The 72,089-nt window shown below is 33.5% G+C and overlaps 3 pseudogenes across 2 annotated transcripts; all 3 read right to left on the bottom strand.

Annotated features, from left to right (window-relative positions):
• Positions 1-13,409: 13,409 nt before the first annotated feature.
• LOC145791934 (UDP-glucosyltransferase 29 pseudogene) lies at positions 13,410-15,253 on the bottom strand (annotated as a pseudogene). Its single transcript, XR_014331212.1, has one exon. The product of XR_014331212.1 is annotated as a UDP-glucosyltransferase 29 pseudogene (transcript).
• A 19,711-nt stretch (positions 15,254-34,964) lies between these two features.
• LOC145821424 (UDP-glucosyltransferase 29 pseudogene) lies at positions 34,965-35,513 on the bottom strand (annotated as a pseudogene).
• Positions 35,514-63,309: 27,796 nt separating this feature from the next.
• Positions 63,310-64,925, bottom strand: LOC145791938 (UDP-glucosyltransferase 29 pseudogene; annotated as a pseudogene). The gene has a single exon (XR_014331213.1). The product of XR_014331213.1 is annotated as a UDP-glucosyltransferase 29 pseudogene (transcript).
• Positions 64,926-72,089: the final 7,164 nt, after the last annotated feature.

Below are 72,089 nucleotides of genomic sequence, written 5' to 3' on the forward strand. Positions count from 1 at the left end.
AAGGCCTATGGGTAGGAAATCTGCAAAAAAAAATACTTTGGGAAAGTGAAAGTCAACAAATATTACAATTTATTGGAAACATTTAACCAACACCTAGTTGAGAAGGAAATGAGAAAAGCTAAAAGAGAAGAAAAAAGGATTCAAGCATTGCAGGAGATGAAAAAACTAGAGATTAAAAAGGAAGAACATTTGCAGAAGATGAGAGAACTTGAGATCAAAAAGAAAGGACGTTTGATAATGACTACGGACATTTCTCATTTGGACCCTCAGATGGAAGCGTATTACATAATGCGCAAAAATGAGATTTTCGCCAAGTGGTCGGCACATGTCAGCAATCCAAATTACTATTTTTTCCTGCCTCTTGATGAATAATTACGGGAGAATATATTTTTTTAATTTTGCAATATCGTTTATTTTTCAATGTAATTTTGAGTATTTTATATTTAAATTTACGGGTGAATTATATTTAATTTTTTTTTGGAAAAATTTAAATTTTTTTCATTTTTTATATTTGTCTAGTAGAGTATAATATAAATATATAATTTTTTTTTTTACAAACAGTTGAAAAAAGGTCACAAAAGACAAAAAATAAACCAAAAAACACTAAAAACCTATATCCAAACAACATCTATAAACTTGGAGGAAAAGTTAGCTGAAATTTGCTAAAATAGCATGTGACCATTGAAGCACTATTGCTATAATTTGAAAAAATAACATTATTCATTACTAAATTATAGCAATGGCAATACTATTTTGACAAACACCATTAGAGATGCTCTTAGTGTTTCTTTCTATTTCTCGCTTTCTCACTTTTCATGTTTAACTTCTTCTTCTTCTTTTTTTCGAAATTACACTGACACTACCCTAAAAATTATTTTGAAAAAATAAAAGAATAGATTATAAATATTAATAATTAATATTATAATTTTTTTCACTAACATATAGCAAATTTTTTAAATTTACAATTTATAATATTTTCTGTTTCTTTTTTTTCACTCTTTCTTTCTGAGATGATACCTAGCTATTTCTTTTAATAAATTACATAGATAATTCCTACATTATACTCTTTATATTATTTTGGTCCTCATAATTTTAATTAGCTTAATTTTGACTATTAATTTTAGAATTTCTGTCCATTTGGTATAATTGATAACATAGATTAGAATTTTAAATAATAATAATAATAATAATTGAGTTGGTTGAGGTTAATTCACAAAATTTAACAAATTTATAATTTTACTAATAAAAGCATAATACATATTGCTTTTGTGCTTATTTTTCATTAAAAAAATACTCACAATTATAATCAATTAAACCAAATTCAGACGAAATCTTAAATTTAACATCAAAATTAAGCCAATTAAAATTATAGAAACTAAAATAACACAAAAATCAAAATAAAAAATAATTAGTGTAATTTATTATTTACCCTTCTTTTTTCTACTTTTTTTTTTTTTAATCTCTCTAACTGTTAATTTATTATTTACCATTACCCTTCTCATGTTGATCTCTTCTCTCTATTTCTCTCTCTTAAATGTTATTCTATAACTTTATTACTTTGTGCACAGTATATATATACATACATACATACATATCACAGACATCCAAGCATAAGATTCAAAGCTGTATATGAAATATGATCAAATGGCTTTTTTTGAAACTGATCAAATGGTTCAACATGGAGAATTCTCGCCCCAATATTTCATGAGTGGGCAAAAGAAAACGGAAAAATGCTAAAGAACGTTATAAAGGAAAATTTTCCAAAGTATTAAAAAAAGAAATATTAATTTATTGCGTACCGCCATATCTTTCTAATGAAAGTTTTATGTACGTATGCATTATATTTGTGTAATAAATGGGATCAACTACCATTCTAGTCCAATTTTGGAGAAATTATTGGATGATTTTGGAGTATTATTTTACGCCATTCATTGAAGAATAAATATTCAATTGTTTTCTAAAAATACACAAAAAGATGGTAGGTCTCACTGTTTAAAAAATAAAAACAAAGTTGGAACACCACATCAGTATGCCTCAGAAGTGAAAAATAAAGAAATTGTTTAAGGTCCACAAAAAGCCTCCTACAATTTGATCCATAATAATGTGACAGGATACATATCAACTTTTGATTTGTTATATACTTGATTGTGCAGGGCCTACCTCTCTTACCGCATCATTGTAGATAAATTTTGCAGTCCAAATTATAAATCTCTAGTATTACTTGAAAAATTATTTTTCCTAACTTTGACATGCCTTTTAGCTTGTCACTTCAATATAAAATTATTAGAGCAATACTACATTCACTAAATTTTAACTTGTCTGAATCGTTTGATTTTGTGCATGTCAATTGTCCAGCCAATCGTTTGGTCAGTCATTCGACGACAAGGGTAACAGTTGCTATTCATAAAGGTGACAACCATAGTTGATAAGGATTGTATCTACTGTCTGAATGATTGACTTATATGTATAAATTTAAATGATTCAAACAAACTCAAATTTAATAGATGAATTATTTTGAAATTATTAATCTCATACTGAATAGCATGATGTTGATGAGGAAGATGCGCATGAAACACGATTTAGAAAATTCGGTTCGGTTTTCCGGCAGTCAATAATGGTGCTGTTTTTTTTTTTTTTTTTTTTCATAATAATAGTGTTGTTGGTACTAGCCAATAATAGTGCTGTTGGTACCATTGACGGGTTGTCCCAATAAAGACCAGTCATGTAACAGAAGTCCACCACACTCAAAACATGTTAAAAATTTTATTAAATATTTTATGTAAGTGTGGGAGTCACATAAAACTTATATAGTGTAGGTTTTACTTTCATCTGAAACATTTAACAAAAATTTTGATAGAATTTTTAGAATCTTTAACATTTTTCTTTTAACGGAGTTTACACAGTTAACATCTAACTATCCCTTTCTTTCTTTCTTTAGAGCATTTGTAATGGCTTGCCATTAGAGCTGCCATTACTATAATATAGCAACTGTGTTGAAAAATGATACTCCAATGGTTGAATATGACAACTGTCAAATTTGACAAATACCAAAACTAATGTCAAATTGACACAAATTTTAGCAACTGTCATTTGTGTCAACTCAGCCAAAATTAACTATTTTCCTCTCTCCCTCCCAACAAGACAAATTTGACAAAAACTTGTATAATCATTTTTTTTTTTCATCAGAATTCACCCAAAAAAAACTTCAATAATTTTTTTTTTTTAATTTATCCAAAATCATCAAAGTTTTTTTTTTTTTTTTTAACAGAATTAGTCAACAACAATCAATAAATCTCAACAAAATCTCAAACCATAGTTGATAAGGGTTGTATTTGCTGTCCGAATGGTCGACTGACATGTCCAAATTTAAATAATTCAAACAAACTCAAATTTAATAGATGAATTATTTTGAAATTATTAATCTCATACTGAATAGCATGATGTTGATGAGGAAGATGCGCATGAAACACGATTTAGAAAATTCGGTTCGATTTTCCTGCAGTCAATAATAGTGCTGTTTTTTTTTTTTATATTATTATTCATAATAATAGTGCTGTTGGTACTAGTCAATAATAGTGCTGTTGGTACTGTTGACTGGTTGTCCCAATAAAGACCAGTCACGTAACAGAAGTCCACCACACTCAAAACATTGCATTTTAACAGAACAATATTTGAGATCTTAAAAATTTTATGGAAATTTTTATTAAATATTTTATATGAGTATAAGACTCACATGAAATTTACATAGTGTAAGTTTCATTTTCATATGAGATATTTGATAAAAATTTTGATAAAATTTTTAAAATTTCTAACAATTTTCTTTTAATGGAGTTTACGCAGTTAACATCTGATTATCTCTTTCTTTCTTTCTTTCTTTCTTTCTTTAGAGCATCTACACTGGTTTGTCATTAGAGCTGCCATTATTATAATATAGCAGCAGCGTTGAAAAATGATACTCCAATGGTTGAATATGGCAGCTGTCAAACTTGACAAATGCCAAAACTTGTGTCAAATTTCACATAAGCTTTAGCAGCTGCCATTTGTGTCAACTCAGCTGAAACCAACTGTTTCCCTCCCTCCCAACAAAACAAATTTGACAAAAACTTGTTTCACCATTTTTTTTATCAGAATTCACCAAAAAAAAAAAAATCAATAATTTTTTTAATTTACCCAAAATCAGCAAAGTTATTTTTATTTAATTTTTTTTTTTTTTTTTTTTTTTACAGAATCAGTCAACAATAATCAATAAATCTCAACAAAATTTGAAACAAATTCAACAAATCTCAAATTCAACCAAAAAAAAAACCAAAAAAAAAAATACAAAAAAACTCAACAATTTTAATAAATTTCAACAAGAAATTTCATAACTTCAAATCTCAGAATCTCAAAATATGAACAAAACTGAAAATAATAAATACTTGGATTTTCCATTTGTTGTTCATATTCCAATAGATTTCAGCAATCATTTTCTTCGTCTTCATCTTCTTTGTTACCATCTTCATTTTCTCCATCGTCTGTGGGGGCTAGATACCACCACCATCTCTGCTTTGTCTTCTCTTTCGCCCAAAGTTTAGAGAGAGAGAGAGAGAGAAATAAAGAAGGGCGATGGGTCACAGCGTCGAAAGAAGCGGTGAAGAGATAGTCAGCGGTGGGAGCAAATCTGGTTTTGGTAGTTCAAAGTAGATCTGATGGTCCTTGGTTCAGAATCGGCGATTGTCTCTTCGATATTGTCTAACATCGCCGATCCATTCTTGGAGTGAGTGAGAGAGAGAGAGAGAGAGAGAGAGAGAGAGAGAGAAATAGAGAGAGAGTATAGCGATCCCGGGTTTACCCTTGTTATACAGTGATCCGGACATGTGTCCGTGGATGATAGTAGTTGAGTATTACCTTGTGTACATCCTTTCTTACTTTGTACTTGAGTTATAGGATGTGTTGGGCAGGTTTGTTACAGGTTGGTTGAGTTTAGAAACCAAAACTAGTTGCCCAGATTTTGACCTGTCCGCTCGAGCAGAGAGTTTGACGCTCGAGCGGGGACCCTTTTGTTGCTTGTACGCTCGAGCGGGGGTTTTGGCACTCGAGCGGGGGTTTCACCCATCCAGTATTTCCTGTGCAGTGTTGGACGCTCGAGCGTGGGATTGGCCGCTCGAGCGGGAGAGTTGACGCTCGAGCGGAGACCTAGTTCTGTAAAAGTTCTGGGAGTGTGTATCCGCCGCTCGAGCGGGATTGTTGACGCTCGAGCGAGAGTCTGTGAGTGACGCTCGAGCGGGGCGTTGGACGCTCGAGCGGGGCGACTGGGTTAAAGCTCCGTGTTTTGACTTTTCAAATCACTTTTTCCATTTCTCTTCTCTCTCTTACTTTTCCAAAAACCCCATTGTTAAGCTTCTCACTCTAGGACTCTACCTTCTCTCTAGGTATTGATCTAGTAGGAGTGATTTGCTCACCTTTGGCCTTTACAAAAGAGTTGTTGATCGTCGAGGGCTACCTTTTGATCCGAAAAGTTTGTGGTTTGGAGCACTTCCGTTTTCTTCGTCTTCTCGGTTGGGAGTCAGCTTTTGAGGTAGGGATAACCTACTCCTTACTATGGGTTTTGTCTTGAAATTTTAGTAGTTTGAGATGTTGGAGTTGGTTTGGTAATTTTGTGAAAGTTTGAGACTTTTGTGCAAACTTACAAAGTTGGGGTTTTAACTATATGAAAGCCTAGATGCATGTTTGGCATGGGAAAAGTGGAATTAATGTTAAAACACTAATGAAAATGGAACCTAAGGGTTGAAATGTTAATTATGGAAAATGCCCTAATTACATTGGTTAATTAATTTGTAAAATTAATTGTGAGAAATGAGGAATTGAATTGGAAATGTTGAGATTGGGAATATGTGGGATTAAAGGGTGTAGTTGGATTTTATGTCACTCACCTAGTTAGAAATGTTGATTTTAGATCCATTTGTTGCATTTATTTTCTGTATAGAAATAACTGCTTTGGGCTATCGGTGGAGGATAGTCTTGATTGTTGTAGACAATGCATGATGATTAGGCAAACGGAAACTAATCACTGGAATGAGTCATTGAGTATGATGATTGAAAGAACACGTTAAATTTATGTGTTGTGTGATGATGTGCATAATTATTGTTTATATGCATTGTGTTGTGTTGGAGGAGATAGGGGATGTACTCCACGGTTTAGGGGAAGATAGGGGATGGACCTCTAAACCGGATGTTGATGGGAAAAGATAGGGGATGGACTCCGTAGATAGAGCTCGTATGCTTATCTAGTGATGTGTTGACAGAGCTCATATGCTTGTCATTGGATGTGTGATAGTGCTCATATGCATATCTGTGGAAGTGATGATATAGCTTGTATGCTTATCTGTTGGTGTGTGATATAGCTAGTATGCTTATCTATTATGAAATGGGAAGGTGTTTAATATGAGTTACTGTCTCATATGAGTTGTTTGGCCAGGTTCTGAGCCATGGTTATAAGTTGAGAATCTGAAAGGAATTGGAAAATAAATTGTAATATGGACTTGTACGTCATGAAACTGTAAAGTGTGATAAGGGAAAGTATCAGTGTTGGCCATCTATCAACTGCTAATCTTTTAGTCATTGTTCATATTTGGTTTAGTGTATTTCTACTGGGCTGTGGCTCACCCTATATGGGAATATCATTTTCAGGTACAGGTAGCATGCCACCTCCAAGGACATAAGGTTGGGAGGCTAGAGGCGGACACACTTTTGTTGTTTTATTTCTTTTGATGTGTTACTTGTAAATTCGAGCCAAGGGCTTAATGTGTACTTGAGTTAGTACTCTTTTATTGTAACCAAGTGTTAACTTGGAAAGCTGTAAGCCCTTAGGGCATTTGCTTTTGTCGTTAACATGTAATACTTTTTGTAATGGAACTCTGATGAATAGAAGAATGTGGAGTTTTTATATATCAATGTATGTCTCTATTGATGGGTTTAATGTTATTATTTTGAGGGCGTTACAGAGAGAGAGATGAGTGAGAGAAAGAAAGAGGTGAAGGGTAAACGGCCGCGATTGGCGGTGACGGAGAGTAGAGAGAGAAGTTCCCACCGTGGAGAGGAGTTTGCACCGTCGCCGATCAAAGAGAGATAGGGTTTGTAAAAGAAGAGATATAGAGAGAGAAGAGAGGCAGAGTGATTGTTTGAAAATGAGGAGAAGATGAAATAGAGAGGAAGATGATTGTAGAAGTTGATCTTAGCCGTTGGATTATATAAAAATCCAACGGTAATGGTATTGTCTTGGAATGTGTAACATGAGCCCAACGGCTCTATTTCAATTTGGAAGTAAAAGAACGGCTATTTTTCCAAATAGATAAAACACCAAAGGCTATAAAGTAAATGGTTAAAAAAAAGATTATGTTTTTGTAGTAGTATAAATACAGACACCTTATTTCACCAATTTGAGTTCAAGAAAAAAAAGAAAAAGCGGAAAATCATTCACCACTCAAGAAGATGTGGCAATTTGTAGAGCATGGTGTCATATTACTGAAGACCCAATCGTTGGAAATTCACAATCTCATGCTCATTTTTTGGGAAGATTTTTTTAAAATTATTGCTTGCTGCAGAATGATCACTCAAGAACACTAGTGTCTATGTCATCTCGACGGGGTGCAATCATGAAATGTTGCAACAAATTTCGTGGATGTTTAGCGTAAGTCGAAAATCTACATCCAAGTGGGATGTCTCAAGTTGATATAATAAGATTTCATCTTCATTTATTATGTTAGTTTTTTTATTTTGTCCCATATAAAAATTAACTAATTAATTAATTTAATATTTTATTGATATAGATGCTTCAAGCAAAACTTTTATACAACCAAGATGAAAACAAATATTTTGCTTTTGAACATTGTTAGGCAATCTTGCAAAACAATATCAGGTGGCAAGATGTAACTCCTACGAACACAGTGAAGTCAAGGATATATATACCGTTTTCCCTTAATTCAGCCTCCGAATCTCCTATGGATAACTGTATTTCTCTTGAAGACAACAACAATCTAAGTGTTGGCAACAATCTAACTGTTGGTAATAATTCAATCGCTAAGGGTAGTGTCTTTGCAAAGGGTAAAAGGCCTATAGGTAGAAAATTTGCAAAAGAATTGTTTCGGAAAAGTGAAGCTATTCAAACTGAAGTCAGCAAATATAACAATTTATTGGAGACATTTAACCAACACTTGGTTAGAAGTAAATGAAAAAAGCTGAAAGAGAAGAAAAAAGCATTCAAGCATTGCAGGAGATGAAAAAACTAGAGATTAAAAAGGAAGAACATTTGCAGAAGATGAGAGAACTTGAGATCAAAAAGAAAGAACGTTTGATAATGACTACAGACATTTCTCATTTGGACCCTCAGACGAAAGCGTATTACATAATGCGCAAAAATGAGATTTTCGCCAAGTGGTCGGCACATGCTAGCAACCCAAATTATTATTTTTCCCTGCTTCTTGATGAATAAGTATGGGACAATGTATTTTTTAATTTTGCAATGCCATTTATTTTTCGATGTAATTTTGAGTATTTTATATTTAAATTTACGGGTGAATTATATTAAATTTTTTTTTGGAAATTTTTCAATTGTTTTTTCATTTTTTATATTTTTATAGTCGGGTATAATGTAAATATATAATTTTTGCTACAAACAGTTTTAAAAAGGTTACAAAAGACAAAAAATAAGCAAAAAAAAAAAAAAAAAAAAAAATACTAGAAAACATATATCCAAACAATACCTACAAGTTTGGAGGGAAAGTTGGCTGAGACGTACTAAAATAGCATGTGACCATTGAAGCACTATTGCTATAATTTGAAAAAATAACATTATTCATTACCAAATTATAGCAGTGGCAATACTATTTTGACAAACACCATTAGAGATGCTCTGTGTGTTTCTTTCCATTTCTCGCTTTCCTACTTTTCATGTTTAACCAAATTTTTTTTTTTTTTGGGGAAACTACACTGACACTACCCTAAAAAGTATTTTGACAAAATAAAAAAAATATATTATAAATGTTAATAATTAATATTATAATTTTTTTCACTAATATATAGCAAATTTTTAAAATTTACACTTTATAATATTTTATCTTTCTTTTTTTTCACTCTTTCTTTCTGAGATGTTATCTAACTATTTTTTTTAATAAAGTACATTGATAATTCTTACATTATACTCTTTATATTATTTTGGTCCTCGTAATAATTAGCTTAATTTTGACTATTAATTTTAGAATTTATGTCCATTTGGTATAATTGATAACATAGATTAGAATTTTTAATAATAATAATAATAATAATAATAATAATAATAATAATAATAATAATAATAATAATAATAATAATAATAATTATAATAATTGAGTTGGTTAAGGTTAATTCACAAAATTTAACAAATTTATAATTTTACTTATAAAAGCGTAATACATAATGCTTATGTGCTTATTTTTCATTAAAAAAATACTCACAATTATAATCAATTAGACTAAATTTAGACGAAATCTTAAATTCAACATCAAAATTAAGTCAATTAAAATTATAGAGACTAAAATAACACAAAAATCAAAATAAAAAATAATTAGTGTAATTTATTATTTACCTTTTTTTCTACTTTTTTTTTTCTTTTTTTTTAATCTAGTTTATTATTTACCATCACCCTTCTCATCCTTGATCTCTTCTCTCTATTTCTCTCTTAAATGTTATTTTATTACTTTGTGCACAGTATATATATACATTCACTGTATATATATACATTCATACATATATATCACAGACATCCAAGCATAAGATTCAAAGTTGTATATGAAATATGATCAAATGGGTAATTTTATTTTATTTTATTTTATTTTATTTTATTTTTTTGGGTGAACTGATCAAATGGTTCAACATGGCGTATTCTCGCCCCAATATTTCATGAGTGGGCAAGAGAAGACGGGAAAAATATTAAAGAATGTTAAAAAGGAAAATTTTCCAAAGTACTAAAAAAAAAAAAAAAAAAAAGGAAAAAACGGAAAGAATGGATCTAAAACATTAAGGAGGAAACTGAAGAGTTGAAAACGTTAACCACCTCGCACTACAAAAGAATACACTTTTGGCAATTAAAAGAAATTTAGTGGCCAAAGATTAACATTTTAGCTACTAAAAAAAATTTGGTTTGGTTGACAAAGATACACATTTTAGCTATTAAAAAAACTTTGGCTGGCAAAGTGCAATCCTTAATTACTAAAAATAATTTAGTCGATATTTGTTTTATTTTTGACGACTAAAAATAATCTTCTTTCATTCGCATTCCTTCACACAAACCCAGCCCCAAATCGACCCACTCACCGCTATTGACGATTGACTGTGATTTTGATGGTTTGATGATATTGATTCATGATTAATGTTCTAGAAGTGGTGAAAATGTTTTTGCGAATTGTGTTCTGCATTTATGTTAGTGTTTTTGCGAACTGTAACACTATTCATCTTTCTATTTTAATGCTCTTTCAAGGTGGTCGGACAATCTGGTATGTAGATAGCTACTGCCATGCTCATTTGTCTTACAAGTTGTGCCACTGTATGTTTCCATGTTCTTTTTCTTTTATTTAATTTATGTGTAAATTATGCGCACCTTTTTGCTAATATGCCTCTGAAAATAGAAAATCTGTTGGTGTCTCAACCATGAATAAAGAGGCATTCTAACTACCAGCCACCAACACTAAGCTACAAAATCTGGAATGGAAATTTATACTCTTGCTTTAGTAACAAATGATGAACCTTACCAAAATTACACAAAAGAAATCTAAGACTGCTTTCAAAAGGTGTAGTATAGCCATCAGTTCTAAGTGGTGGTGATTATTGCAAAGTTGTTGAGATATAGAAGGAGCTAGAATTGATTCTGTCTCATTAGAGAAACAAAGGCATATCTCTATTGACAACTTTCTTTCTTTACTAAGTTTGAGTTCAGCTCGTTTGATTATCGATCTCGTTTATTGAGTTCGATCTCGACTTGATAACTAACTGAGTTCGAGTTTGGCTCGATAAGATTTTTTTTTTATATTATTTAATACATACATAATGTGTTTATGCTATTATTTGTATATATTTAATGTCTCACAATGTTTTAATTTTCTGGACTCGATTTTCTGAAAATTGAGTTTTTTTATTTTTCATGTTTTTTTATTTTTAGTGAATTATTTTAAAATTTTAAGCAATTTTTTTACTCTTTTAGATGCACCTTACTTATATGTATTTAAAAAGTAAAATATATGTAAAAAAAATATTTTAAAAAATTAATAAATACACAAGAATATTGACTTTTGAATGATCCTGGACTTATGCAATACATACTTAATATGGATGTTTTTATAGTGTGAGTTATTACATATATGAGAATGTGTTGGCTGAGCCATGTATGCACAGCTCATTAGACAATCTTTGCAAATTTTGCTTCCGCAATTTGACCCCTTATTATTAAATATGATTTGATTTCTGACTGAGGCCACAGGTAATCTCATGATTACTGACTGGTTTTGACTCTAATCCATAGGGGTGGGTTTGGGTCATGACATGGGTTGTTCTATCTTGATATTTCCACGAGTGATCTAGAGTGCTGTCGGTTCTGGTCTGGTCTGGTCTGGTCCTGGGCTGTCCTTTCCTGCCTTTGGGTGTTAATAAATTCCCTTATGTCCTCTATAGGGAAGTCGGAACTCTGGGCTGGACCTGACCTCCTTAGATGTTTCCCTCATGCTACTTCCCTTTTATGTAGAAAAGGATCTTACGTCGTCTGAACAGGCGTAATCCTTTGTTTGATATTCCTTTCGTTTGGAAAAGGTCTAGCGTTGCCCTTTAGATCGGGGTAAACTACTCGCCATGTGATTGGTTTCGCCAACCCTACGAGTTAGTGCGGGTCTCGGGTTTGCCTCAGTCCACGTCCTCTCCTTAGATCGTTGTGACTGCCTCCTTAGGGGGTGCCTCATTTTGCCCTCGAGGCACCAGTGCTTGATTCTGGTCTTGCTTCAAGGTTCTGACTTGGTCAGCAAACTCCTTAAGTTGCTAGTTCATGTCACCTATGGTTCAATCACGGCTGGCCAACTCTTGCTCCTAATTATTGCTCTCTGAGTTTTCAATGGCGAATAAGTTTCTCTCTTCTTGTTTGCGTCGTTCCTATCATGTTCCGACATTCAAAGGGAACCTTCATTGGCTTGGGGAGAGGTTTCCATCATGTTCATCCTTAATAAATAGGTTGGCATCTTTCACCGCCATGGATAATCTAGAATCTCAGCAAGTGAAACTAGGCTTTTGGCTGTAAAATTCCCAGAAACAGTGCCAAATTGTGGTGGGTAAAAATCAAACAACTTAGGCTGCGGTGGTGACACGACGGAGATAACCCGATTCCTGACTTGAAAAACACTTGGATAAAGGTAAAAAAGGACAGCTGGAGCAGCTTGGGAACCCTCTGATGCCTAAGTCAATGACGAAGGTGTAGGATTATCTTAGTGAGGTTCAGGTAGAAGTTTTTGCATATCTCCATTGTGCTGATTGCTTCCCCTTTTATAGCTTGTTCCTACTAACTGTTGTTAACTGTTAGGCTTCTCCCCACTCCTCATGTCAGCCCCTTTTCGTTAGGGATTGTGCTCCACTAGATGCGGATTTCTAGGAGTTGCTTGAACCTAAAATAAAGAAATGTGGGTTGACTGGGTCTGCGCCCTTGTTGAGGGCATTTTCTTCCACCTATCTTCTGTCCTAAAACTTCCCTGGCCTAGTCTGGTCTTGGGCTATCAGGCCAGACTCAAACTATCATAGGCTGACTTTCCACTTTGTTAGCGATGCTGCTTTCCCTCTACCAACCCAGGAATTCCAATCTTGCCTTATGTTGACTCCTTTTTTGCCTTCCACAATTATATATCTATCTCTTTTAGTAAAATAAAAATACCAAAAGTAATATAGATAGTGTCTAAATATAAAAAATAAATAAATAATATAAAAGATATTACAATATTATTTTTTCACTTATATGACTAAATAATTTTTGATGAAAAGGACATTAAGTTATGTTAATTACAACTTTAATGCAATCTAATATAATTATGTCAAATTTGTAAGCTCATTATATTTTCTTTAAATTTAAAGTGATGTCAATGTAGAAATTGTTTGAAACTCACAATGTAGTATAATAACTATCAACTTTTGATTTGTTATACATTCAATCATATAGAACCTAACTCTCTTGGCACATTATTATGAGTGAATTTGTATCTAAAATTGTGTATTTCTAACATTTATCTTTTCTTTTCTTTTCTTTTTTCTTTTTTTTTGTATTTCATTTTATTAGAGTAATGCTTCACTTAACAACTTTTATACCATATTTAGTATACCACCTCATGTGTCAATACTACATTAAAAAGATGAAACAATTACACCAATGATAGTGAAGCGGTAAATGTAGATAAAAAAAAGAGCAACCAAGTCCAATACAAGCACAACATGATCGAAAACAATATTTGTTGATCTTCTACTCGTATACAACCTAATCAAGGATCAGTTTGTATACCATACGACCCAATAAAAATAAAAATAAAAATAAAAAATAAAAAAACTTTTTCAACCCACTTAAATATTTCAATAAAATTGCTCTACTAATTTTTGAGCAACTTCACATCCTTACAAAGCTGCAGCAACACTTCTACTGCCTCGTCTATCTCTTCATCTCCTTTCATTCTTATTTTATCCCCAAAAATTCTCGCTTTAATCCTTATGTCCTCTCCACTTTTCTCCACCACAACCTTCCTTATTACCTGTGCTATCTCTTCTCTGTTGAGTCTTCCATTGATGTCTCTGTTGACCTCCGCAGCCACACCAACCTCCTCCACTAGTTTAGCATTCAACGGCTGCTCATATTGCATGGGTATGGCTACCATTGGAACCCCAAACTTTAGGCTTTCCAATACTGAATTCCATCCACAGTGACTCACAAATCCACCAGTGCTTGAATGGGTTAGAATTCTTGCCTGTGGAGCCCAACCCTCCACAACCAGTCCTCTCTCTCCTACCCTGTCAATAAACCCCTTAGGAAGTGCTTCTTCAAGCTCAACTTTCTCTACCTCAGGAAACCTAACAACCCATATGAAATTAACCATGCTAAGCTCTAACCCATGAGCTATCTCTTCAATCTCTTCCTTGGACATAAAATACTCACTCCCAAAAGAAACAAACAAAGTGGAGTACTCACCCTTGTTGTCAAGCCATTGTATGATCTCAGAGTGCTCATTTTCATCATCATCAATGCCTTGAACAAGTGGACCAACAGGGACAACCTTCTTCTCACCTATAACCGGTAGATAATCAATGTATTTACCTTCAAGCTCTCTAAAAGTGTTGTACAACATAAAGTTGCAAGATGGTTGATCATTTACAGAGGCAACTTGTTTGTCATTGTATTCTTTTACAACAGTCTCAACAAAGTGGCGAAACTGCGTTTCATGGAATCCCTGCAGCTTAATTGCCGGAAATGGGAATTCAACACTGCCACAGTGCTTAATCATATGTTGGCCAAAAGAAACCACCGTGGCTCCGGTAATCATGAGCTGGACTGCGGGAATATCAAACGACAAGGCAGTGGATTGTGCCCATGAGGGGCTGACGTCATAAATTACAAGATCTGGGCTTAGTGTGTTGAGGATGGTGGAGAAGCTTGTGCTTGCCATCTCAAAGGCTGTTTTGAGAGTGGAATTGAGATGGATGGGGAGGCCATTGGTGGTGTGGTAGTGAGGAGGGAGCTCAGGCAAGGATGGAAGGTGGATTTCTACAAGTTCAATGGAGAGAGAGTACTTGTCTGTGATTCTTTTCTTGATGGATATGAGATTGATTGGTGTAGAACAGAAATATATGTGGAAGTTTTTGTTTGTGAGTTTCTTGGCAAGCTCTAGGAAGGGAGTGATGTGACCTTGGGCTAACCATGGTAGCATTAGGACATTCATTTTGCTCTTTTTTGAATCCATGATCTCTTTCTCTTTGGTGAGGCTTTTTGTCGTGGTGAATGTTGATGCACTCAATGATATATATGCATGTGGACAGCGCCGGCTCAACCCATGTGTAAAGCGAAAGTTCAAAGTTTTTTATTTATTTATTTATTTTTAATATGTTTTTTAGTTGAGAGCATATTGAAATAGTAAATCACTGGGTCCCTTTGATTTAGTTTTAGAATTTTGATTTGGGTGTATAGTTATATTTTGAGTTTTAAATTTTTAAATCATAATTTGGAAAAAAAAAAAAAAAATTGTTTGGTTATGAGTTTTAAAAATAATTTGGGGATGATTTGTATTTATTTTTTTATTTTTTTTGATTGATTGGTGTATAAAATGTGAAAGAATGTGAGAGGAGAGATGAGAGAGAAAAAGTGATTGATTAATTGATTAATAATAATAATAAAATAAAAAAGAGAAGAGAGGAGTTTTGAAAATAATTTTGAATTTTATTTTAAAATTTTATTTAATTATAAATTTTAATCCAAATCATAATTTAAAAATAGTGTTGGGTTTTGAATGTAGAGTTTTAGACAAACACAAATGACCCCCAATTTATTTGAACACAAGAAAAAATATATTTGTGGTTAAATAGATTTCAATATCAAACAAGAAACAAGTGTACATGTAGGGTTCACAATAAAAAATACAAAAAATGTCGTGTATATTTTTTGTCATAATTTTTAAAATATAATGAATTCTACATATGCATATAACATTTGTTGTTTGAGTATACATAAAAAAATAATAAATAATAATAAAATCCATCCGATAATATATAACCTCTTTTTTGGCTTTTATTTTTTGTCGGCTATATGGAGCCTTTTTCCTTTCTTTTGTCGGTAAAGCCACTGTAACTTCTTTATAATTTGAAAAAAGCTACTGAAACCTAGTTCTTTTGGTTTTTTTTTTTTTTTTCTAGTTGTCTTTATGAGACCTTATTTCAAAATGAGGCCTTTATTAAAACAGCGGCCTAAAGTAGGTGCTTCATCGGCTTCCCTCTTGAGCCGGCCCTGCATCGGGAAAATCCTACTGTCCTAGAAAATTTTATTGAATTTTCTGGATATTATGATTGTGTTGTCAAAATTAAATTAATGTTGTATTGGTCCAATTATGAAATGAATAGTATTATTCCATGCATTTATATTACAAGATGTTTTTTTGTTTTTTAAACTAAAAAATATTAATTTATTGCGTACCGACATATCTTTCTAATGGGATTTTTATGTACGAATGCATTATATTTGTGTAATAAATGGGATCAACTACCGTCCTGGTCCAACTTCGGAGAAATTATTGAGTGATTTTGGAATATTATTTTACACCATTTGTTGAAGGATAAATATTCAGGTGGTGTTTGGCAAGTTGGGTTGGGGCTAAAATAGCCACAAAAGACAAAACAGTCTATTTTAGCCACAACAAACAAAACATCAAATCCAACCCATAATCATTACACTCTTCTCTCACAAAAAAAATTAAAAAAGCCAAAAAGTCAAAAAACCCTTCCCAAACCAAACTTTTTAGCCCAGGCTAAAATAGCCAAAAAAGCCAAAAAGTCAAAAAGCCAACCCACTTCCCAAACGGAGGCTCAATTGTTTTCTAAAAATACACAAAAAGATGGTAGGTCTCACTGTTTCGAAAATAAAAACAAAGTTGGAACACCACCAATGGCGGAGGGAGTCAGGAGAGTCACGTGTCCCCTTGGATTTTGAGATTTTTTTTAAAAAAATTTTGCAAACATAAAGAAAATATTTTAAATAAAAAAATTACAAAAATATTATTAGAGTGAAATGTCAATTACATTCTAAAAATTACAAGAACAATAATGGTTATTTTAATTGAAAATGAAGAGACTACTATAAATCGTATTATCTATGAAAATTTTTTAATGTAACGGTAATGTCATTATTATTGACATGCAAGTATAAATAATCCCACTATAAAGATATGGAATTTATTGGATTGTTATTTACATTTAACATATGAGGTTCACTCTATATATGTTTATGTACTATTAGTTGATGATATCACATATCAATAATGACGTAGTATTACCATTATATTGAGTTTTTAATCAAATTTTGTATAAAATTTTTTTTATCATTATATAATTTATTTTAAGACTTATATCCATTTTTTTTTTTTTTGTATTATCCATAATACACTAGTTACAAATAACATTATTTTTCTGATATTTCTCGAAATCAATCGTAAAAACTTGCGTGAAACATTTTTGTAAAAAGTTTTGATATTGTAATTAATAAGTGTCCCCTCTAATTTAATTTTATGGCTCCGCCACTGAACACCACATCAGTATGCCTCAGAAGCAAAAAATAAAGAAAATGTTTAAGGTTCACAAAAAGCCTCCTACAATTTGATCCATAATGATGTGGTAGGATATATGTCAATTTTGATTTGTTATATACTTAATTGTGCAGGGCCTATCTCTTTTACCGCATCATTGTGGATAAATTTTGAAATCCAAATTATGAATCTCTAAGCAATATTACATTCATTGAATTTTGGCTTGTTTGAATCGTTCGATTTTGTGCATGCCAATCGTCTGGTCAGTCATTTGACGATAAGGGTGACAACTGTGATTGATAAAGATGACAATCGTAATTGATAAGGAATATATTTATTGTCTAAATGATCGATTGAGATGTACAAATTTAAATGATTCAAACAAACTCAAATTTAATAGATGAATTATTTTGAAATTATTAATCTCATACTGAATAGCGTGATGTTGACGAGGAAGATGCGCACGAAACACGCGGAAGATGCGCACGAAACACGATTTAGAAAATTCGGTTCGGTTTTACTACAGTCAGTAATAGGGCTGTTTTTTTTATGAGTTATGCTAGGGACCCCAAATAAATTACCAAATTTCTACCAAATTTCTCACATGGGTGTGGGACCCACACACATTTGATTTGTGTGAATCCCATACCCATGTGAGAGATTTAGTAGAAAATTTGGTAATTTGTTTGGGGTCCATAGCATTTTCCTTTTTTTATTAATTCATAATAATAGTGTTGTTGGTACCATCTCAATAATAGTGCTGTTGGCACTAGTCAGGTAGCAGAGGTCCACCACAGTCAGAACATTGCATTTTAACATAGTAATGTTAGAGTTGTTAACAAATTTTTTTAAAATTTTTATTAAATATTTTATATGAGTGTGTGACTCACATAAAATTTACATAATATAAGTCTCACTTTTATATGAGACATTTAATAAAAATTTGGGTAAATTACACTGATACTCCTGAGATTTATGTTTATTACAATTCTTCTCTCACCTTTTAAAAATTACATCTCCCTCCCTAAGATTGAAAATTTCATTACAGATTTCCTTCAGCAATTTAATTTTTTTAAATACCAATTTTGCCTTCACTGGGTAAATTATATTGACACCCCTCACAGTTTAGAAATTACAGTCCTCTCCCTAAGGTTTAAAGTAGCATTACCAATTGCCCCATCGGTTAGTATTAGTTGGAAAAAAATTCATTGAAAAAAAAAATTAATTGGAAAAAAAATTAATTGAAAAAAAAATTAATTGAAAAAAGAAATTTGTTAGTAAAATTTTTAAATTTCTGTTTAAAAATCAACAGAAACTCATCTTTTGAATTTAGGCCTCTTAATTTTTAATTTTTAAAAAAAATTTCTAAAAATCAAACCATACATAGTCTAAGAATCTTTTGATAAGTCATTTCTTGCGTTAGTAACTTATTCAATTATTTGTTAATTTTACGACATTTTTACCATCCGAGGCCTGTTTAGTAACCATTTCGTTTTTAGTTTTCAATTTATATTTCCAAAAATTTTAAAAATTGTCATAAAAACTTGTTTGATAATTTTTGGTTTATAAATTGTTGTCTCAGTTTGTAAATTTGAGGAAAAAACATAAATTTTAAAAAAAAAAGTTTACATTGGTTTTTAAATAGAAATTTAAAAATTTTACTAACAAATTTTTTTTTCAAATAATTTTTTTTTTTCAATTAATTTTTTTTCCAATTAATTTCTTTTTTCAATGAATTTTTTTTCTAACTAATACTAACCGAGGAGGCAATTGGTAATGCTACTTTAAACCTTAGGGAGGGGATTGCAATTTTTAAAATGTGAGGGGTGTCAATGTAATTTACCCAATGAGGGAAAAATTAGTATTTAAAAAAAATTAAATTGATGAGGGGGGAATCTATAATGAAACTTTAAATCTCAGGGAGAGAGATGTAATTTCCAAAAGTTGAGGGGAGAACAGTAATAAATATAAACCTCAGGGGGTGTTAGTGTAATTTACCCTAAAAATTCTGATAAAATTTTTAGGATCTCTAACATGTTTCTTTTAACAGAGTTTACACAATTAAGGTCTGACTATCCCTTTCTTTATTTCTTTAGAGTATCTCTAATGGTTTTCTGTTGGAGTTGTTATTGCTATAATATAGCAGTTGTGTTGAAAAATGATGCTCCAATAGTTGAATTTGACAGCTGTCAAATTTGACAAATGCCAAAGGTTCTGTCAAATTTGATAGAAACTTGTTTTACCATTTTTTTCTTATCAGATTTCACCAAGAAAAAAGTTCAATAGTTTTTTTTTTAATTTACCAAAAATCAGCATTTTTTTTTTTTTTTTTTTTACAGAATCAGTAAACAACAAATCAATTTTTTTTTACAGAATCAGTCAACAACAATCAATAAATCTCAACAAAATCTCAAACAAATTCAACAAATCTCAGATTCAACAAAAAAAAATTTCAACAATTTCAATAAATCTCAACAAGCAAATTCATAATTTCAAATATCAGAATCTCATAATATGAACAAAACTGAAAATAATAAATACCTGGATTTGCCATTTGTTGTTCATATTCTAACAGATTGCAGCAATCATCTTCTTCGTCTTCATCTTCTTTGTGACCATATTCATCTTCTCCATTGTTTGTGAGTGCTAGATACCGCCACCATCTCTGCTTCGTCTTCTCATCCGCCTAGAGTTCATAATTGAGAGAGAGAGAGAGAGAGAGAGAGAGAAAGATGGAATGACGGTGGGTCACAGCATCATAGAAATAGGTGAAGAGATCGCCAGCAGTGGGAGCAGATCTGGTTTTGGTAGTTCAAAGTAGATATGATGGTCCTTGGTTCAGAATTGGGGATCATCCCTTCGATCTTGTCCAACGTCGTCAATCCATTCTAAAAGTGAGAGAGAGAGGGTGGGGGGTAGACGGCAGCAATTGGCGGTGACAGAGAGTAGAGAAAGAAGTTTCCATCATGGGGAGGAGTTTGAACCGTCGTCGATCGAAGAAAAAGAGAAGAGAGATAGGGTTTGTAAAAGAAGAGATATAAAGAGAGAAGAGAGATAGAGTAATTGTTTGGAAATGAGTGGAAGATGAAAGAGAGAGGAAGATGACTTTAGAAGTTGATCTCAGCCATTGGATTATATAAAAATCCAACGGTGAGGGTAGTGTCTTGGATTGTGTAACATGAGCCCAACGGCTCTATTTCAATCTGGAAGTAAAAAAACGACTATTTTTCGAAACAAGCAAGACACCAATGGCTATAAATTAAACGGCTAAAAAAAAATCATGTTTTTGTAGTAGTATAAATACAAACGCCTTGTTTTGCCAATTTGAGTTCACAGCAAAAATATCTTCAATTATATTCTTCTTTTTTTTATTTTTCACACAATCAGTATGGAAAGTTCATTAAAAACAAAGCGAGGAAAATCATTCATCACTCAAGAAGATGTGGCAATTTGTAGAGTTTGGTGTCACATTACTGAAGACCCAATTGTTGGAAATTTGCAATCTCATGCTCATTTTTAGGGAAAAAATTTTGAAAATTATTTCTTACTGCAGAATGATCACTCAAGAACACTAGTGTCTATCTCATCTCGATAGAGTGTAATCATGAAATGTTGCAACAAATTTTGTGGATGTTTAGCGTAAGTCAAAAATCTACACCCAAGTGGGATGTCTCAAATTGATGTAATAAGAATTCATCTTCATTTATTATGTTAGTTTTTTTATTTTGTCTCATATAAAAATTGACTAATTAATTAATTTAATATTTTACTGACGCAAATACTTCAAGCAAAACTTTTATGCCATCAGGATAAAATAAATATTTTGCTTTTGAACATTGTTGGCCAATCTTGCAAAACAATATTAGCTGACAAGATATAACTCCTACGAACATAGTGAAATCTAGGATACATATACTGTTTTTCCCTAATTCAGCCCCCAAATCCCCTATGGATAATTGCATTTTTCTTGAAGACGACAACAGTGCAAGTGTTGGTAACAATCCAACTGTTGGTAATAATCCAATCGGTGATGGTAGTGTCTCTGCAAGGGGTAAAAGGCCTATGGGTAGGAAATCTGCAAAAAAAAATACTTTGGGAAAGTGAAAGTCAACAAATATTACAATTTATTGGAAACATTTAACCAACACCTAGTTGAGAAGGAAATGAGAAAAGCTAAAAGAGAAGAAAAAAGGATTCAAGCATTGCAGGAGATGAAAAAACTAGAGATTAAAAAGGAAGAACATTTGCAGAAGATGAGAGAACTTGAGATCAAAAAGAAAGGACGTTTGATAATGACTACGGACATTTCTCATTTGGACCCTCAGATGGAAGCGTATTACATAATGCGCAAAAATGAGATTTTCGCCAAGTGGTCGGCACATGCCAGCAATCCAAATTACTATTTTTTCCTGCCTCTTGATGAATAATTACGGGAGAATATATTTTTTTAATTTTGCAATATCGTTTATTTTTCAATGTAATTTTGAGTATTTTATATTTAAATTTACGGGTGAATTATATTTAATTTTTTTTTGGAAAAATTTAAATTTTTTTCATTTTTTATATTTGTCTAGTAGAGTATAATATAAATATATAATTTTTTTTTTTACAAACAGTTGAAAAAAGGTCACAAAAGACAAAAAATAAACCAAAAAACACTAAAAACCTATATCCAAACAACATCTATAAACTTGGAGGAAAAGTTAGCTGAAATTTGCTAAAATAGCATGTGACCATTGAAGCACTATTGCTATAATTTGAAAAAATAACATTATTCATTACTAAATTATAGCAATGGCAATACTATTTTGATAAACACCATTAGAGATGCTCTTAGTGTTTCTTTCTATTTCTCGCTTTCTCACTTTTCATGTTTAACTTCTTCTTCTTTTTTTTTTCGAAATTACACTGACACTACCCTAAAAATTATTTTGAAAAAATAAAAGAATAGATTATAAATATTAATAATTAATATTATAATTTTTTTCACTAACATATAGCAAATTTTTTAAATTTACAAGTTATAATATTTTCTGTTTCTTTTTTTTCACTCTTTCTTTCTGAGATGATACCTAGCTATTTCTTTTAATAAATTACATAGATAATTCCTACATTATACTCTTTATATTATTTTGGTCCTCATAATTTTAATTAGCTTAATTTTGACTATTAATTTTAGAATTTCTGTCCATTTGGTATAATTGATAACATAGATTAGAATTTTAAATAATAATAATAATAATAATTGAGTTGGTTGAGGTTAATTCACAAAATTTAACAAATTTATAATTTTACTAATAAAAGCATAATACATATTGCTTTTGTGCTTATTTTTCATTAAAAAAATACTCACAATTATAATCAATTAAACCAAATTCAGACGAAATCTTAAATTTAACATCAAAATTAAGCCAATTAAAATTATAGAAACTAAAATAACACAAAAATCAAAATAAAAAATAATTAGTGTAATTTATTATTTACCCTTCTTTTTTCTACTTTTTTTTTTTTTTAATCTCTCTAACTGTTAATTTATTATTTACCATTACCCTTCTCATGTTGATCTCTTCTCTCTATTTCTCTCTCTTAAATGTTATTCTATAACTTTATTACTTTGTGCACAGTATATATATACATACATACATACATATCACAGACATCCAAGCATAAGATTCAAAGCTGTATATGAAATATGATCAAATGGCTTTTTTTGAAACTGATCAAATGGTTCAACATGGAGAATTCTCGCCCCAATATTTCATGAGTGGGCAAAAGAAAACGGAAAAATGCTAAAGAACGTTATAAAGGAAAATTTTCCAAAGTATTAAAAAAAGAAATATTAATTTATTGCGTACCGCCATATCTTTCTAATGAAAGTTTTATGTACGTATGCATTATATTTGTGTAATAAATGGGATCAACTACCATTCTAGTCCAATTTTGGAGAAATTATTGGATGATTTTGGAGTATTATTTTACGCCATTCATTGAAGAATAAATATTCAATTGTTTTCTAAAAATACACAAAAAGATGGTAGGTCTCACTGTTTAAAAAATAAAAACAAAGTTGGAACACCACATCAGTATGCCTCAAAAGTGAAAAATAAAGAAATTGTTTAAGGTCCACAAAAAGCCTCCTACAATTTGATCCATAATAATGTGACAGGATACATATCAACTTTTGATTTGTTATATACTTGATTGTGCAGGGCCTACCTCTCTTACCGCATCATTGTAGATAAATTTTGCAGTCCAAATTATAAATCTCTAGTATTACTTGAAAAATTATTTTTCCTAACTTTGACATGCCTTTTAGCTTGTCACTTCAATATAAAATTATTAGAGCAATACTACATTCACTAAATTTTAACTTGTCTGAATCGTTTGATTTTGTGCATGTCAATTGTCCAGCCAATCGTTTGGTCAGTCATTCGACGACAAGGGTAACAGTTGCTATTCATAAAGGTGACAACCATAGTTGATAAGGATTGTATCTACTGTCTGAATGATTGACTTATATGTATAAATTTAAATGATTCAAACAAACTCAAATTTAATAGATGAATTATTTTGAAATTATTAATCTCATACTGAATAGCATGATGTTGATGAGGAAGATGCGCATGAAACACGATTTAGAAAATTCGGTTCGGTTTTCCGGCAGTCAATAATGGTGCTGTTTTTTTTTTTTCATAATAATAGTGCTGTTGGTACTAGCCAATAATAGTGCTGTTGGTACCATTGACGGGTTGTCCCAATAAAGACCAGTCATGTAACAGAAGTCCACCACACTCAAAACATGTTAAAAATTTTATTAAATATTTTATGTAAGTGTGGGAGTCACATAAAACTTATATAGTGTAGGTTTTACTTTCATCTGAAACATTTAACAAAAATTTTGATAGAATTTTTAGAATCTTTAACATTTTTCTTTTAACGGAGTTTACACAGTTAACATCTAACTATCCCTTTCTTTCTTTCTTTAGAGCATTTGTAATGGCTTGCCATTAGAGCTGCCATTACTATAATATAGCAACTGTGTTGAAAAATGATACTCCAATGGTTGAATATGACAACTGTCAAATTTGACAAATACCAAAACTAATGTCAAATTGACACAAATTTTAGCAACTGTCATTTGTGTCAACTCAGCCAAAATTAACTATTTTCCTCTCTCCCTCCCAACAAGACAAATTTGACAAAAACTTGTATAATCATTTTTTTTTTCCATCAGAATTCACCCAAAAAAAACTTCAATAATTTTTTTTTTTAATTTATCCAAAATCATCAAAGTTTTTTTTTTTTTTTTAACAGAATTAGTCAACAACAATCAATAAATCTCAACAAAATCTCAAACCATAGTTGATAAGGGTTGTATTTGCTGTCCGAATGGTCGACTGACATGTCCAAATTTAAATAATTCAAACAAACTCAAATTTAATAGATGAATTATTTTGAAATTATTAATCTCATACTGAATAGCATGATGTTGATGAGGAAGATGCGCATGAAACACGATTTAGAAAATTCGGTTCGATTTTCCTGCAGTCAATAATAGTGCTGTTTTTTTTTTTATATTATTATTCATAATAATAGTGCTGTTGGTACTAGTCAATAATAGTGCTGTTGGTACTGTTGACTGGTTGTCCCAATAAAGACCAGTCACGTAACAGAAGTCCACCACACTCAAAACATTGCATTTTAACAGAACAATATTTGAGATCTTAAAAATTTTATGGAAATTTTTATTAAATATTTTATATGAGTATAAGACTCACATGAAATTTACATAGTGTAAGTTTCATTTTCATATGAGATATTTGATAAAAATTTTGATAAAATTTTTAAAATTTCTAACATTTTTCTTTTAATGGAGTTTACGCAGTTAACATCTGATTATCTCTTTCTTTCTTTCTTTCTTTCTTTAGAGCATCTACACTGGTTTGTCATTAGAGCTGCCATTATTATAATATAGCAGCAGCGTTGAAAAATGATACTCCAATGGTTGAATATGGCAGCTGTCAAACTTGACAAATGCCAAAACTTGTGTCAAATTTCACATAAGCTTTAGCAGCTGCCATTTGTGTCAACTCAGCTGAAACCAACTGTTTCCCTCCCTCCCAACAAAACAAATTTGACAAAAACTTGTTTCACCATTTTTTTTATCAGAATTCACCAAAAAAAAAAAATCAATAATTTTTTTAATTTACCCAAAATCAGCAAAGTTATTTTTATTTATTTATTTATTTTTTTTTTTTTTTACAGAATCAGTCAACAATAATCAATAAATCTCAACAAAATTTGAAACAAATTCAACAAATCTCAAATTCAACCAAAAAAAAAACCAAAAAAAAAAATACAAAAAAACTCAACAATTTTAATAAATTTCAACAAGCAATTTCATAACTTCAAATCTCAGAATCTCAAAATATGAACAAAACTGAAAATAATAAATACTTGGATTTTCCATTTGTTGTTCATATTCCAATAGATTTCAGCAATCATTTTCTTCGTCTTCATCTTCTTTGTTACCATCTTCATTTTCTCCATCGTCTGTGGGGGCTAGATACCACCACCATCTCTGCTTTGTCTTCTCTTTCGCCCAAAGTTTAGAGAGAGAGAGAGAGAGAGAAATAAAGAAGGGCGATGGGTCACAGCGTCGAAAGAAGCGGTGAAGAGATAGTCAGCGGTGGGAGCAAATCTGGTTTTGGTAGTTCAAAGTAGATCTGATGGTCCTTGGTTCAGAATCGGCGATTGTCTCTTCGATATTGTCTAACATCGCCGATCCATTCTTGGAGTGAGTGAGAGAGAGTGAGAGAGAGAGAGAGAGAGAGAGAGAGAAATAGAGAGAGAGTATAGCGATCCCGGGTTTACCCTTGTTATACAGTGATCCGGACATGTGTCCGTGGATGATAGTAGTTGAGTATTACCTTATGTACATCCTTTCTTACTTTGTACTTGAGTTATAGGATGTGTTGGGCAGGTTTGTTACAGGTTGGTTGAGTTTAGAAACCAAAACTAGTTGCCCAGATTTTGACCTGTCCGCTCGAGCAGAGAGTTTGACGCTCGAGCGGGGACCCTTTTGTTGCTTGTACGCTCGAGCGGGGGTTTTGGCACTCGAGCGGGGGTTTCACCCATCCAGTATTTCCTGTGCAGTGTTGGACGCTCGAGCGTGGGATTGGCCGCTCGAGCGGGAGAGTTGACGCTCGAGCGGAGACCTAGTTCTGTAAAAGTTCTGGGAGTGTGTATCCGCCGCTCGAGCGGGATTGTTGACGCTCGAGCGGGAGTCTGTGAGTGACGCTCGAGCGGGGCGTTGGACGCTCGAGCGGGGCGACTGGGTTAAAGCTCCGTGTTTTGACTTTTCAAATCACTTTTTCCATTTCTCTTCTCTCTCTTACTTTTCCAAAAACCCCATTGTTAAGCTTCTCACTCTAGGACTCTACCTTCTCTCTAGGTATTGATCTAGTAGGAGTGATTTGCTCACCTTTGGCCTTTACAAAAGAGTTGTTGATCGTCGAGGGCTACCTTTTGATCCGAAAAGTTTGTGGTTTGGAGCACTTCCGTTTTCTTCGTCTTCTCGGTTGGGAGTCAGCTTTTGAGGTAGGGATAACCTACTCCTTACTATGGGTTTTGTCTTGAAATTTTAGTAGTTTGAGATGTTGGAGTTGGTTTGGTAATTTTGTGAAAGTTTGAGACTTTTGTGCAAACTTACAAAGTTGGGGTTTTAACTATATGAAAGCCTAGATGCATGTTTGGCATGGGAAAAGTGGAATTAATGTTAAAACACTAATGAAAATGGAACCTAAGGGTTGAAATGTTAATTATGGAAAATGCCCTAATTACATTGGTTAATTAATTTGTAAAATTAATTGTGAGAAATGAGGAATTGAATTGGAAATGTTGAGATTGGGAATATGTGGGATTAAAGGGTGTAGTTGGATTTTATGTCACTCACCTAGTTAGAAATGTTGATTTTAGATCCATTTGTTGCATTTATTTTCTGTATAGAAATAACTGCTTTGGGCTATCGGTGGAGGATAGTCTTGATTGTTGTAGACAATGCATGATGATTAGGCAAACGGAAACTAATCACTGGAATGAGTCATTGAGTATGATGATTGAAAGAACACGTTAAATTTATGTGTTGTGTGATGATGTGCATAATTATTGTTTATATGCATTGTGTTGTGTTGGAGGAGATAGGGGATGTACTCCACGGTTTAGGGGAAGATAGGGGATGGACCTCTAAACCGGATGTTGATGGGAAAAGATAGGGGATGGACTCCGTAGATAGAGCTCGTATGCTTATCTAGTGATGTGTTGACAGAGCTCATATGCTTGTCATTGGATGTGTGATAGTGCTCATATGCATATCTGTGGAAGTGATGATATAGCTTGTATGCTTATCTGTTGGTGTGTGATATAGCTAGTATGCTTATCTATTATGAAATGGGAATGTGTTTAATATGAGTTACTGTCTCATATGAGTTGTTTGGCCAGGTTCTGAGCCATGGTTATAAGTTGAGAATCTGAAAGGAATTGGAAAATAAATTGTAATATGGACTTGTACGTCATGAAACTGTAAAGTGTGATAAGGGAAAGTATCAGTGTTGGCCATCTATCAACTGCTAATCTTTTAGTCATTGTTCATATTTGGTTTAGTGTATTTCTACTGGGCTGTGGCTCACCCTATATGGGAATATCATTTTCAGGTACAGGTAGCATGCCACCTCCAAGGACATAAGGTTGGGAGGCTAGAGGCGGACACACTTTTGTTGTTTTATTTCTTTTGATGTGTTACTTGTAAATTCGAGCCAAGGGCTTAATGTGTACTTGAGTTAGTACTCTTTTATTGTAACCAAGTGTTAACTTGGAAAGCTGTAAGCCCTTAGGGCATTTGCTTTTGTCGTTAACATGTAATACTTTTTGTAATGGAACTCTGATGAATAGAAGAATGTGGAGTTTTTATATATCAATGTATGTCTCTATTGATGGGTTTAATGTTATTATTTTGAGGGCGTTACAGAGAGAGAGATGAGTGAGAGAAAGAAAGAGGTGAAGGGTAAACGGCCGCGATTGGCGGTGACGGAGAGTAGAGAGAGAAGTTCCCACCGTGGAGAGGAGTTTGCACCGTCGCCGATCAAAGAGAGATAGGGTTTGTAAAAGAAGAGATATAGAGAGAGAAGAGAGGCAGAGTGATTGTTTGAAAATGAGGAGAAGATGAAATAGAGAGGAAGATGATTGTAGAAGTTGATCTTAGCTGTTGGATTATATAAAAATCCAACGGTAATGGTATTGTCTTGGAATGTGTAACATGAGCCCAACGGCTCTATTTCAATTTGGAAGTAAAAGAACGGCTATTTTTCCAAATAGATAAAACACCAAAGGCTATAAAGTAAATGGTTAAAAAAAAGATTATGTTTTTGTAGTAGTATAAATACAGACACCTTATTTCACCAATTTGAGTTCAAGAAAAAAAAGAAAAAGCGGAAAATCATTCACCACTCAAGAAGATGTGGCAATTTGTAGAGCATGGTGTCATATTACTGAAGACCCAATCGTTGGAAATTCACAATCTCATGCTCATTTTTTGGGAAGATTTTTTTAAAATTATTGCTTGCTGCAGAATGATCACTCAAGAACACTAGTGTCTATGTCATCTCGACGGGGTGCAATCATGAAATGTTGCAACAAATTTCGTGGATGTTTAGCGTAAGTCGAAAATCTACATCCAAGTGGGATGTCTCAAGTTGATATAATAAGATTTCATCTTCATTTATTATGTTAGTTTTTTTATTTTGTCCCATATAAAAATTAACTAATTAATTAATTTAATATTTTATTGATATAGATGCTTCAAGCAAAACTTTTATACAACCAAGATGAAAACAAATATTTTGCTTTTGAACATTGTTAGGCAATCTTGCAAAACAATATCAGGTGGCAAGATGTAACTCCTACGAACACAGTGAAGTCAAGGATATATATACCGTTTTCCCTTAATTCAGCCTCCGAATCTCCTATGGATAACTGTATTTCTCTTGAAGACAACAACAATCTAAGTGTTGGCAACAATCTAACTGTTGGTAATAATTCAATCGCTAAGGGTAGTGTCTTTGCAAAGGGTAAAAGGCCTATAGGTAGAAAATTTGCAAAAGAATTGTTTCGGAAAAGTGAAGCTATTCAAACTGAAGTCAGCAAATATAACAATTTATTGGAGACATTTAACCAACACTTGGTTAGAAGTAAATGAAAAAAGCTGAAAGAGAAGAAAAAAGCATTCAAGCATTGCAGGAGATGAAAAAACTAGAGATTAAAAAGGAAGAACATTTGCAGAAGATGAGAGAACTTGAGATCAAAAAGAAAGAACGTTTGATAATGACTACAGACATTTCTCATTTGGACCCTCAGACGAAAGCGTATTACATAATGCGCAAAAATGAGATTTTCGCCAAGTGGTCGGCACATGCTAGCAACCCAAATTATTATTTTTCCCTGCTTCTTGATGAATAAGTATGGGACAATGTATTTTTTAATTTTGCAATGCCATTTATTTTTCGATGTAATTTTGAGTATTTTATATTTAAATTTACGGGTGAATTATATTAAATTTTTTTTTGGAAATTTTTCAATTGTTTTTTCATTTTTTATATTTTTATAGTCGGGTATAATGTAAATATATAATTTTTGCTACAAACAGTTTTAAAAAGGTTACAAAAGACAAAAAATAAGCAAAAAAAAAAAAAAAAAATACTAGAAAACATATATCCAAACAATACCTACAAGTTTGGAGGGAAAGTTGGCTGAGACGTACTAAAATAGCATGTGACCATTGAAGTACTATTGCTATAATTTGAAAAAATAACATTATTCATTACCAAATTATAGCAGTGGCAATACTATTTTGACAAACACCATTAGAGATGCTCTGTGTGTTTCTTTCCATTTCTCGCGTTCCTACTTTTCATGTTTAACCAAATTTTTTTTTTTTGGGGGAAACTACACTGACACTACCCTAAAAAGTATTTTGACAAAATAAAAAAAATATATTATAAATGTTAATAATTAATATTATAATTTTTTTCACTAATATATAGCAAATTTTTAAAATTTACACTTTATAATATTTTATCTTTCTTTTTTTTCACTCTTTGTTTCTGAGATGATATCTAACTATTTTTTTTAATAAAGTACATTGATAATTCTTACATTATACTCTTTATATTATTTTTGGTCCTCGTAATAATTAGCTTAATTTTGACTATTAATTTTAGAATTTATGTCCATTTGGTATAATTGATAACATAGATTAGAATTTATAATAATAATAATAATAATAATAATAATAATAATAATAATAATAATAATAATAATAATAATAATAATAATAATAATAATTGAGTTGGTTAAGGTTAATTCACAAAATTTAACAAATTTATAATTTTACTTATAAAAGCGTAATACATAATGCTTATGTGCTTATTTTTCATTAAAAAAATACTCACAATTATAATCAATTAGACTAAATTTAGACGAAATCTTAAATTCAACATCAAAATTAAGTCAATTAAAATTATAGAGACTAAAATAACACAAAAATCAAAATAAAAAATAATTAGTGTAATTTATTATTTACCTTTTTTTCTACTTTTTTTTTTCTTTTTTTTTAATCTAGTTTATTATTTACCATCACCCTTCTCATCCTTGATCTCTTCTCTCTATTTCTCTCTTAAATGTTATTTTATTACTTTGTGCACAGTATATATATACATTCACTGTATATATATACATTCATACATATATATCACAGACATCCAAGCATAAGATTCAAAGTTGTATATGAAATATGATCAAATGGGTAATTTTATTTTATTTTATTTTATTTTATTTTATTTTATTGGGTGAACTGATCAAATGGTTCAACATGGCGTATTCTCGCCCCAATATTTCATGAGTGGGCAAGAGAAGACGGGAAAAATATTAAAGAATGTTAAAAAGGAAAATTTTCCAAAGTACTAAAAAAAAAAAAAAAAAAAAAGGAAAAAACGGAAAGAATGGATCTAAAACATTAAGGAGGAAACTGAAGAGTTGAAAACGTTAACCACCTCGCACTACAAAAGAATACACTTTTGGCAATTAAAAGAAATTTAGTGGCCAAAGATTAACATTTTAGCTACTAAAAAAAATTTGGTTTGGTTGACAAAGATACACATTTTAGCTATTAAAAAAACTTTGGCTGGCAAAGTGCAATCCTTAATTACTAAAAATAATTTAGTCGATATTTGTTTTATTTTTGACGACTAAAAATAATCTTCTTTCATTCGCATTCCTTCACACAAACCCAGCCCCAAATCGACCCACTCACCGCTATTGACGATTGACTGTGATTTTGATGGTTTGATGATATTGATTCATGATTAATGTTCTAGAAGTGGTGAAAATGTTTTTGCGAATTGTGTTCTGCATTTATGTTAGTGTTTTTGCGAACTGTAACACTATTCATCTTTCTATTTTAATGCTCTTTCAAGGTGGTCGGACAATCTGGTATGTAGATAGCTACTGCCATGCTCATTTGTCTTACAAGTTGTGCCACTGTATGTTTCCATGTTCTTTTTCTTTTATTTAATTTATGTGTAAATTATGCGCACCTTTTTGCTAATATGCCTCTGAAAATAGAAAATCTGTTAGTGTCTCAACCATGAATAAAGAGGCATTCTAACTACCAGCCACCAACACTAAGCTACAAAATCTGGAATGGAAATTTATACTCTTGCTTTAGTAACAAATGATGAACCTTACCAAAATTACACAAAAGAAATCTAAGACTGCTTTCAAAAGGTGTAGTATAGCCATCAGTTCTAAGTGGTGGTGATTATTGCAAAGTTGTTGAGATATAGAAGGAGCTAGAATTGATTCTGTCTCATTAGAGAAACAAAGGCATATCTCTATTGACAACTTTCTTTCTTTACTAAGTTTGAGTTCGGCTCGTTTGATTATCGATCTCGTTTATTGAGTTCGATCTCGACTTGATAACTAACTGAGTTCGAGTTTGGCTCGATAAGATTTTTTTTATATATTATTTAATACATACATAATGTGTTTATGCTATTATTTGTATATATTTAATGTCTCACAATGTTTTAATTTTCTGGACTCGATTTTCTGAAAATTGAGTTTTTTTATTTTTCATGTTTTTTTATTTTTAGTGAATTATTTTAAAATTTTAAGCAATTTTTTTACTCTTTTAGATGCACCTTACTTATATGTATTTAAAAAGTAAAATATATGTAAAAAAAATATTTTAAAAAATTAATAAATACACAAGAATATTGACTTTTGAATGATCCTGGACTTATGCAATACATACTTAATATGGATGTTTTTATAGTGTGAGTTATTACATATATGAGAATGTGTTGGCTGAGCCATGTATGCACAGCTCATTAGACAATCTTTGCAAATTTTGCTTCCGCAATTTGACCCCTTATTATTAAATATGATTTGATTTCTGACTGAGGCCACAGGTAATCTCATGATTACTGACCGGTTTTGACTCTAATCCATAGGGGTGGGTTTGGGTCATGACATGGGTTGTTCTTTCTTGATATTTCCACGAGTGATCTAGAGTGCTGTCGGTTCTGGTCTGGTCTGGTCTGGTCCTGGGCTGTCCTTTCCTGCCTTTGGGTGTTAATAAATTCCCTTATGTCCTCTATAGGGAAGTCGGAACTCTGGGCTGGACCTGACCTCCTTAGATGTTTCCCTCATGCTACTTCCCTTTTATGTAGAAAAGGATCTTACGTCGTCTGAACAGGCGTAATCCTTTGTTTGATATTCCTTTCGTTTGGAAAAGGTCTAGCGTTGCCCTTTAGATCGGGGTAAACTACTCGCCATGTGATTGGTTTCGCCAACCCTACGAGTTAGTGCGGGTCTCGGGTTTGCCTCAGTCCACGTCCTCTCCTTAGATCGTTGTGACTGCCTCCTTAGGGGGTGCCTCATTTTGCCCTCGAGGCACCAGTGCTTGATTCTGGTCTTGCTTCAAGGTTCTGACTTGGTCAGCAAGCTCCTTAAGTTGCTAGTTCATGTCACCTATGGTTCAATCACGGCTGGCCAACTCTTGCTCCTAATTATTGCTCTCTGAGTTTTCAATGGCGAATAAGTTTCTCTCTTCTTGTTTGCGTCGTTCCTATCATGTTCCGACATTCAAAGGGAACCTTCATTGGCTTGGGGAGAGGTTTCCATCATGTTCATCCTTAATAAATAGGTTGGCATCTTTCACCGCCATGGATAATCTAGAATCTCAGCAAGTGAAACTAGGCTTTTGGCTGTAAAATTCCCAGAAACAGTGCCAAATTGTGGTGGGTAAAAATCAAACAACTTAGGCTGCGGTGGTGACACGACGGAGATAACCCGATTCCTGACTTGAAAAACACTTGGATAAAGGTAAAAAAGGACAGCTGGAGCAGCTTGGGAACCCTCTGATGCCTAAGTCAATGACGAAGGTGTAGGATTATCTTAGTGAGGTTCAGGTAGAAGTTTTTGCATATCTCCATTGTGCTGATTGCTTCCCCTTTTATAGCTTGTTCCTACTAATTGTTGTTAACTGTTAGGCTTCTCCCCACTCCTCATGTCAGCCCCTTTTCGTTAGGGATTGTGCTCCACTAGATGCGGATTTCTAGGAGTTGCTTGAACCTAAAATAAAGAAATGTGGGTTGACTGGGTCTGCGCCCTTCTTGAGGGCATTTTCTTCCACCTATCTTCTGTCCTAAAACTTCCCTGGCCTAGTCTGGTCTTGGGCTATCAGGCCAGACTCAAACTATCATAGGCTGACTTTCCACTTTGTTAGCGATGCTGCTTTCCCTCTACCAACCCAGGAATTCCAATCTTGCCTTATGTTGACTCCTTTTTTGCCTTCCACAATTATATATCTATCTCTTTTAGTAAAATAAAAATACCAAAAGTAATATAGATAGTGTCTAAATATAAAAAATAAATAAATAATATAAAAGATATTACAATATTATTTTTTCACTTATATGACTAAATAATTTTTGATGAAAAGGACATTAAGTTATGTTAATTACAACTTTAATGCAATCTAATATAATTATGTCAAATTTGTAAGCTCATTATATTTTCTTTAAATTTAAAGTGATGTCAATGTAGAAATTGTTTGAAACTCACAATGTAGTATAATAACTATCAACTTTTGATTTGTTATACATTCAATCATATAGAACCTAACTCTCTTGGCACATTATTATGAGTGAATTTGTATCTAAAATTGTGTATTTCTAACATTTATCTTTTCTTTTCTTTTCTTTTTTCTTTTTTTTTGTATTTCATTTTATTAGAGTAATGCTTCACTTAACAACTTTTATACCATATTTAGTATACCACCTCATGTGTCAATACTACATTAAAAAGATGAAACAATTACACCAATGATAGTGAAGCGGTAAATGTAGATAAAAAAAAGAGCAACCAAGTCCAATACAAGCACAACATGATCGAAAACAATATTTGTTGATCTTCTACTCGTATACAACCTAATCAAGGATCAGTTTGTATACCATACGACCCAATAAAAATAAAAATAAAAATAAAAAATAAAAAAACTTTTTCAACCCACTTAAATATTTCAATAAAATTGCTCTACTAATTTTTGAGCAACTTCACATCCTTACAAAGCTGCAGCAACACTTCTACTGCCTCGTCTATCTCTTCATCTCCTTTCATTCTTATTTTATCCCCAAAAATTCTCGCTTTAATCCTTATGTCCTCTCCACTTTTCTCCACCACAACCTTCCTTATTACCTGTGCTATCTCTTCTCTGTTGAGTCTTCCATTGATGTCTCTGTTGACCTCCGCAGCCACACCAACCTCCTCCACTAGTTTAGCATTCAACGGCTGCTCATATTGCATGGGTATGGCTACCATTGGAACCCCAAACTTTAGGCTTTCCAATACTGAATTCCATCCACAGTGACTCACAAATCCACCAGTGCTTGAATGGGTTAGAATTCTTGCCTGTGGAGCCCAACCCTCCACAACCAGTCCTCTCTCTCCTACCCTATCAATAAACCCCTTAGGAAGTGCTTCTTCAAGCTCAACTTTCTCTACCTCAGGAAACCTAACAACCCATATGAAATTAACCATGCTAAGCTCTAACCCATGAGCTATCTCTTCAATCTCTTCCTTGGACATAAAATACTCACTCCCAAAAGAAACAAACAAATATTCAGGTGGTGTTTGGCAAGTTGGGTTGGGGCTAAAATAGCCACAAAAGACAAAACAGTCTATTTTAGCCACAACAAACAAAACATCAAATCCAACCCATAATCATTACACTCTTCTCTCACAAAAAAAATTAAAAAAGCCAAAAAGTCAAAAAAACCCTTCCCAAACCAAACTTTTTAGCCCAGGCTAAAATAGCCAAAAAAGCCAAAAAGTCAAAAAGCCAACCCACTTCCCAAACGGAGGCTCAATTGTTTTCTAAAAATACACAAAAAGATGGTAGGTCTCACTGTTTCGAAAATAAAAACAAAGTTGGAACACCACCAATGGCGGAGGGAGTCAGGAGAGTCACGTGTCCCCTTGGATTTTGAGATTTTTTTTAAAAAAATTTTGCAAACATAAAGAAAATATTTTAAATAAAAAAATTACAAAAATATTATTAGAGTGAAATGTCAATTACATTCTAAAAATTACAAGAACAATAATGGTTATTTTAATTGAAAATGAAGAGACTACTCTAAATCGTATTATCTATGAAAATTTTTTAATGTAACGGTAATGTCATTATTATTGACATGCAAGTATAAATAATCCCACTATAAAGATATGGAATTTATTGGATTGTTATTTACATTTAACATATGAGGTTCACTCTATATATGTTTATGTACTATTAGTTGATGATATCACATATCAATAATGACGTAGTATTACCATTATATTGAGTTTTTAATCAAATTTTGTATAAAATTTTTTTTATCATTATATAATTTATTTTAAGACTTATATCCATATTTTTTTTTTTTGTATTATCCATAATACACTAGTTACAAATAACATTATTTTTCTGATATTTCTCGAAATCAATTGTAAAAACTTGCGTGAAACATTTTTGTAAAAAGTTTTGATATTGTAATTAATAAGTGTCCCCTCTAATTTAATTTTATGGCTCCGCCACTGAACACCACATCAGTATGCCTCAGAAGCAAAAAATAAAGAAAATGTTTAAGGTTCACAAAAAGCCTCCTACAATTTGATCCATAATGATGTGGTAGGATATATGTCAATTTTGATTTGTTATATACTTAATTGTGCAGGGCCTATCTCTTTTACCGCATCATTGTGGATAAATTTTGAAATCCAAATTATGAATCTCTAAGCAATATTACATTCATTGAATTTTGGCTTGTTTGAATCGTTCGATTTTGTGCATGCCAATCGTCTGGTCAGTCATTTGACGATAAGGGTGACAACTGTGATTGATAAAGATGACAATCGTAATTGATAAGGAATATATTTATTGTCTAAATGATCGATTGAGATGTACAAATTTAAATGATTCAAACAAACTCAAATTTAATAGATGAATTATTTTGAAATTATTAATCTCATACTGAATAGCGTGATGTTGACGAGGAAGATGCGCACGAAACACGCGGAAGATGCGCACGAAACACGATTTAGAAAATTCGGTTCGGTTTTACTACAGTCAGTAATAGGGCTGTTTTTTTTATGAGTTATGCTAGGGACCCCAAATAAATTACCAAATTTTCTACCAAATCTCTCACATGGGTGTGGGACCCACACACATTTGATTTGTGTGGATCCCATACCCATGTGAGAGATTTAGTAGAAAATTTGATAATTTGTTTGGGGTCCATAGCATTTTCCTTTTTTTATTAATTCATAATAATAGTGTTGTTGGTACCATCTCAATAATAGTGCTGTTGGCACTAGTCAGGTAGCAGAGGTCCACCACAATCAGAACATTGCATTTTAACATAGTAATGTTAGAGTTGTTAACAAATTTTTTAAAAATTTTTATTAAATATTTTATATGAGTGTGTGACTCACATAAAATTTACATAATATAAGTCTCACTTTTATATGAGACATTTAATAAAAATTTGGGTAAATTACACTGATACTCCTGAGATTTATGTTTATTACAATTCTTCTCTCACCTTTTAAAAATTACATCTCCCTCCCTAAGATTGAAAATTTCATTACAGATTTCCTTCAGCAATTTAATTTTTTTAAATACCAATTTTGCCTTCACTGGGTAAATTATATTGACACCCCTCACAGTTTAGAAATTACAGTCCTCTCCCTAAGGTTTAAAGTAGCATTACCAATTGCCCCATCGGTTAGTATTAGTTGGAAAAAAATTCATTGAAAAAAAAAAATTAATTGGAAAAAAAATTAATTGAAAAAAAAATTTGTTAGTAAAATTTTTAAATTTCTGTTTAAAAATCAACAGAAACTCATCTTTTGAATTTAGGCCTCTTAATTTTTAATTTTTAAAAAAAATTTCTAAAAATCAAACCATACATAGTCTAAGAATCTTTTGATAAGTCATTTCTTGCGTTAGTAACTTATTCAATTATTTGTTAATTTTACGACATTTTTACCATCCGAGGCCTGTTTAGTAACCATTTCGTTTTTAGTTTTCAATTTATATTTCCAAAAATTTTAAAAATTGTCATAAAAACTTGTTTGATAATTTTTTGGTTTATAAATTGTTGTCTCAGTTTGTAAATTTGAGGAAAAAACATAAATTTTAAAAAAAAAAGTTTACATTGGTTTTTAAATAGAAATTTAAAAATTTTACTAACAAATTTTTTTTTCAAATAAATTTTTTTTTTTCAATTAATTTTTTTTCCAATTAATTTCTTTTTTCAATGAATTTTTTTTCTAACTAATACTAACCGAGGAGGCAATTGGTAATGCTACTTTAAACCTTAGGGAGGGGATTGCAATTTTTAAAATGTGAGGGGTGTCAATGTAATTTACCCAATGAGGGAAAAATTAGTATTTAAAAAAAATTAAATTGATGAGGGGGGAATCTATAATGAAACTTTAAATCTCAGGGAGAGAGATGTAATTTCCAAAAGTTGAGGGGAGAACAGTAATAAATATAAACCTCAGGGGGTGTTAGTGTAATTTACCCTAAAAATTCTGATAAAATTTTTAGGATCTCTAACATGTTTCTTTTAACAGAGTTTACACAATTAAGGTCTGACTATCCCTTTCTTTATTTCTTTAGAGTATCTCTAATGGTTTTCCGTTGGAGTTGTTATTGCTATAATATAGCAGTTGTGTTGAAAAATGATGCTCCAATAGTTGAATTTGACAGCTGTCAAATTTGACAAATGCCAAAGGTTCTGTCAAATTTGATAGAAACTTGTTTTACCATTTTTTTCTTATCAGATTTCACCAAGAAAAAAGTTCAATAGTTTTTTTTTTAATTTACCAAAAATCAGCAATTTTTTTTTTTTTTTTTTTACAGAATCAGTCAACAACAAATCAATTTTTTTTTATAGAATCAGTCAACAACAATCAATAAATCTCAACAAAATCTCAAACAAATTCAACAAATCTCAGATTCAACAAAAAAAAATTTCAACAATTTCAATAAATCTCAACAAGCAAATTCATAATTTCAAATATCAGAATCTCATAATATGAACAAAACTGAAAATAATAAATACCTGGATTTGCCATTTGTTGTTCATATTCTAACAGATTGCAGCAATCATCTTCTTCGTCTTCATCTTCTTTGTGACCATATTCATCTTCTCCATTGTTTGTGAGTGCTAGATACCGCCACCATCTCTGCTTCGTCTTCTCATCCGCCTAGAGTTCATAATTGAGAGAGAGAGAGAGAGAGAGAGAAAGATGGAATGACGGTGGGTCACAACATCATAGAAATAGGTGAAGAGATCGCCAGCAGTGGAGCAGATCTGGTTTTGGTAGTTCAAAGTAGATATGATGGTCCTTGGTTCAGAATTGGGGATCATCCCTTCGATCTTGTCCAACGTCGTCAATCCATTCTAAAAGTGAGAGAGAGAGGGTGGGGGGTAGACGGCAGCAATTGGCGGTGACAGAGAGTAGAGAAAGAAGTTTCCATCATGGGGAGGAGTTTGAACCGTCGTCGATCGAAGAAAAAGAGAAGAGAGATAGGGTTTGTAAAAGAAGAGATATAAAGAGAGAAGAGAGATAGAGTAATTGTTTGGAAATGAGTGGAAGATGAAAGAGAGAGGAAGATGACTTTAGAAGTTGATCTCAGCCATTGGATTATATAAAAATCCAACGGTGAGGGTAGTGTCTTGGATTGTGTAACATGAGCCCAACGGCTCTATTTCAATCTGGAAGTAAAAAAACGACTATTTTTCGAAACAAGCAAGACACCAATGGCTATAAATTAAACGGCTAAAAAAAATCATGTTTTTGTAGTAGTATAAATACAAACGCCTTGTTTTGCCAATTTGAGTTCACAGCAAAAATATCTTCAATTATATTCTTCTTTTTTTTATTTTTCACACAATCAGTATGGAAAGTTCATTAAAAACAAAGCGAGGAAAATCATTCATCACTCAAGAAGATGTGGCAATTTGTAGAGTTTGGTGTCACATTACTGAAGACCCAATTGTTGGAAATTTGCAATCTCATGCTCATTTTTAGGGAAAAAATTTTGAAAATTATTTCTTACTGCAGAATGATCACTCAAGAACACTAGTGTCTATCTCATCTCGATAGAGTGTAATCATGAAATGTTGCAACAAATTTTGTGGATGTTTAGCGTAAGTCAAAAATCTACACCCAAGTGGGATGTCTCAAATTGATGTAATAAGAATTCATCTTCATTTATTATGTTAGTTTTTTTATTTTGTCTCATATAAAAATTGACTAATTAATTAATTTAATATTTTACTGACGCAAATACTTCAAGCAAAACTTTTATGCCATCAGGATAAAATAAATATTTTGCTTTTGAACATTGTTGGCCAATCTTGCAAAACAATATTAGCTGACAAGATATAACTCCTACGAACACAGTGAAATCAAGGATACATATACTGTTTTTCCCTAATTCAGCCCCCAAATCCCCTATGGATAATTGCATTTTTCTTGAAGATGACAACAGTGCAAGTGTTGGTAACAATCCAACTGTTGGTAATAATCCAATCGGTGATGGTAGTGTCTCTGCAAGGGGTAAAGGCCTATGGGTAGGAAATCTGCAAAAAAAAATACTTTGGGAAAGTGAAAGTCAACAAATATTACAATTTATTGGAAACATTTAACCAACACCTAGTTGAGAAGGAAATGAAAAAAGCTAAAAGAGAAGAAAAAAGGATTCAAGCATTGCAGGAGATGAAAAAACTAGAGATTAAAAAGGAAGAACATTTGCAGAAGATGAGAGAACTTGAGATCAAAAAGAAAGGACGTTTGATAATGACTACGGACATTTCTCATTTGGACCCTCAGATGGAAGCGTATTACATAATGCGCAAAAATGAGATTTTCGCCAAGTGGTCGGCACATGCCAGCAATCCAAATTACTATTTTTTCCTGCCTCTTGATGAATAATTACGGGAGAATATATTTTTTTAATTTTGCAATATCGTTTATTTTTCAATGTAATTTTGAGTATTTTATATTTAAATTTACGGGTGAATTATATTTAAATTTTTTTTGGAAAAATTTAAATTTTTTTCATTTTTTATATTTGTCTAGTAGAGTATAATATAAATATATAATTTTTTTTTTTACAAACAGTTGAAAAAAGGTCACAAAAGACAAAAAATAAACCAAAAAACACTAAAAACCTATATCCAAACAACATCTATAAACTTGGAGGAAAAGTTAGCTGAAATTTGCTAAAATAGCATGTGACCATTGAAGCACTATTGCTATAATTTGAAAAAATAACATTATTCATTACTAAATTATAGCAATGGCAATACTATTTTGACAAACACCATTAGAGATGCTCTTAGTGTTTCTTTCAATTTCTCGCTTTCTCACTTTTCATGTTTAACTTCTTCTTCTTCTTTTTTTTCGAAATTACACTGACACTACCCTAAAAATTATTTTGAAAAAATAAAAGAATAGATTATAAATATTAATAATTAATATTATAATTTTTTTCACTAACATATAGCAAATTTTTTAAATTTACAATTTATAATATTTTCTGTTTCTTTTTTTTTCACTCTTTCTTTCTGAGATGATACCTAGCTATTTCTTTTAATAAATTACATAGATAATTCCTACATTATACTCTTTATATTATTTTTATAGCAACCCTGGTCTTTTCCCATTTAATTATTGTATCCGGACTGTTCCGTAGATTTTGTCATTGTATAATGGTTGTTGTTGTTATTCCTTATTTTCTCTTTTGGAATTGTAGGATGTGTTGGGCAGGTTTGTTTCAGGTTGGTTGGGTTTAGAAACCAAGAGTTGCTGTCCAGGTTTTTGGTTCTTCGCTCGAGCGAGGAGTTGTTCGCTCGAGCGAGAGGTAGTGTTTGATTTGGACCTGTAGCTGTGCATTCTTGGCTCGAGCGAGCTTTTCTTCGCTCGAGCGAGTTAGTTCATCCTTCGCTCGAGCTATAGTTCCTTCGCTCGAGCGTGTGTCTGGGTTCAGACCTGAGGGTTTGAGTTCTTCGCTCGACCGAGCTTTCTTTCGCTCGAGCGAGCATTTGAGTTGTTGGCTCGAGCAAGGCTTCCTTGGCTCGAGCATAGTTTCTTTGTGTCTGGTCGCTCGAGCGACCAAGTCTTCGCTCGAGCGAGCCTGTCCAGTTTATATACACAGCAGCGGGATTTGATCAGTCTTTTTCATATTCTTTTGATTCAAAACCCCAGGTTCGACTTCTCTCTCTCCCTACTCACCTTCTTTCTTAGATTTGATCCACTTAGGGTGTGTTTCTACCCTAGATCCTTCATTAAAAAGATAGAGTGAGGCAAGGGCTACCATTTAATCTGAGCATTTGACGATTTGGAGCACTTTGGTATTTTGGGCATTCATCTCTTTCTTCACCTTTTTGGGTTGTTTTCTTTGAGGTAGGGATTTCCTACTCCATTTTATAGGTTATGTTCTAAGTTTTGGTATTTTAATATGTTGGGAATACTTTGGTAAATTTTGGGAAAAACCTTAGTTGAATTATTGAATTGATTTGTATAAGTAATTCATGGAATTGGGAAAAGATGGTTAAATTCATGGAATTGGGGAATTCATTGATTAAATGGCATAATTGGATAATTTGAATAATTTGTCTATTGAATTGTGGACATAGTTATTTTCAGTTTAGAAATAACTGTTTTGGACTATCGGTGGAGGATAGTCATGATTGTTGTAGACATTGCATGTGGATTAGGAATAACTGGAACTAATCACATGGGTTAAGTCATTAATTTTGACTGTGGCATTGATACAGAAAATACGTGTGTTGATTGAGCATTGCATTTGCATACATTGTTTGTGTGTGGGAGGAGATAGGGGATGTACTCCACGGTTTAGGGGAAGATAGGGGATGGACCTCTAAACCGGATTTTGTTTGGGAGGAGATAGGGGATGGACTCCATTAGCATCACTTTTATGTGTGCTTATTTATATAGAAGTGTTTTATTGATACAGCACTAAAATGTGTATCAATCTGGAAGTATGAAGTATTTGATTTGAGCTTGAGTCTCATTTGTTAGTTGATATTGGAAGGATGTGAATATGATATATGTGATTCACAGTTGTAAGTTTGGCCAGGTTCTGAGCCATGTTGATAAAATTGGAAAGTAAAATGAATCTTAGACAATAGTGTCATGAGACTGTAAAATAAAGTAATTGATTATCTTGGTTAACCATCTGTTGAATGCTATTGCTTTATTCATTGCTTATATGTGGTTTAGTATATTTCTACTGGGCTGTGGCTCACCCTTTATGGGAACATCATTTTCAGGTTCAGGTGATAAACTACCTCCAAGGAATTAGCTTGGGAGGGTTTGGCTTCTGGATTGAAGAAGACTATTTTTCTGTTATTTGCTTTTATTTGTTAGCACATGTAAAAACTCAAGCCTAGGGCTTTTCTTGTATTGAGTTAGAACTCGAATGTTTGTAACCAAGTGTTGGCTTGGAAAGATGTAAGCCTGTAGGGCATTTTATTTGATTATTTAGTAATACTCTGATGAATGAATTAATAAAATGTCTTCTTTAAATAATGCATGTCAATGATATATAATAGATTAATTTTGAGGGCGTGACAACTTGGTATCAGAGCGTACTGGGTTCGAATACTTTGGGTACGTGGGAAGTGATTAGTATCACATTGGGTTCGTCTCGTTTGATAGAGACTTAGTGTAATGTTATATGCTTATGTGATAACATGTTTATGTGATTATGTGGGTATGGAATGTAGTTTCTAGGATGTTGATTGGACCCTTGAGTTTCTTGTAGTCTTGTTGGAAAGGCACTTGATCACTGCTGCTTCCAACCGGAACTATAGTAACGCATTGGGACTATCATTATCCGGGAATGAAATTCGTAGGTGCTTATGTGACTATGTGCTTACGTGGAATGAATTATTGTTGTCCATTGAATTAGGACGCGAGTGTTTAGCTTCGGCACATTTATTAATGTGCTAATGTCTTTGTTTCCTTTATTAGGATGTCAGGACGAGGACGAGGACGTGGTAGGCGTGGTAGGCCGGGTAGGCAGGAGTTGCCTGTGCCAGAAGAGATTCCGGCAGTTCAGGAGGGAATTGGCCAAGCCAATGTGGCCGAGCCAGTAGGCCAGCAGGCTATGGGCGCTCTCGCCCGAGAGATAGCAGGGGCATTCAGGGAGTCAGTAGGCATTCTTAGAGCTGAGAATCAAGCTCAGGCTGGTATTGCGGATGCAGGACCTTCCTTTCTGAAGAGGGAGTTCTTCCGGTCCAATCTGGATGAATTTGTGGGTGATCCTAAAGAGCCACTTAAGGCAGATGAATGGCTCGAACAGACAACGAAGACGTTTGAGATGCTTGGCATCGAAGACGAGGGGTTGAAAGTGACCTTGGCATCTTTCCAGTTGAAGGGGGATGCGGGTCAGTGGTGGAAATTTACTAAGGGGCGTATAGGAGGTACATGGGAGGCTTTTGTGAATGCATTCCAGGAGAAGTTTTTATCTCCGGCAGTCAGGGAGAAGCTGCGAGACCAGTTTTGTCAGCTTAAGCAGGCGAGTTCTTCAGTGGCCGAATTTGAGGCTGCATTTACTAGTTTGTCCAGGTTTGCACCTGAGTTGGTGGCGTCTGAGGAACGCCGTTGTATTGAGTTTGAGAAGAAGTTGAGGCGTGGCCTCAAGCTGAGAGTTGGGGGAACTATGATTCGAGATTATGGGCGTATGGTTGATGCTGCAGCCCATATGGAGATCATGATGCAGGAGGAGGAGGAAGGGCAGAAGGGCTCCAAGAGGAGTCAGGATGGTCAGAATGATGGTAGGAGACAGAAGGGTTTTAATCCCCAGCAGTCTCAGGGTAGCTTTTCTCGATCGACTTTTCCTGTACCGAGTGTTAGTTCGGGGAAAGGCAGCCAGGGAGACATTACCTGTTTCAAGTGTGGCCAGCTGGGCCACAAGTCTCCAGTTTGTCCTCAGAGGGGAGGAGTTCAGAGAGCAGCATCTTCTTCGGCTCGATCTCAGAGCCAGAGTCAGGGTAGAGGTCAGCCACTCTCGTGTTATCAGTGTGGTCAGCCAGGGCATATGAAGAGGTATTGCCCGCAGTTGGGTGGCACATCTGGTGCATCTGGTTTGAGGCCGATTCAGGGTCAGCAGCCAGCTCAGTCGGGTCAGGCCTCAAAGGCCAATCAGGGGGCTTCATCGTCTCAGTCGGTGCAGCAATCTTATGCTCCTAGGGTTGAGCAGGTTGATCAGAGGTCGTCTGGGCGCGTGTATGCTGTTACCGCACAGGATCTTGTGCCAGCACCATCAGTTGTGAGAGGTACCTTCTTGTTTTGCAACTCGGTTGCTAATGTTTTGATTGATACGGGTGCATCTCATTCCTTTGTGTCTGCTGCATTTGCATCTGTTTTGGAGTTGGAATTAGCACAGTTAGCATCTCCTATATGTGTAGTATCACCTCTTGGGGGTGAATTGATTTTGAAACAAGGCGTTAGGGGTTGTGATATAGAGGTTGATTATCATAGAATCCCATTTTCCTTTGTAGTTATGCCTATGAGGGGTTTCGATGTTATTTTGGGTATGGACTGGTTATCATCATACCGGGCAGTGATTGATTGCTACCGCCAGAGGGTCACTTGTTGTACCGTGAGTGGAGAGTATTTTCATTTTCTGGGGGACCGGGTTGGTGATGTGTTGCCACCGGGGTATGTTCGGCGAGGAAGGAGTGAGCTTAGTGGGCTACTAGCTAACCTTTTGATTAGTGAGGATAATGAGACTCAGATTGTGTTGCCAAGGGTGGTTTGTGAGTACTCGGATGTCTTTCCCGAGGATCTTGTTGGTTTGCCACCGCATCGGGAGATTGAGTTCTCTATTGACCTAGTGCCCGGCACGGCGCCGATTTCCATGGCACCTTATCGTTTTGCCCCAGCCGAGTTAGTTGAGTTGAAGATCCAACTCCAGGAGTTGCTAGATAAGGGCTTTATACGTCCTAGTGTTTCACCGTGGGGAGCACCGGCCCTCTTTGTTAAAAAGAAAGGTGGTGCTTTGAGACTTTGTATAGATTATCGGAAATTGAATCGGGCTACGGTTAAGAATAAGTACCCTATGCCTCGTATCGATGATTTGTTTGACCAGTTGAAGGGTTCCCGTTGTTTCTCTAAGATAGACTTGAGATCGGGTTACCACCAGTTGAGGGTCAGGGAAGAGGATATTCCGAAGACGGCATTCCGTACGCGGTATGGCCATTATGAGTTTTTGGTGATGCCATTCGGGCTCACCAATGCACCGGCAGTTTTTATGGATTTGATGAACCGGATCTTCCGGGAATTCTTGGATCGGTTTGTAGTCGTTTTTGTGGACGACATCCTTATCTATTCGCCTTCTGAGGAGGAGCACGAGGCACATTTGAGGGTGGTGCTTGAGTTACTTAGAGCCCATAGGCTGTATGCCAAGTTTGGGAAGTGTGAGTTCTGGCTGAAAGAAGTCAAATTCTTAGGCCATGTGGTATCCGGTGAAGGAGTGTCTGTTGATACATCCAAGGTAGAGGCAGTGCAGGATTGGGCACAGCCTAAGAGTGTATTTGAGATCCGCAGTTTTCTGGGGTTAGCTGGGTATTACCGTCGGTTTGTGAAAGATTTCTCCAGGTTAGCATCACCGTTGACTAAACTGACTCGGAAGGGAGTCAAATTTGTATGGAGTGAGACTTGTGAAAAGTCGTTTCAGGAGTTGAAAGTTAGACTGACTACCGCTCCAGTATTAATTATTCCAGAGAGAGGGTTGGGTTATGCAGTCTATTGTGACGCCTCACGAGAGGGTCTGGGTTGTGTGTTAATGCAAGAAGGGAAAGTAGTTGCCTATGGCTCTCGTCAGTTGAAAATTCACGAGCAGAATTACCCTACACATGATCTAGAGTTAGCAGCTGTGATATTTGCCTTGAAGATTTGGAGGCATTATCTTTATGGTGAGAAATTCGAGGTGTTCTCGGATCATAAGAGTTTGAAGTATTTATTTACACAGAAAGACTTAAACTTGAGGCAGAGGAGGTGGATGGAGTTCATAGAGGATTATGACTTTGAGTTGCATTATCATCCGGGAAAGGCCAATGTGGTGGCCGATGCCCTTAGCAGGAAACCTGTTGGTGACATAGCTAGCATAGCCATCCGAGAGTGGGAGATGTTGGGTGCACTTGGAGAGTTTGATTTACTTATGGGCGAATCCGTTGAGACTGCGGCCTTGTTTTCTGTTGTTGCACAGCCTACACTTGTGACTCGAGTGTTAGAGGCTCAGAGAGGTGACCTTGAGGTAGAATCTCTCCGTGAGAAGATTTCCACTGGAAAGGTTGAGAAAGGTTTGACGGTGTATTCCGACCTGAGTGTGAGATACCGAGACCGTCCGTTTGTGCCGGAGTCTTGCCGAGAGGAGGTACTCCGAGAGTTTCATCATTCACGCCTTGCGGTGCATCCGGGAGGCACTAAGATGTATCGGGATTTGGGTCGTCAGTTCTGGTGGCGGGGTATGAAGAGAGATTTGGCAGCTTTCGTATCTAAGTGTCTTACTTGTCAGCAAGTGAAGGCCGAACATCAGAGGCCAGCGGGTTTGTTGCAACCCTTGCCTATTGCCGAGTGGAAGTGGGAGCATGTCACTATGGACTTCGTTGTAGGTCTTCCGAGGACTCAGCGGGGTAGTGATGCTATTTGGGTGGTTGTAGACCGGTTGACTAAGTCGGCGCACTTTATTTCTATGCGCATGAGAGATTCGGTAGATCATCTTGCCGACTTGTATATTCGGGACATAGTGAGATTGCACGGGGTCCCAGTGACGATCGTCTCAGATAGAGATCCTCGTTTTACTGCTAGGTTGTGGCAGAGTTTGCAGAGTGCCTTAGGCACTAAGTTGACCTTTAGCACGGCTTATCATCCTCAGACTGACGGACAGTCCGAGCGTACTATTCAGATACTTGAGGATATGCTTCGGGGTTGTGTTCTAGACTTTAGTGGGTCGTGGGAGAGGCACTTGCCGTTGGTGGAGTTTGCCTACAACAACAGTTTCCAGTCTAGTATCGGTATGGCACCATTTGAGGCCTTGTATGGCCGACCGTGTAGATCTCCTGTGTGTTGGGCCGAGGTGGGTGATGCACCTCTGTTGGGTCCAGAGTTGGTGAGGGAAACTACGGAGAAAGTTGAGCTTATCCGTAAGAGGCTTGTTACAGCACAGAGTCGTCAGAAATCATATGCCGACCGTAGGAGGAGACCTTTGGTGTTTGAGGTGGGTGATCATGTCTTTCTGAAGATATCACCTAGACGGGGTTTGATGAGGTTTGGGAAGAGTGGGAAGTTGTCCCCTCGATTCATTGGTCCGTTTGAGATCCTTGAGAGGATTGGCGAGGCTGCTTATCGTTTAGCTTTGCCGCCGCAGTTGTCTGGAGTACATGACGTGTTTCATGTGAGTATGCTTCGGAAGTATGAGCCGGATCCATCACATGTGTTGGATTGGACCGATTTAGTGGTTGATGTGGATATTTCGTATGAGGAGAGACCGGTTCGGGTATTGGATAGGCGGGATCAAGTCTTGCGAGGCAAGACCATCCCTTTGGTCAAAGTTTTGTGGAAACACCACGGAGTGGAGGAAGCCACTTGGGAACGTGAATTGGAAGTCCGCGAGAAATATCCGGACATGTTTGTTGATTTGTAATCTTACAACTAGATTCTGTTATATTGTTGAACTTAAGAGCTTTACATATGTCTTAAGTTGTAAAACATTGAGTATGTTTTGGTAATTGGTTGTATCTTGAAACTTGTTTCATTATAGAAGATTAGTGTAACATTGTATATGTTGGTTACATTGTTGGATGTGTTATATATATCATGCAATTGAATATGATATGGAAATTGTTAACATTGAAGGGATAATGCATAATAGTGGTGCAGGTTGAAATATATGTTATTTTATATATATTGTGGGATACCTCTTGATAAAAAGATGAAGTGACCAGTATTGGGTCAAGTTGTTTATTATTGTTATATACTATCTTTGGGTATAAAAAAAAAAAAAAAACCTGTTTTCAAATTTGTGCCTAATTTCGGGGACGAAATTCTTTGAAGGGGGGGAGGTTATAGCGACCCTGGTCTTTTCCCATTTAATTATTGTATCCGGACTGTTCCGTAGATTTTGTCATTGTATAATGGTTGTTGTTGTTATTCCTTATTTTCTCTTTTGGAATTATAGGATGTGTTGGGCAGGTTTGTTTCAGGTTGGTTGAGTTTAGAAACCAAGAGTTGCTGTCCAGGTTTTTGGTTCTTCGCTCGAGCGAGGAGTTGTTCGCTCGAGCGAGAGGTAGTGTTTGATTTGGACCTGTAGCTGTGCATTCTTGGCTCGAGCGAGCTTTTCTTCGCTCGAGCGAGTTAGTTCATCCTTCGCTCGAGCTATAGTTCCTTCGCTCGAGCGTGTGTCTGGGTTCAGACCTGAGGGTTTGAGTTCTTCGCTCGACCGAGCTTTCTTTCGCTCGAGCGAGCATTTGAGTTGTTGGCTCGAGCAAGGCTTCCTTGGCTCGAGCGTAGTTTCTCTGTGTCTGGTCGCTCGAGCGACCAAGTCTTCGCTCGAGCGAGCCTGTCCAGTTTATATACACAGCAGCGGGATTTGATCAGTCTTTTTCATATTCTTTTGATTCAAAACCCCAGGTTCGACTTCTCTCTCTCCCTACTCACCTTCTTTCTTAGATTTGATCCACTTAGGGTGTGTTTCTACCCTAGATCCTTCATTAAAAAGATAGAGTGAGGCAAGGGCTACCATTTAATCTGAGCATTTGACGATTTGGAGCACTTTGGTATTTTGGGCATTCATCTCTTTCTTCACCTTTTTGGGTTGTTTTCTTTGAGGTAGGGATTTCCTACTCCATTTTATATGTTATGTTCTAAGTTTTGGTATTTTAATATGTTGGGAATACTTTGGTAAATTTTGGGAAAAACCTTAGTTGAATTATTGAATTGATTTGTATAAGTAATTCATGGAATTGGGAAAAGATGGTTAAATTCATGGAATTGGGGAATTCATTGATTAAATGGCATAATTGGATAATTTGAATAATTTGACTATTGAATTGTGGACATAGTTATTTTCAGTTTAGAAATAACTGTTTTGGACTATCGGTGGAGGATAGTCATGATTGTTGTAGACATTGCATGTGGATTAGGAATAACTGGAACTAATCACATGGGTTAAGTCATTAATTTTGACTGTGGCATTGATACAGAAAATACGTGTGTTGATTGAGCATTGCATTTGCATACATTGTTTGTGTGTGGGAGGAGATAGGGGATGTACTCCACGGTTTAGGGGAAGATAGGGGATGGACCTCTAAACCGGATTTTGTTTGGGAGGAGATAGGGGATGGACTCCATTAGCATCACTTTTATGTGTGCTTATTTATATAGAAGTGTTTTATTGATACAGCACTAAAATGTGTATCAATCTAGAAGTATGAAGTGTTTGATTTGAGCTTGAGTCTCATTTGTTAGTTGATATTGGAAGGATGTGAATATGATATATGTGATTCACAGTTGTAAGTTTGGCCAGGTTCTGAGCCATGTTGATAAAATTGGAAAGTAAAATGAATCTTAGACAATAGTGTCATGAGACTGTAAAATAAAGTAATTGATTATCTTGGTTAACCATCTGTTGAATGCTATTGCTTTATTCATTGCTTATATGTGGTTTAGTATATTTCTACTGGGCTGTGGCTCACCCTTTATGGGAACATCATTTTCAGGTTCAGGTGATAAACTACCTCCAAGGAATTAGCTTGGGAGGGTTTGGCTTCTGGATTGAAGAAGACTATTTTTCTGTTATTTGCTTTTATTTGTTAGCACATGTAAAAACTCAAGCCTAGGGCTTTTCTTGTATTGAGTTAGAACTCGAATGTTTGTAACCAAGTGTTGGCTTGGAAAGATGTAAGCCTGTAGGGCATTTTATTTGATTATTTAGTAATACTCTGATGAATGAATTAATAAAATGTCTTCTTTAAATAATGCATGTCAATGATATATAATAGATTAATTTTGAGGGCGTGACAATTTTGGTCCTCATAATTTTAATTAGCTTAATTTTGACTATTAATTTTAGAATTTCTGTCCATTTGGTATAATTGATAACATAGATTAGAATTTTAAATAATAATAATAATAATAATTGAGTTGGTTGAGGTTAATTCACAAAATTTAACAAATTTATAATTTTACTAATAAAAGCATAATACATATTGCTTTTGTGCTTATTTTTCATTAAAAAAATACTCACAATTATAATCAATTAAACCAAATTCAGACGAAATCTTAAATTTAACATCAAAATTAAGCCAATTAAAATTATAGAAACTAAAATAACACAAAAATCAAAATAAAAAATAATTAGTGTAATTTATTATTTACCCTTCTTTTTTCTACTTTTTTTTTTTTTTTAATCTCTCTAACTGTTAATTTATTATTTACCATTACCCTTATCATGTTGATCTCTTCTCTCTATTTCTCTCTCTTAAATGTTATTCTATAACTTTATTACTTTGTGCACAGTATATATATACATACATACATACATATCACAGACATCCAAGCATAAGATTCAAAGCTGTATATGAAATATGATCAAATGGCTTTTTTTGAAACTGATCAAATGGTTCAACATGGAGAATTCTCGCCCCAATATTTCATGAGTGGGCAAAAGAAAACGGAAAAATGCTAAAGAACGTTATAAAGGAAAATTTTCCAAAGTATTAAAAAAAGAAATATTAATTTATTGCGTACCGCCATATCTTTCTAATGAAAGTTTTATGTACGTATGCATTATATTTGTGTAATAAATGGGATCAACTACCATTCTAGTCCAATTTTGGAGAAATTATTGGATGATTTTGGAGTATTATTTTACGCCATTCATTGAAGAATAAATATTCAATTGTTTTCTAAAAATACACAAAAAGATGGTAGGTCTCACTGTTTAAAAAATAAAAACAAAGTTGGAACACCACATCAGTATGCCTCAGAAGTGAAAAATAAAGAAATTGTTTAAGGTCCACAAAAAGCCTCCTACAATTTGATCCATAATAATGTGACAGGATACATATCAACTTTTGATTTGTTATATACTTGATTGTGCAGGGCCTACCTCTCTTACCGCATCATTGTAGATAAATTTTGCAGTCCAAATTATAAATCTCTAGTATTACTTGAAAAATTATTTTTCCTAACTTTGACATGCCTTTTAGCTTGTCACTTCAATATAAAATTATTAGAGCAATACTACATTCACTAAATTTTAACTTGTCTGAATCGTTTGATTTTGTGCATGTCAATTGTCCAGCCAATCGTTTGGTCAGTCATTCGACGACAAGGGTAACAGTTGCTATTCATAAAGGTGACAACCATAGTTGATAAGGATTGTATCTACTGTCTGAATGATTGACTTATATGTATAAATTTAAATGATTCAAACAAACTCAAATTTAATAGATGAATTATTTTGAAATTATTAATCTCATACTGAATAGCATGATGTTGATGAGGAAGATGCGCATGAAACACGATTTAGAAAATTCGGTTCGGTTTTCCGGCAGTCAATAATGGTGCTGTTTTTTTTTTTTTTTTCATAATAATAGTGCTGTTGGTACTAGCCAATAATAGTGATGTTGGTACCATTGACGGGTTGTCCCAATAAAGACCAGTCATGTAACAGAAGTCCACCACACTCAAAACATGTTAAAAATTTTATTAAATATTTTATGTAAGTGTGGGAGTCACATAAAACTTATATAGTGTAGGTTTTACTTTCATCTGAAACATTTAACAAAAATTTTGATAGAATTTTTAGAATCTCTAACATTTTTCTTTTAACGGAGTTTACACAGTTAACATCTAACTATCCCTTTCTTTCTTTCTTTAGAGCATTTGTAATGGCTTGCCATTAGAGCTGCCATTACTATAATATAGCAACTGTGTTGAAAAATGATACTCCAATGGTTGAATATGACAACTGTCAAATTTGACAAATACCAAAACTAATGTCAAATTGACACAAATTTTAGCAACTGTCATTTGTGTCAATCAGCCAAAATTAACTATTTTCCTCTCTCCCTCCCAACAAGACAAATTTGACAAAAACTTGTATAATCATTTTTTTTTTCATCAGAATTCACCCAGAAAAAACTTCAACAATTTTTTTTTTTAATTTATCCAAAATCATCAAAGTTTTTTTTTTTTTTTTTAACAGAATTAGTCAACAACAATCAATAAATCTCAACAAAATCTCAAACCATAGTTGATAAGGGTTGTATTTGCTGTCCGAATGGTCGACTGACATGTCCAAATTTAAATAATTCAAACAAACTCAAATTTAATAGATGAATTATTTTGAAATTATTAATCTCATACTGAATAGCATGATGTTGATGAGGAAGATGCGCATGAAACACGATTTAGAAAATTCGGTTCGATTTTCCTACAGTCAATAATAGTGCTGTTTTTTTTTTTTTTTTATATTATTATTCACAATAATAGTGCTGTTGGTACTAGTCAATAATAGTGCTGTTGGTACTGTTGACTGGTTGTCCCAATAAAGACCAGTCACGTAACAGAAGTCCACCACACTCAAAACATTGCATTTTAACAGAACAATATTTGAGATCTTAAAAATTTTATGGAAATTTTTATTAAATATTTTATATGAGTATAAGACTCACATGAAATTTACATAGTGTAAGTTTCATTTTCATATGAGATATTTGATAAAAATTTTGATAAAATTTTTAAAATTTCTAACATTTTTCTTTTAATGGAGTTTACGCAATTAACATCTGATTATCTCTTTCTTTCTTTCTTTCTTTCTTTAGAGCATCTACACTGGTTTGTCATTAGAGCTGCCATTATTATAATATAGCAGCAGCGTTGAAAAATGATACTCCAATGGTTGAATATGGCAGCTGTCAAACTTGACAAATGCCAAAACTTGTGTCAAATTTCACATAAGCTTTAGCAGCTGCCATTTGTGTCAACTCAGTTGAAACCAACTGTTTCCCTCCCTCCCAACAAAACAAATTTGACAAAAACTTGTTTCACCATTTTTTTTATTAGAATTCACCAAAAAAAAAAAATCAATAATTTTTTTAATTTACCCAAAATCAGCAAAGTTATTTTTATTTAATTTTTTTTTTTTTACAGAATCAGTCAACAATAATCAATAAATCTCAACAAAATTTGAAACAAATTCAACAAATCTCAAATTCAACCAAAAAAAAAACAAAAAAAAATACAAAAAAACTCAACAATTTTAATAAATTTCAACAAGCAATTTCATAACTTCAAATCTCAGAATCTCAAAATATGAACAAAACTGAAAATAATAAATACTTGGATTTTCTATTTGTTGTTCATATTCCAATAGATTTCAGCAATCATTTTCTTCGTCTTCATCTTCTTTGTTACCATCTTCATTTTCTCCATCGTCTGTGGGGGCTAGATACCACCACCATCTCTGCTTTGTCTTCTCTTTGGCCCAAAGTTTAGAGAGAGAGAGAGAGAGAGAAATAAAGAAGGGCGATGGGTCAAAGCGTCGAAAGAAGCGGTGAAGAGATAGTCAGCGGTGGGAGCAAATCTGGTTTTGGTAGTTCAAAGTAGATCTGATGGTCCTTGGTTCAGAATCGGCGATTGTCTCTTCGATATTGTCTAACATCGCCGATCCATTCTTGGAGTGAGAGAGAGAGAGAGAGAGAGAGAGAGAGAGAGAGAGAGAGAGAGAGAGAGAGAAATAGAGAGAGAGTATAGCGATCCCGGGTTTACCCTTGTTATACAGTGATCCGGACATGTGTCCGTGGATGATAGTAGTTGAGTATTACCTTGTGTACATCCTTTCTTACTTTGTACTTGAGTTATAGGATGTGTTGGGCAGGTTTGTTACAGGTTGGTTGAGTTTAGAAACCAAAACTAGTTGCCCAGATTTTGACCTGTCCGCTCGAGCAGAGAGTTTGACGCTCGAGCGGGGACCCTTTTGTTGCTTGTACGCTCGAGCGGGGGTTTTGGCGCTCGAGCGGGGGTTTCACCCATCAAGTATTTCCTGTGCAGTGTTGGACGCTCGAGCGTGGGATTGGCCGCTCGAGCGGGAGAGTTGACGCTCGAGCGGAGACCTAGTTCTGTAAAAGTTCTGGGAGTGTGTATCCGCCGCTCGAGCGGGATTATTGACGCTCGAGCGGGAGTCTGTGAGTGACGCTCGAGCGGGGCGTTGGACGCTCGAGCGGGGCGACTGGGTTAAAGCTCCGTGTTTTGACTTTTCAAATCACTTTTTCCATTTCTCTTCTCTCTCTTACTTTTCCAAAAACCCCATTGTTAAGCTTCTCACTCTAGGACTCTACCTTCTCTCTAGGTATTGATCTAGTAGGAGTGATTTGCTCACCTTTGGCCTTTACAAAAGAGTTGTTGATCGTCGAGGGCTACCTTTTGATCCGAAAAGTTTGTGGTTTGGAGCACTTCCGTTTTCTTCGTCTTCTTGGTTGGGAGTCAGCTTTTGAGGTAGGGATAACCTACTCCTTACTATGGGTTTTGTCTTGAAATTTTAGTAGTTTGAGATGTTGGAGTTGGTTTGGTAATTTTGTGAAAGTTTGAGACTTTTGTGCAAACTTACAAAGTTGGGGTTTTAACTATATGAAAGCCTAGATGCATGTTTGGCATGGGAAAAGTGGAATTAATGTTAAAACACTAATGAAAATGGAACCTAAGGGTTGAAATGTTAATTATGGAAAATGCCCTAATTACATTGGTTAATTAATTTGTAAAATTAATTGTGAGAAATGAGGAATTGAATTGGAAATGTTGAGATTGGGAATATGTGGGATTAAAGGGTGTAGTTGGATTTTATGTCACTCACCTAGTTGGAAATGTTGATTTTAGATCCATTTGTTGCATTTATTTTCTGTATAGAAATAACTGCTTTGGGCTATCGGTGGAGGATAGTCTTGATTGTTGTAGACAATGCATGATGATTAGGCAAACGGAAACTAATCACTGGAATGAGTCATTGAGTATAATGATTGAAAGAACACGTTAAATTTATGTGTTGTGTGATGATGTGCATAATTATTGTTTATATGCATTGTGTTGTGTTGGAGGAGATAGGGGATGTACTCCACGGTTTAGGGGAAGATAGGGGATGGACCTCTAAACCGGATGTTGATGGGAGAAGATAGGGGATGGACTCCGTAGATAGAGCTCGTATGCTTATCTAGTGATGTGTTGACAGAGCTCATATGCTTGTCATTGGATGTGTGATAGTGCTCATATGCATATCTGTGGAAGTGATGATATAGCTTGTATGCTTATCTGTTGGTGTGTGATATAGCTAGTATGCTTATCTATTATGAAATGGGAAGGTGTTTAATATGAGTTACTGTCTCATATGAGTTGTTTGGCCAGGTTCTGAGCCATGGTTATAAGTTGAGAATCTGAAAGGAATTGGAAAATAAATTGTAATATGGACTTGTACGTCATGAAACTGTAAAGTGTGATAAGGGAAAGTATCAGTGTTGGCCATCTATCAACTGCTAATCTTTTAGTCATTGTTCATATTTGGTTTAGTGTATTTCTACTGGGCTGTGGCTCACCCTATATGGGAATATCATTTTCAGGTACAGGTAGCATGCCACCTCCAAGGACATAAGGTTGGGAGGCTAGAGGCGGACACACTTTTGTTGTTTTATTTCTTTTGATGTGTTACTTGTAAATTCGAGCCAAGGGCTTAATGTGTACTTGAGTTAGTACTCTTTTATTGTAACCAAGTGTTAACTTGGAAAGCTGTAAGCCCTTAGGGCATTTGCTTTTGTCGTTAACATGTAATACTTTTTGTAATGGAACTCTGATGAATAGAAGAATGTGGAGTTTTTATATATCAATGTATGTCTCTATTGATGGGTTTAATGTTATTATTTTGAGGGCGTTACAGAGAGAGAGATGAGTGAGAGAAAGAAAGAGGTGAAGGGTAAACGGCCGCGATTGGCGGTGACGGAGAGTAGAGAGAGAAGTTCCCACCGTGGAGAGGAGTTTGCACCGTCGCCGATCAAAGAGAGATAGGGTTTGTAAAATAAGAGATATAGAGAGAGAAGAGAGGCAGAGTGATTGTTTGAAAATGAGGAGAAGATAAAAAGAGAGAAAGATGATTGTAGAAGTTGATCTTAGCCGTTGGATTATATAAAAATCCAACGGTAATGGTATTGTCTTGGAATGTGTAACATGAGCCCAACGGCTCTATTTCAATTTGGAAGTAAAAGAACGGCTATTTTTCCAAATAGATAAAACACCAAAGGCTATAAAGTAAATGGTTAAAAAAAAGATTATGTTTTTGTAGTAGTATAAATACAGACACCTTATTTCACCAATTTGAGTTCAAGAAAAAAAAGAAAAAGCGGAAAATCATTCACCACTCAAGAAGATGTGGCAATTTGTAGAGCATGGTGTCATATTACTGAAGACCCAATCGTCGGAAATTCACAATCTCATGCTCATTTTTTGGGAAGATTTTTTTAAAATTATTGCTTGCTGCAGAATGATCACTCAAGAACACTAGTGTCTATGTCATCTCGACGGGGTGCAATCATGAAATGTTGCAACAAATTTCGTGGATGTTTAGCGTAAGTCGAAAATCTACATCCAAGTGGGATGTCTCAAGTTGATATAATAAGATTTCATCTTCATTTATTATGTTAGTTTTTTTATTTTGTCCCATATAAAAATTAACTAATTAATTAATTTAATATTTTATTGATATAGATGCTTCAAGCAAAACTTTTATACAACCAAGATGAAAACAAATATTTTGCTTTTGAACATTGTTAGGCAATCTTGCAAAACAATATCAGGTGGCAAGATGTAACTCCTACGAACACAGTGAAGTCAAGGATATATATACCATTTTCCCTTAATTCAGCCTCCGAATCTCCTATGGATAACTGTATTTCTCTTGAAGACAACAACAATCTAAGTGTTGGCAACAATCTAACTGTTGGTAATAATTCAATCGCTAAGGGTAGTGTCTTTGCAAAGGGTAAAAGGCCTATAGGTAGAAAATTTGCAAAAGAATTGTTTCGGAAAAGTGAAGCTATTCAAGCTGAAGTCAGCAAATATAACAATATATTGGAGACATTTAACCAACACTTGGTTAGAAGTAAATGAAAAAAGCTGAAAGAGAAGAAAAAAGCATTCAAGCATTGCAGGAGATGAAAAAACTAGAGATTAAAAAGGAAGAACATTTGCAGAAGATGAGAGAACTTGAGATCAAAAAGAAAGAACGTTTGATAATGACTACAGACATTTCTCATTTGGATCCTCAGACGAAAGCGTATTACATAATGCGCAAAAATGAGATTTTCGCCAAGTGGTCGGCACATGCTAGCAACCCAAATTATTATTTTTCCCTGCTTCTTGATGAATAAGTATGGGACAATGTATTTTTTAATTTTGCAATGCCATTTATTTTTCGATGTAATTTTGAGTATTTTATATTTAAATTTACGGGTGAATTATATTAAATTTTTTTTTGGAAATTTTTCAATTGTTTTTTCATTTTTTATATTTTTATAGTCGGGTATAATGTAAATATATAATTTTTGCTACAAACAGTTTTAAAAAGGTTACAAAAGACAAAAAATAAGCAAAAAAAAAAAAATACTAGAAAACATATATCCAAACAATACCTACAAGTTTGGAGGGAAAGTTGGCTGAGACGTACTAAAATAGCATGTGACCATTGAAGCACTATTGCTATAATTTGAAAAAATAACATTATTCATTACCAAATTATAGCAGTGGCAATACTATTTTGACAAACACCATTAGAGATGCTCTGTGTGTTTCTTTCCATTTCTCGCTTTCCTACTTTTCATGTTTAACCAATTTTTTTTTTTTTTTTTTGGGGAAACTACACTGACACTACCCTAAAAAGTATTTTGACAAAATAAAAAAAATATATTATAAATGTTAATAATTAATATTATAATTTTTTTCACTAATATATAGCAAATTTTTAAAATTTACACTTTATAATATTTTATCTTTCTTTTTTTTCACTCTTTCTTTCTGAGATGATATCTAACTATTTTTTTTAATAAAGTACATTGATAATTCTTACATTATACTCTTTATATTATTTTGGTCCTCGTAATTTTAATTAGCTTAATTTTGATATTAATTTTAGAATTTATGTCCATTTGGTATAATTGATAACATAGATTAGAATTTATAATAATAATAATAATAATAATAATAATAATAATAATAATTGAGTTGGTTAAGGTTAATTCACAAAATTTAACAAATTTATAATTTTACTTATAAAAGCGTAATACATAATGCTTATGTGCTTATTTTTCATTAAAAAAATACTCACAATTATAATCAATTAGACTAAATTTAGACGAAATCTTAAATTCAACATCAAAATTAAGTCAATTAAAATTATAGAGACTAAAATAACACAAAAATCAAAATAAAAAATAATTAGTGTAATTTATTATTTACCTTTTTTTCTACTTTTTTTTTCTTTTTTTTTTAATCTAGTTTATTATTTACCATCACCCTTCTCATCCTTGATCTCTTCTCTCTATTTCTCTCTTAAATGTTATTTTATTACTTTGTGCACAGTATATATATACATTCACTGTATATATATACATTCATACATATATATCACAGACATCCAAGCATAAGATTCAAAGTTGTATATGAAATATGATCAAATGGGTAATTTTATTTTATTTTATTTTATTTTATTTTTTTGGGTGAACTGATCAAATGGTTCAACATGGCGTATTCTCGCCCCAATATTTCATGAGTGGGCAAGAGAAGACGGGAAAAATATTAAAGAATGTTAAAAAGGAAAATTTTCCAAAGTACTAAAAAAAAAAAAAAAAAAAAGGAAAAAACGGAAAGAATGGATCTAAAACATTAAGGAGGAAACTGAAGAGTTGAAAACGTTAACCACCTCGCACTACAAAAGAATACACTTTTGGCAATTAAAAGAAATTTAGTGGCCAAAGATTAACATTTTAGCTACTAAAAAAAATTTGGTTTGGTTGACAAAGATACACATTTTAGCTATTAAAAAAACTTTGGCTGGCAAAGTGCAATCCTTAATTACTAAAAATAATTTAGTCGATATTTGTTTTATTTTTGACGACTAAAAATAATCTTCTTTCATTCGCATTCCTTCACACAAACCCAGCCCCAAATCGACCCACTCACCGCTATTGACGATTGACTGTGATTTTGATGGTTTGATGATATTGATTCATGATTAATGTTCTAGAAGTGGTGAAAATGTTTTTGCGAATTGTGTTCTGCATTTATGTTAGTGTTTTTGCGAACTGTAACACTATTCATCTTTCTATTTTAATGCTCTTTCAAGGTGGTCGGACAATCTGGTATGTAGATAGCTACTGCCATGCTCATTTGTCTTACAAGTTGTGCCACTGTATGTTTCCATGTTCTTTTTCTTTTATTTAATTTATGTGTAAATTATGCGCACCTTTTTGCTAATATGCCTCTGAAAATAGAAAATCTGTTGGTGTCTCAACCATGAATAAAGAGGCATTCTAACTACCAGCCACCAACACTAAGCTACAAAATCTGGAATGGAAATTTATACTCTTGCTTTAGTAACAAATGATGAACCTTACCAAAATTACACAAAAGAAATCTAAGACTGCTTTCAAAAGGTGTAGTATAGCCATCAGTTCTAAGTGGTGGTGATTATTGCAAAGTTGTTGAGATATAGAAGGAGCTAGAATTGATTCTGTCTCATTAGAGAAACAAAGGCATATCTCTATTGACAACTTTCTTTCTTTACTAAGTTTGAGTTCGGCTCGTTTGATTATCGATCTCGTTTATTGAGTTCGATCTCGACTTGATAACTAACTGAGTTCGAGTTTGGCTCGATAAGATTTTTTTTTTATATTATTTAATACATACATAATGTGTTTATGCTATTATTTGTATATATTTAATGTCTCACAATGTTTTAATTTTCTGGACTCGATTTTTTGAAAATTGAGTTTTTTTATTTTTCATGTTTTTTTATTTTTAGTGAATTATTTTAAAATTTTAAGCAATTTTTTTACTCTTTTAGATGCACCTTACTTATATGTATTTAAAAAGTAAAATATATGTAAAAAAAATATTTTAAAAAATTAATAAATACACAAGAATATTGACTTTTGAATGATCCTGGACTTATGCAATACATACTTAATATGGATGTTTTTATAGTGTGAGTTATTACATATATGAGAATGTGTTGGCTGAGCCATGTATGCACAGCTCATTAGACAATCTTTGCAAATTTTGCTTCCGCAATTTGACCCCTTATTATTAAATATGATTTGATTTCTGACTGAGGCCACAGGTAATCTCATGATTACTGACCGGTTTTGACTCTAATCCATAGGGGTGGGTTTGGGTCATGACATGGGTTGTTCTATCTTGATATTTCCACGAGTGATCTAGAGTGCTGTCGGTTTTGGTCTGGTCTGGTCTGGTCCTGGGCTGTCCTTTCCTGCCTTTGGGTGTTAATAAATTCCCTTATGTCCTCTATAGGGAAGTCGGAACTCTGGGCTGGACCTGACCTCCTTAGATGTTTCCCTCATGCTACTTCCCTTTTATGTAGAAAAGGATCTTACGTCGTCTGAACAGGCGTAATCCTTTGTTTGATATTCCTTTCGTTTGGAAAAGGTCTAGCGTTGCCCTTTAGATCGGGGTAAACTACTCGCCATGTGATTGGTTTCGCCAACCCTACGAGTTAGTGCGGGTCTCGGGTTTGCCTCAGTCCACGTCCTCTCCTTAGATCGTTGTGACTGCCTCCTTAGGGGGTGCCTCATTTTGCCCTCGAGGCACCAGTGCTTGATTCTGGTCTTGCTTCAAGGTTCTGACTTGGTCAGCAAGCTCCTTAAGTTGCTAGTTCATGTCACCTATGGTTCAATCACGGCTGGCCAACTCTTGCTCCTAATTATTGCTCTCTGAGTTTTCAATGGCGAATAAGTTTCTCTCTTCTTGTTTGCGTCGTTCCTATCATGTTCCGACATTCAAAGGGAACCTTCATTGGCTTGGGGAGAGGTTTCCATCATGTTCATCCTTAATAAATAGGTTGGCATCTTTCACCGCCATGGATAATCTAGAATCTCAGCAAGTGAAACTAGGCTTTTGGCTGTAAAATTCCCAGAAACAGTGCCAAATTGTGGTGGGTAAAAATCAAACAACTTAGGCTGCGGTGGTGACACGACGGAGATAACCCGATTCCTGACTTGAAAAACACTTGGATAAAGGTAAAAAAGGACAGCTGGAGCAGCTTGGGAACCCTCTGATGCCTAAGTCAATGACGAAGGTGTAGGATTATCTTAGTGAGGTTCAGGTAGAAGTTTTTGCATATCTCCATTGTGCTGATTGCTTCCCCTTTTATAGCTTGTTCCTACTAACTGTTGTTAACTGTTAGGCTTCTCCCCACTCCTCATGTCAGCCCCTTTTCGTTAGGGATTGTGCTCCACTAGATGCGGATTTCTAGGAGTTGCTTGAACCTAAAATAAAGAAATGTGGGTTGACTGGGTCTGCGCCCTTCTTGAGGGCATTTTCTTCCACCTATCTTCTGTCCTAAAACTTCCCTGGCCTAGTCTGGTCTTGGGCTATCAGGCCAGACTCAAACTATCATAGGCTGACTTTCCACTTTGTTAGCGATGCTGCTTTCCCTCTACCAACCCAGGAATTCCAATCTTGCCTTATGTTGACTCCTTTTTTGCCTTCCACAATTATATATCTATCTCTTTTAGTAAAATAAAAATACCAAAAGTAATATAGATAGTGTCTAAATATAAAAAATAAATAAATAATATAAAAGATATTACAATATTATTTTTTCACTTATATGACTAAATAATTTTTGATGAAAAGGACATTAAGTTATGTTAATTACAACTTTAATGCAATCTAATATAATTATGTCAAATTTGTAAGCTCATTATATTTTCTTTAAATTTAAAGTGATGTCAATGTAGAAATTGTTTGAAACTCACAATGTAGTATAATAACTATCAACTTTTGATTTGTTATACATTCAATCATATAGAACCTAACTCTCTTGGCACATTATTATGAGTGAATTTGTATCTAAAATTGTGTATTTCTAACATTTATCTTTTCTTTTCTTTTCTTTTTTCTTTTTTTTTTATTTTATTTTATTAGAGTAATGCTTCACTTAACAACTTTTATACCATATTTAGTATACCACCTCATGTGTCAATACTACATTAAAAAGATGAAACAATTACACCAATGATAGTGAAGCGGTAAATGTAGATAAAAAAAAGAGCAACCAAGTCCAATACAAGCACAACATGATCGAAAACAATATTTGTTGATCTTCTACTCGTATACAACCTAATCAAGGATCAGTTTGTATACCATACGACCCAATAAAAATAAAAATAAAAATAAAAAATAAAAAAACTTTTTCAACCCACTTAAATATTTCAATAAAATTGCTCTACTAATTTTTGAGCAACTTCACATCCTTACAAAGCTGCAGCAACACTTCTACTGCCTCGTCTATCTCTTCATCTCCTTTCATTCTTATTTTATCCCCAAAAATTCTCGCTTTAATCCTTATGTCCTCTCCACTTTTCTCCACCACAACCTTCCTTATTACCTGTGCTATCTCTTCTCTGTTGAGTCTTCCATTGATGTCTCTGTTGACCTCCGCAGCCACACCAACCTCCTCCACTAGTTTAGCATTCAACGGCTGCTCATATTGCATGGGTATGGCTACCATTGGAACCCCAAACTTTAGGCTTTCCAATACTGAATTCCATCCACAGTGACTCACAAATCCACCAGTGCTTGAATGGGTTAGAATTCTTGCCTGTGGAGCCCAACCCTCCACAACCAGTCCTCTCTCTCCTACCCTGTCAATAAACCCCTTAGGAAGTGCTTCTTCAAGCTCAACTTTCTCTACCTCAGGAAACCTAACAACCCATATGAAATTAACCATGCTAAGCTCTAACCCATGAGCTATCTCTTCAATCTCTTCCTTGGACATAAAATACTCACTCCCAAAAGAAACAAACAAAGTGGAGTACTCACCCTTGTTGTCAAGCCATTGTATGATCTCAGAGTGCTCATTTTCATCATCATCAATGCCTTGAACAAGTGGACCAACAGGGACAACCTTCTTCTCACCTATAACCGGTAGATAATCAATGTATTTACCTTCAAGCTCTCTAAAAGTGTTGTACAACATAAAGTTGCAAGATGGTTGATCATTTACAGAGGCAACTTGTTTGTCATTGTATTCTTTTACAACAGTCTCAACAAAGTGGCGAAACTGCGTTTCATGGAATCCCTGCAGCTTAATTGCCGGAAATGGGAATTCAACACTGCCACAGTGCTTAATCATATGTTGGCCAAAAGAAACCACCGTGGCTCCGGTAATCATGAGCTGGACTGCGGGAATATCAAACGACAAGGCAGTGGATTGTGCCCATGAGGGGCTGACGTCATAAATTACAAGATCTGGGCTTAGTGTGTTGAGGATGGTGGAGAAGCTTGTGCTTGCCATCTCAAAGGCTGTTTTGAGAGTGGAATTGAGATGGATGGGGGGGCCATTGGTGGTGTGGTAGTGAGGAGGGAGCTCAGGCAAGGATGGAAGGTGGATTTCTACAAGTTCAATGGAGAGAGAGTACTTGTCTGTGATTCTTTTCTTGATGGATATGAGATTGATTGGTGTAGAACAGAAATATATGTGGAAGTTTTTGTTTGTGAGTTTCTTGGCAAGCTCTAGGAAGGGAGTGATGTGACCTTGGGCTAACCATGGTAGCATTAGGACATTCATTTTGCTCTTTTTTGAATCCATGATCTCTTTCTCTTTGGTGAGGCTTTTTGTCGTGGTGAATGTTGATGCACTCAATGATATATATGCATGTGGACAGCGCCGGCTCAACCCATGTGTAAAGCGAAAGTTCAAAGTTTTTTATTTATTTATTTATTTTTAATATGTTTTTTAGTTGAGAGCATATTGAAATAGTAAATCACTGGGTCCCTTTGATTTAGTTTTAGAATTTTGATTTGGGTGTATAGTTATATTTTGAGTTTTAAATTTTTAAATCATAATTTGGAAAAAAAAAAAAATTGTTTGGTTATGAGTTTTAAAAATAATTTGGGGATGATTTGTATTTATTTTTTTATTTTTTTTGATTGATTGGTGTATAAAATGTGAAAGAATGTGAGAGGAGAGATGAGAGAGAAAAAGTGATTGATTAATTGATTAATAATAATAATAAAATAAAAAAGAGAAGAGAGGAGTTTTGAAAATAATTTTGAATTTTATTTTAAAATTTTATTTAATTATAAATTTTAATCCAAATCATAATTTAAAAATAGTGTTGGGTTTTGAATGTAGAGTTTTAGACAAACACAAATGACCCCCAATTTATTTGAACACAAGAAAAAATATATTTGTGGTTAAATAGATTTCAATATCAAACAAGAAACACGTGTACATGTAGGGTTCACAATAAAAAATACAAAAAATGTCGTGTATATTTTTTGTCATAATTTTTAAAATATAATGAATTCTACATATGCATATAACATTTGTTGTTTGAGTATACATAAAAAAATAATAAATAATAATAAAATCCATCCGACAATATATAACCTCTTTTTTGGCTTTTATTTTTTGTCGGCTATATGGAGCCTTTTTCCTTTCTTTTGTCGGTAAAGCCACTGTAACTTCTTTATAATTTGAAAAAAGCTACTGAAACCTAGTTCTTTTGGTTTTTTTTTTTTTTTCTAGTTGTCTGTATGAGACCTTATTTCAAAATGAGGCCTTTATTAAAACAGCGGCCTAAAGTAGGTGCTTCATCGGCTTCCCTCTTGAGCCGGGCCTGCATCGGGAAAATCCTACTGTCCTAGAAAATTTTATTGAATTTTCTGGATATTATGATTGTGTTGTCAAAATTAAATTAATGTTGTATTGGTCCAATTATGAAATGAATAGTATTATTCCATGCATTTATATTACAAGATGTTTTTTTGTTTTTTAAACTAAAAAATATTAATTTATTGCGTACCGACATATCTTTCTAATGTGATTTTTATGTACGAATGCATTATATTTGTGTAATAAATGGGATCAACTACCGTCCTGGTCCAACTTCGGAGAAATTATTGAGTGATTTTGGAATATTATTTTACACCATTTGTTGAAGGATAAATATTCAGGTGGTGTTTGGCAAGTTGGGTTGGGGCTAAAATAGCCACAAAAGACAAAACAGTCTATTTTAGCCACAACAAACAAAACATCAAATCCAACCCATAATCATTACACTCTTCTCTCACAAAAAAAATTAAAAAAGCCAAAAAGTCAAAAAACCCTTCCCAAACCAAACTTTTTAGCCCAGGCTAAAATAACCAAAAAAGCCAAAAAGTCAAAAAGCCAACCCACTTCCCAAACGGAGGCTCAATTGTTTTCTAAAAATACACAAAAAGATGGTAGGTCTCACTGTTTCGAAAATAAAAACAAAGTTGGAACACCACCAATGGCGGAGGGAGTCAGGAGAGTCACGTGTCCCCTTGGATTTTGAGATTTTTTTTAAAAAATTTTTGCAAACATAAAGAAAATATTTTAAATAAAAAAATTACAAAAATATTATTAGAGTGAAATGTCAATTACATTCTAAAAATTACAAGAACAATAATGGTTATTTTAATTGAAAATGAAGAGACTACTATAAATCGTATTATCTATGAAAATTTTTTAATGTAACGGTAATGTCATTATTATTGACATGCAAGTATAAATAATCCCACTATAAAGATATGGAATTTATTGGATTGTTATTTACATTTAACATATGAGGTTCACTCTATATATGTTTATGTACTATTAGTTGATGATATCACATATCAATAATGACGTAGTATTACCATTATATTGAGTTTTTAATCAAATTTTGTATAAAATTTTTTTTATCATTATATAATTTATTTTAAGACTTATATCCATATATATTTTTTTTTTTTGTATTATCCATAATACACTAGTTACAAATAACATTATTTTTCTGATATTTCTCGAAATCAATCGTAAAAACTTGCGTGAAACATTTTTGTAAAAAGTTTTGATATTGTAATTAATAAGTGTCCCCTCTAATTTAATTTTATGGCTCCGCCACTGAACACCACATCAGTATGCCTCAGAAGCAAAAAATAAAGAAAATGTTTAAGGTTCACAAAAAGCCTCCTACAATTTGATCCATAATGATGTGGTAGGATATATGTCAATTTTGATTTGTTATATACTTAATTGTGCAGGGCCTATCTCTTTTACCGCATCATTGTGGATAAATTTTGAAATCCAAATTATGAATCTCTAAGCAATATTACATTCATTGAATTTTGGCTTGTTTGAATCGTTCGATTTTGTGCATGCCAATCGTCTAGTCAGTCATTTGACGATAAGGGTGACAACTGTGATTGATAAAGATGACAATCGTAATTGATAAGGAATATATTTATTGTCTAAATGATCGATTGAGATGTACAAATTTAAATGATTCAAACAAACTCAAATTTAATAGATGAATTATTTTGAAATTATTAATCTCATACTGAATAGCGTGATGTTGACGAGGAAGATGCGCACGAAACACGCGGAAGATGCGCACGAAACACGATTTAGAAAATTCGGTTCGGTTTTACTACAGTCAGTAATAGGGCTGTTTTTTTTATGAGTTATGCTAGGGACCCCAAATAAATTACCAAATTTTCTACCAAATCTCTCACATGGGTGTGGGACCCACACACATTTGATTTGTGTGGATCCCATACCCATGTGAGAGATTTAGTAGAAAATTTGATAATTTGTTTGGGGTCCATAGCATTTTCCTTTTTTTATTAATTCATAATAATAGTGTTGTTGGTACCATCTCAATAATAGTGCTGTTGGCACTAGTCAGGTAGCAGAGGTCCACCACAGTCAGAACATTGCATTTTAACATAGTAATGTTAGAGTTGTTAACAAATTTTTTAAAAATTTTTATTAAATATTTTATATGAGTGTGTGACTCACATAAAATTTACATAATATAAGTCTCACTTTTATATGAGACATTTAATAAAAATTTGGGTAAATTACACTGATACTCCTGAGATTTATGTTTATTACAATTCTTCTCTCACCTTTTAAAAATTACATCTCCCTCCCTAAGATTGAAAATTTCATTACAGATTTCCTTCAGCAATTTAATTTTTTTAAATACCAATTTTGCCTTCACTGGGTAAATTATATTGACACCCCTCACAGTTTAGAAATTACAGTCCTCTCCCTAAGGTTTAAAGTAGCATTACCAATTGCCCCATCGGTTAGTATTAGTTGGAAAAAAATTCATTGAAAAAAAAAATTAATTGGAAAAAAAATTAATTGAAAAAAAAATTAATTGAAAAAAAAAATTTGTTAGTAAAATTTTTAAATTTCTGTTTAAAAATCAACAGAAACTCATCTTTTGAATTTAGGCCTCTTAATTTTTAATTTTTAAAAAAAATTTCTAAAAATCAAACCATACATAGTCTAAGAATCTTTTGATAAGTCATTTCTTGCGTTAGTAACTTATTCAATTATTTGTTAATTTTACGACATTTTTACCATCCGAGGCCTGTTTAGTAACCATTTCGTTTTTAGTTTTCAATTTATATTTCCAAAAATTTTAAAAATTGTCATAAAAACTTGTTTGATAATTTTTTGGTTTATAAATTGTTGTCTCAGTTTGTAAATTTGAGGAAAAAACATAAATTTTTTTAAAAAAAAGTTTACATTGGTTTTTAAATAGAAATTTAAAAATTTTACTAACAAATTTTTTTTTCAAATAATTTTTTTTTTCAATTAATTTTTTTTCCAATTAATTTCTTTTTTCAATGAATTTTTTTTCTAACTAATACTAACCGAGGAGGCAATTGGTAATGCTACTTTAAACCTTAGGGAGGGGATTGCAATTTTTAAAATGTGAGGGGTGTCAATGTAATTTACCCAATGAGGGAAAAATTAGTATTTAAAAAAAATTAAATTGATGAGGGGGGAATCTATAATGAAACTTTAAATCTCAGGGAGAGAGATGTAATTTCCAAAAGTTGAGGGGAGAACAGTAATAAATATAAACCTCAGGGGGTGTTAGTGTAATTTACCCTAAAAATTCTGATAAAATTTTTAGGATCTCTAACATGTTTCTTTTAACAGAGTTTACACAATTAAGGTCTGACTATCCCTTTCTTTATTTCTTTAGAGTATCTCTAATGGTTTTCCGTTGGAGTTGTTATTGCTATAATATAGCAGTTGTGTTGAAAAATGATGCTCCAATAGTTGAATTTGACAGCTGTCAAATTTGACAAATGCCAAAGGTTCTGTCAAATTTGATAGAAACTTGTTTTACCATTTTTTTCTTATCAGATTTCACCAAGAAAAAAGTTCAATAGTTTTTTTTTTAATTTACCAAAAATCAGCAATTTTTTTTTTATTTTATTTTTTTTTTTTTTTTTTTTTTTTTACAGAATCAGTCAACAACAAATCAATTTTTTTTTATAGAATCAGTCAACAACAATCAATAAATCTCAACAAAATCTCAAACAAATTCAACAAATCTCAGATTCAACAAAAAAAAATTTCAACAATTTCAATAAATCTCAACAAGCAAATTCATAATTTCAAATATCAGAATCTCATAATATGAACAAAACTGAAAATAATAAATACCTGGATTTGCCATTTGTTGTTCATATTCTAACAGATTGCAGCAATCATCTTCTTCGTCTTCATCTTCTTTGTGACCATATTCATCTTCTCCATTGTTTGTGAGTGCTAGATACCGCCACCATCTCTGCTTCGTCTTCTCATCCGCCTAGAGTTCATAATTGAGAGAGAGAGAGAGAGAGAGAAAGATGGAATGACGGTGGGTCACAGCATCATAGAAATAGGTGAAGAGATCGCCAGCAGTGGGAGCAGATCTGGTTTTGGTAGTTCAAAGTAGATATGATGGTCCTTGGTTTAGAATTGGGGATCATCCCTTCGATCTTGTCCAACGTCGTCAATCCATTCTAAAAGTGAGAGAGAGAGGGTGGGGGGTAGACGGCAGCAATTGGCGGTGACAGAGAGTAGAGAAAGAAGTTTCCATCATGGGGAGGAGTTTGAACCGTCGTCGATCGAAGAAAAAGAGAAGAGAGATAGGGTTTGTAAAAGAAGAGATATAAAGAGAGAAGAGAGATAGAGTAATTGTTTGGAAATGAGTGGAAGATGAAAGAGAGAGGAAGATGACTTTAGAAGTTGATCTCAGCCATTGGATTATATAAAAATCCAACGGTGAGGGTAGTGTCTTGGATTGTGTAACATGAGCCCAACGGCTCTATTTCAATCTGGAAGTAAAAAAACGACTATTTTTCGAAACAAGCAAGACACCAATGGCTATAAATTAAACGGCTAAAAAAAAATCATGTTTTTGTAGTAGTATAAATACAAACGCCTTGTTTTGCCAATTTGAGTTCACAGCAAAAATATCTTCAATTATATTCTTCTTTTTTTTATTTTTCACACAATCAGTATGGAAAGTTCATTAAAAACAAAGCGAGGAAAATCATTCATCACTCAAGAAGATGTGGCAATTTGTAGAGTTTGGTGTCACATTACTGAAGACCCAATTGTTGGAAATTTGCAATCTCATGCTCATTTTTAGGGAAAAAATTTTGAAAATTATTTCTTACTGCAGAATGATCACTCAAGAACACTAGTGTCTATCTCATCTCGATAGAGTGTAATCATGAAATGTTGCAACAAATTTTGTGGATGTTTAGCGTAAGTCAAAAATCTACACCCAAGTGGGATGTCTCAAATTGATGTAATAAGAATTCATCTTCATTTATTATGTTAGTTTTTTTATTTTGTCTCATATAAAAATTGACTAATTAATTAATTTAATATTTTACTGACGCAAATACTTCAAGCAAAACTTTTATGCCATCAGGATAAAATAAATATTTTGCTTTTGAACATTGTTGGCCAATCTTGCAAAACAATATTAGCTGACAAGATATAACTCCTACGAACACAGTGAAATCAAGGATACATATACTGTTTTTCCCTAATTCAACCCCCAAATCCCCTATGGATAATTGCATTTTTCTTGAAGACGACAACAGTGCAAGTGTTGGTAACAATCCAACTGTTGGTAATAATCCAATCGGTGATGGTAGTGTCTCTGCAAGGGGTAAAAGGCCTATGGGTAGGAAATCTGCAAAAAAAAATACTTTGGGAAAGTGAAAGTCAACAAATATTACAATTTATTGGAAACATTTAACCAACACCTAGTTGAGAAGGAAATGAAAAAAGCTAAAAGAGAAGAAAAAAGGATTCAAGCATTGCAGGAGATGAAAAAACTAGAGATTAAAAAGGAAGAACATTTGCAGAAGATGAGAGAACTTGAGATCAAAAAGAAAGGACGTTTGATAATGACTACGGACATTTCTCATTTGGACCCTCAGATGGAAGCGTATTACATAATGCGCAAAAATGAGATTTTCGCCAAGTGGTCGGCACATGCCAGCAATCCAAATTACTATTTTTTCCTGCCTCTTGATGAATAATTACGGGAGAATATATTTTTTTAATTTTGCAATATCGTTTATTTTTCAATGTAATTTTGAGTATTTTATATTTAAATTTACGGGTGAATTATATTTAAATTTTTTTTGGAAAAATTTAAATTTTTTTCATTTTTTATATTTGTCTAGTAGAGTATAATATAAATATATAATTTTTTTTTTTACAAACAGTTGAAAAAAGGTCACAAAAGACAAAAAATAAACCAAAAAACACTAAAAACCTATATCCAAACAACATCTATAAACTTGGAGGAAAAGTTAGCTGAAATTTGCTAAAATAGCATGTGACCATTGAAGCACTATTGCTATAATTTGAAAAAATAACATTATTCATTACTAAATTATAGCAATGGCAATACTATATTGACAAACACCATTAGAGATGCTCTTAGTGTTTCTTTCTATTTCTCGCTT

The sequence above is a fragment of the Camellia sinensis genome, chromosome 1 (genome assembly GCF_055761805.1).
Source record: "Camellia sinensis isolate YWXY chromosome 1, ASM5576180v1, whole genome shotgun sequence".
In the NCBI taxonomy this organism is placed as follows: Eukaryota; Viridiplantae; Streptophyta; class Magnoliopsida; order Ericales; family Theaceae; genus Camellia; species Camellia sinensis.